We start from the raw sequence: 72,089 nt of genomic DNA, 5'->3' as shown, positions 1-72,089 counted from the left end.
AGCGCACTACTCACCCGCAAGGGTCTCAAGGCGCTTGTACGAATACCGCTGTGGAACCCATCCTGGCTTTCCCTGTGAGGCGTCCACTCCTGGGAACCCCCAGGGTGGAGGCCAGGCATCCTTAGCGTTGTTGGGGCCGTTGTGGAGATTAAGCAAGCTATTGCCCAGAGTTGCAGAGTGGGACTCCATGATTGGAATAGGCACCGAGGCGAGAATTATCAGGTCCGTGGAATTTTGAGCCCAAGACCCGCCGAGGCGGGGAATTGAACCCTGGTCCCAGGCTAAACCTCTGCATCATTATGGTCTGGTGCCTCTAGAAGCACAATTTAAAATCTAAGCTTATGGTGAAGTCGAATTGCAGTTCTGAAAATGCCACTTATAGAAAGTTGCCATTTCCTTACTTTAGCAATTTGTTGCCTGTTGGCTCTCTCTGATTCATGTCTGGAGAGAAGGACACCTGGGCTTTCTGTATTCCCCATAGATAGCCACTCACAAGGGAAGGTTAGGTATGACTTTATGGGCCATCCTTGCAGGGTAGGAGGGACGAGCTGGATCCAGCCTCACTTACACCTGAATAGGCAGTGCCCTTTCCCCATACAAAGGGCTGCATACCCCTTGTAGTAAGTCTGGAGCCCGGCAGGAAGAGTGGACCACTGTGCACTTCGAAATCTCCCCACTTCAAAGGCACCACTGGGTATAAGTACTGGACCTCAGACAGGAACCACTTCAGTTCAATACACATTTGGACCTGGAAAGACTCTGCCAGGGAGAACGACTGCTGTGATGCAGAACGGACTGCTATTTTGCTCAACTCCTGTCTTGTTGTGCTGACCTGCAGCCTACTGCTCTCTTGCCTGGTTGAGCTGACTGGACCTGCATCACCTGACCGTAGATTGACTCCAAGGGCTAGCTTCCTGGCCTCCTGATCTGAAGTCTCAGGGACCTAAAGGACTTCCAGCCAACCTGCTTCTGCACCTAGAATCTGCCATCTGTACGTCTACCCTGCCAAGTCGTGCCACCACAGTCCTGGACCTTTGGAAGTGGGCCTAAGGTGTACCTCCAGGGGAACCGACTCTGTTGAGCAACGCATACCCCAGCAGAACCAGTGCATCTCCAGGGCTTAGCGGTGCATCTTCAAGCAGAGCCAACACATCGCTGTTGTTGCGTGGATTAGACCCTTCTTTGAAGATTCGCATCACCGCAGCCTCCCACATCTGGGACCGACACTTCACATTCGGAACAGTTGCTGTGCAATGCTTTACTAACTCACAATCTCACATCTTTGACACCTTCCTTTGCATTGCAAGTCCCACTGAAAGGATCTTCAGCATGGATGCATCAAGACCTCACACTGCAGATGTGGTGCATCTGAGAACTGAAGAATCACCTCAGCTGCATGATGCATCTTCAAAGCAGATCCATGCAAGTGCTCTGCAACCAGGATTATTGTACTTTTTTTCAGCAGGACTAACTGTGTCCCTGTAGCCGGATTGAGCTCCATTACAGTCGCCCTGAGCTTTTGACTTTGTATTGGTTTGTGGTGCACAGATGTCCCAAACAGTGTTTTTTGCTTCTAGGTGCTAGTTTTTTGTAATGTAATGTAATGTAAACAGTATTTATATAGCGCAACTGTCACCCAAAAGGTATCCTGGTGCTGCGAGTTACCGGGATGTCAGTGTGCCAGAATGAGAGAGCACTATCCCCAAGACTAGAAAGGGCACGGAAAGAAGAGAGGGAAAAGAAGGTGTCTGAAGAAATCCATATCACATCAGTGTTTTCGTGTTATTCCTTCCTAGGGAACAGTCACGTTTTCATCTTCTTCCTGAATTGAAGCAGATCCTGTGTTTGTCTGATATTGAGGGGTAGAGCGATCCGCAGCTGTGAGGCGGCAGTACTGAAAGCTCTACCTCCTGTCCTAGATCTTTTAAATCTCGTGATATTGACCAGATTTGTTGTTGCTGAGCGAAGATTTCTTGATGGAGCATACCATGAGAATTTTTTCTGAAGTGGTTTACGTCCTAGGCCATGGACTACTCTCAAGACAATACAAAGAAATTTAAAATTGTATACTCTGATGAACTGACAGCCAATGGAGATCCCTCAGAGCTAAGGATGTAGTGGACCTCCTCTGCCTTTTTAGAGCTAGTATTGCTGCAATCGTCTGAATTCTTTGCAACTTCTGTATCAATGAGTTAGGTGCTTCCAAATACTGAGAGTTGCAGCAATCCAGCCTGCTCAGGATTACACACCTCACCACTTGTATCCTAATGGAATCTGGTAATAAAGGGAGGATCTTCCGAAAGGCTCTGTTCAAGGAGAAACATGTGCCAACTACTTTATTGACTTGAGAGTCTAGCTGAAGGTTTTATCCATTAGTACCCCCAGATTACACACTGTTTTTGCTGGAATTCGTGGTTTGTCTGAAGGGGTAAACTGGAAGTCAGTGGGTAGAGGGCAGGCTATTTTATTTGTGGCACAGTACACAATTTCCGTTTTGTCTCCATTGAATTGTAAATTATTGTTTCTGAGCCAGTTTGTGATGCTTTGCATGTACTCATGGAGTTTATCCATCATGACTGCCCGATTCCCCTCTAGCGAGAACACTAGTTGCATCTCATCTGCGTAGTTCTTTACTTCAATACCAAAGGATTTCATAATGGGGATGAGTGGACGCAGATATATATTAAATAGAATCAGGCTTATTACTGATCCCTGTGGCCCCCCTTGTTGGAACAGCACTTTTTGTAGATACAAAAGTAGGGATTGTCACTGACTGCTGTCTACCCATCAGATAGGACTGGAGCCATTTTAATGCCTGATCTTGATTCCTATATTCCTGAGTCTCTCCAACAGAGTATCATGGTTCACCGTATCGAATGCGGCTGACATATCCAGTAGCACTAGTACAACCGGGTTACCATTGTCAGCACGCATTCTCAGGTCATCAAGGACTGTGACTAAGGCTGTTTCTGTTCTATGCTCAGGACGGAATCCAAATTAAACGGCATCTAGCAGATGGTTTTCTTCTAGGAAGTGAGAGATGGATTTGCTAACTACTCGCTCCAGAATTTTTACTGGATAAGGTAACAGTGATAGAGGCCTGTAGTTGGACGGACAGGGGAGGATCAAGTGAAGGTTTCTTAAGCAGTGGAGTCACTATTGCCTGATTCCAACTTTCAGGTACCCTTCCTTTGTCCAGTGACTGGCAGCAGATTTGATACAGCTGTGGGAAAAGTTCTAAGCTGAATTCCTTCCAAATTCTCTCCAGAAGAGGATCCAGTGGTGAACCGGAGGTGACACCTAGAGCTAATTTATTGAACACATCCTCAGAAGAAATTTGGAAGTGCTCCAATGTAGCCTGTTGATCTGTATCAGTTTCCTCATCCTGCTTCTCCAGCGGCAGTGGTGTAACTAGAATATTTCCATCACTTTTTACCTTAAAGCTTTGCAATTCAATATCTCAAGTTCTACTTATTGAATTTGTTGTTTTTGTCGTGTTTTTTTATTAAATTAGTTTCTATTTTTCTAACCTGGTGTGGAATAATTTTTGGTGTGGTGTTTTCAAAGTTTCACTGTTGCACAACTACTTTAGACATTGCCTCGAAAGTTAAGCATGACTGCTCTGTGCCAAGCTGCCAGTAGGTGAGTACAGGTTAATCACAAACCCAATTCTGCCTTCCATTCACTGCTCGCTGTGATTTAGGTACTGTTTTCTTTATTATTTCCATTAATGTTGCTTCTTTCCCTCATTCCCCACAGCTTCATTCCCTCTCACCCCACACATTGCTTGTGTTCTTTCTTACCCTCCACCACCACCCTTGCCCATGTTGTTTCTCACCCTCCCACATTCACCCTTGTCCGTGCTGCTTCTTTCATCTCACCCCCACACTCGAGTTGTCCGAGTTACATCTTCCATCTCATAAGCCACCCTTTCATTGTCTTTGTTGCCCCCTACTCCTACCATAAGAAAAAAAGCACTATGAGGCAGCCAGTGATGACTGAATAATAGGACTTTTTTTTACAATTCCATTGCCATTTTCTGCCAAACTCCCATTGTCCGTAATGCCTGTTAACACCCTGCCTCCTGTTGTTCATGTGTTGTTCATGTTGCCCACTCTCAGCTGCCATAAGAATAAAGTGATAGCAATGGCATAGAGCTTTTTTTCTAACTTTACTTTTAGCCCTGCTTCTACACAACATGTCTAAAAGACATGGGCGTTCGCATAGAGTTGTCCTATTGGTGTTGCCAGTGCCTGTTTTTTTTTTATTTGATGACTTGTTTGGGCTTAACTTCCCCATCATGAGTTTGTCCGTCCCCTGGAGCATGGACGCATTACTGTGTCCTTACACTGCTGGTTCTTTGGATGCTCTGTTTTGACATGTGCTTCTCTCTCCGTCCATGTGTTGTTCTGGCTTGCAGGGCATCTCTGTGAAAAGGTGTGTCTGTATTGCTCTGCCTCACCCAGGCTTCTCGGCTCCTCACTCCCAGACTCTGTGTTACTCTGTCTCGCTGAATGCTTCTCTGTCCCTCCTGTGATGTTTCCATCCCTTTTATTACTTCGCCAGAATCCATGTTGCTTTGTCACACCAACTGCTTCTTTGGTCACCCCATCTTCATACTGTTCTGTTTCTCCGTATGTCCTCTGCTCCTCCCATGTTGCTTCCCCCACTTGCGCTCCCCGATCCGTTCCCCTCCCATCCGCATTCCTAAGTTTGCTTTTGCACCCCTGCCCAGTCCAGTCTTTGTAAAGCGCGAAAAATTACCCAAAGGTGTCAAGGCGCTGGGGGCTATCGGGAAGATTAAGCGAGCTATTGCCCAGAGTCATATGGTGCTGGGCAGACCCCTGCTGCCAGAGCCGGGGATCGAACCGTGATCCCCAGCGTCCAGCATCAGTCGCCCTAGCCGCTGCGCCACACCTCTCCCACACAGTGTATTTTTTTTCTTTTTAGTAACTGATCCAACTTTAATTGCTAAATAAAGATGGTGAAAAAAGCACCTGCATCATTTTGTTGGCACTCTCATGCATAGTTGCGCGCCCCTACATAATGGGGTGGCCGCCTATGTCAAAATATATTTTTCTACTTCTTGAGCCAAGCTGCACATCATCAGCAGTGCTGTGCAGGATGACTAAACCCCATAGGCAAAGCCAACAGGTCCATGAGGCGAGGCCTATTGACTGCCAATGCTTGATCACAATAGAAAGTAGCTGAACTTACCAAGATAAAAGGCACCTTCAAGTGCTAGGTGCTACTTGGCAAATCAAAGTTCCTTTGACACTTAGTTTCACTTGAAGCTGACGCTATGTTTCACTCATAACGACGGCGTCCCGCAAGGATCCTCACTGAGCCCCACCCTCTTCAACGTCTACATGAGCCCCCTCGCGGCCATCGCACGCCAACACAACCTCAACATAATCTCCTACGCCGACGACACCCAGCTGATCCTCTCCCAGACCAACGACCCCGCCGCCGCCAGCGCTAACCTGCACGAAGGGATGAAAGAGGTAGCCGAGTGGATGACGACCAGCCGCCTGAAACTGAACTCGGACAAGACGGAGGTCCTCATCCTGGGCTCTTCACCCTCCGCCTGGGACGACTCCTGGTGGCCTCCCGCCCTGGGCACCGCACCCAAACCGACAGACCATGCACGCAACCTGGGCTTCATCCTGGACTCCTCCCTCTCCATGACCAGGCAAGTCAACAACGTCTCCTCGGCGTGCTTCAACATCCTACGCATGCTACGGAAGATCTTCTGGTGGATCCCCACCGAGACCAGGAAGACCGTCACCCAGGCCCTCGTCACCAGCCGACTGGACTACGGCAACGCCCTCTACGCCGGTACCACCGCCAAGCTCCAGAAGAGACTCCAGCGGATCCAGAACGCCTCAGCCAGACTCATCCTCGACATCCCACGAACCAGCCACATCTCCGGACATCTGAGAGACCTTCACTGGCTCCCCGTCAACAAAAGAATCACCTTCCGCCTCCTCACCCACGCACACAAAGCCCTACACGACCAAGGCCCGAGCTACCTCAACAGCCGAATCAACTTCTACGCTCCCAAACGCCACCTCCGATCAGCCAACCACGCCCTCGCTGCCGTCCCCCGCATCCGAAGAGCGACTACAGGAGGAAGGTCCTTCTCCTACCTGGCCGCCAAGACCTGGAACTCCCTCCCGACTGACCTGCGCCTGACCCAAGACCACCTCTCCTTCAGGAAGAAGCTGAAGACCTGGCTGTTCGAGCAGTAGCGGCACCCCCCCCACCCCCAGCGCCTTGAGACCCTACGGGTATGTAGTGCGCTCTATAAATGTCATTGATTGATTGATTGATTGAAATAGTGACACTGAAGGGAAAACTGTGAGCCACAAATCAAAAACCATAAGTCAAAGTGCTGGTGGGCTGAGAAGGGCCGTGCCATATCTGTTTTGGTAAAACACCAGAACTACCGCAGTAAGGTAAGTAGCCTGAGAGTCACCACTGAAAAGCACTATTCTTCGCATGACAACATTGTAAAGTGCAACCAACAAAGGACACCCTGAGACAAACAGCGTGGCTCTAAATAATGCAGATCATGAGTTAGATAGATTCCATCCCAGACACAAGAAGCCCACCTTCACGTTTGTCCTTAGCTTGTTTAGATGGGGCATCAGCCCAAGGCTCAGAACCATGGGTAATCTCGTTTTTAATTCCATGGCTTCCAGCAGCATGACGTCATGAACACCCGTCCGTACTCTCAGAATAAATTCAGACCCAGCGCTCGGGATCTTTGGACGTGTATTTTCCACTAAACAGCGATCAGGAGAAGAACAAAATATAAATCTACCAAGACGCAAAATATAAGTCTATAAGGACGCAAAGCATGAGATGTCTTATCCTAAAAAAAGCCGAACATTGCGATAGTTTCCTGAGTAGCCGCCTTCTCTGGAAAGGGAATAATCAATTATATGTCGGCATTTGAGACCTTATGTGTCTAGATGAATGTTCCTCTGCAGTAGCTCATGGTCATTTCAGACAAGCCAACTGTGCAGAGCACATAAAGGCACCCAGTCGTTTTTGGGGCTATCACATTCTGAAGGACTGGGTTCTTTTGGACCCAGCGGTGCCAGGGCACAACACCTGAAACCTTCGTGGGTAACCTGCTCCGGCGTACAAGTCACAGAGACACGGGACACTTCCTTCGGCGTCAAAGAGTCAAGGTTTATTTACTGCAGGGAACACAGAAGTCACGACAAGTACAACACGTGCAACTTGGGGAGACTGCTTCAAATTGTATTTGTGGATCGCTCCTTTTATACAGTTTTTACCCATAGGATAACATGATACACAATAGTTTACAACCTGGTTCCCACAAGTCGCTCTCAGAGGGGTCGCTTAGATCACTTTGAAACACACAAGATCCGGAACATAAGTGCGGAAACATTTGGCGGTTCCCAACTGTAAAAACCCATCTTCCCACCATTAGCAAATTCCAATCAGCAGTAAAGTAGATCGAAATAGGAACGAAGACAGGTGCAGAGGAAGACGGAGACAGTAGGGAGATCGGAAAGGGTGTAAAAGGGGAGTGTCGAGAAGCACGAGATACAGGCATCAAAGGGACGTGCCTAATGAGATGCACGACTGAGACAATAAGCCCGTGCGGCAAGATGAGCCTCGAGCGGCGCCATCTGCCTTACAGTAGCATCCCCCTCGTCATAAAGACACTTTCAAAGAACATGTGTCTTCCGCAAATATCTTGGGAGTCCCAGGGTCGCGAAGCGGACAGCGTCCGTTCGCTGGCTACTTGAGGGCAAGAGACAAAATGGATGCCGTATCTAAGATGGAACCCGTGGGTACAGATGACAAACCCACATAACAAACGAACGGTTTAAGTTAGCACAGCGAAACTGCGCACACTTACAAAACTCGTCATTTGCGGTTCATAGATACTAGACTCGACCATATTCGTGCGAGTTAAAACACCACTTACAATTGTCACGGAACCTCAGACGCTCCTTTTGCCCTCATGTAGGCAAGCACTAGTCGGAATCATACTCGATATTCATCAGACCATCAAGATGTCGTTGTAGCATAGCTCTGTCCAACCGAGTCCCCTTGGTAACAGATGGTTGTCTCATACACGTTGTAGCACAGAGGCCACATAAGGCAGGACCACACTGCACACAAAGGCAACACGTGAACAGGAACACTACCACAACCCCGATGATCGTCAGAATCTTCCAACCCCAAGTCGACACCAGGCCCCAAAACCAACCAAGTAGCGTCCAATCCCCTACATCCACGTGTATGGATTCGGAGATCTTGTGCAACTTCGAGATGGCTTGATAGACAGTAGGAGCATTATCTGGAATGAAAATGCAACAGCTCGAATGGATCACTTTACATACCCCACCGCGATCTGCTAAGACAACATCTAAAACCATACGGTTTTGTAATGTCATAAGTCTCTCCGCCTGAAGTTCTGTGGTGATATTACCAAGGGCACTGGCAGTAATGTTAGCTGTCGATTCTACCACTCGAGTCAAATGTCTCAGGTTCCTACTATTAACCATAGGTCCCCAAAACGGGAGGAAACCCTTGAAAAAGTCTCCTGCCTCTTGACCGGCAGTATCCTCTTCGCTAATTACGCCTCGTACAACTCTAGTCTTATGATAATCGGCATCTACAGTAAACGTCGGAGGCAACAGATTTGCAACAAAACATGAGCCCATGAAGTCTGCGGGCAACCATGTGTATGCACGATCATGACAGATAAAGTATGTACCCTTGGCAGCCAGAAACACAGGGATCGGGGACATTGGCAGAACGTAACTTTCAGTGCAAGCACTTACTCCAAGTGAGGCTTGCGAACCACGACCCACAAGACAAAGATTACCAGTGTGGGGTACGACCCATATTGGAGGCGAGCTTTTAAGCTGCTTTTCATTAGTGAACGTACTATATTCCCCTCTATTCGGTGCCCTATAGGCTTGTACCTCTGCCTTAGGGATGAGAAAAGCATCATAGATCTCATCTTCTAAATCCTGTATTGCCATCGATACCACCCACTGATACGAGGTAGGACCAGCGTTGGGGGAACGTTGTTCTGGAGTGGGGTGGAAACCCAGTGCGCTTCGAAGCATTGTTTGGAATGCTCGAGCTGACCCTTGGGAACTATACGGTAACACCAGATATGGAATTCCCTTACCCGTAGTATGTGGCATCAACCCACACACCCAACAATTAGTAGTGTTAACCACTAACTGATGCTGATGGAGGAGCTGGATAAAGGAATTGTTGCGGAATTCTACACGTCTAGCCTGTTCGTGTTCTGGTAACATATGAAAGGAATGAGGAGAAGCAGTAGAAGTAATGTTAGGGTAAGGAGTAGGAGTAGGGGTAGGAAGTAAGAAGTAAGACATAGTGTAATACACCCCACCCGCCAAAAATGCAGATGCAATTAAAAACAATACAAACAATTGGAATACAAAACATTTAGTACGACTAAGTTTCTGCAGTCTGACTCTATACGCCTGAGCTCCTTCCAAATCCTTCAGCTTCGAAAATGCCATTTCCCTACGACCGTCCGCAACGTTTCTTGACGCACTTCGTTCTGTGCAGCAATAGTCAATCCCCAGGAGTTCCTAGGAACCGACGGCCTTTAACCTAGCGTCAAGACCTACTGTCCAGAAGGAAGTACGCGCGCGGCCCTACGGCCCTCAATACACAATATGTATTTAATTAGCACAATAATTCAGCTGTGGAAGGAAAAAGATACAGAGAAAAAAAACTCAATATATGTACAAAACAATTTTCAATGATACGATTGTTCAAAGTTGATCATGGGAAACGAAGATATTATAGTTATCAGTTTCAGCAAAACAAGAAAACAATTTTATTTGTCCTTAGTATGAGAACGCAAAGAATATCGATGTTTCCCGGGACGTGTCTGCTCGTCAAACAAAGGATCCGTTGAAGAGACAGCGTCCTGCTGATCAACTTGTTGATTTGGTCTTGAGTCTTTTGCTGACAAATGTTCAACAGTGGCTTTCTGCTGCGCTGAGGGTTCTTCAACAAGCTGTGCGTCGCTAAAAGGTACAAACGCCGGCAATGTTTCTGTTTCTGTTGACGCAATGCCTTTCCTTACCCACGGGTCTGCCGACAAAGGAATAGGGACTCGCTTACAATGGGTAGCATGTACCCAATTTTTCCGCCCCTCAAGACGAACGGCAGTCCTCGTGGCCAGGAGCACCTGGTAAGGTCCGGTGAAGCGAGGGTCCAGATTGTTTTTTCGTGAAAAATTTCGGGTAACCACCCAATCTCCGGGCTGGAGCTGGTGGCCTGGACCCTCCGTCTGCGTCGGCAAGGCGTCGTAAACCTGTTGATGAATTAACCTCAGTTTAGCAGTCAAGTCATGTAAGTAATCAATCAACATCGGAAACTCCAGATCAGAGAATATTCCTGGCCTAGGAACCCCCCACACATTCGCAGGACGGCCGAACACTATTTCATAGGGACTGAGCCCTATTCGGGAGTGTACAGTCGCCCTAGTTGACAGTAATGCTAGAGGCAAAGCATCAGGCCACGAAAGTCCAGTCGTAGCTTGAATCTTCGCTAATTTTAGTTTAAGGGTGCCATTGTACCCTTCAACCAATCCAGCTGACTGGGGATGATTGGCGCTATGGAATTTCTGATTTATTCCAAGGCCCTTACACACACTCTTCATCACACTTCCAACAAACTCACTTCCGTTATCTGACCACACGACTCTAGGCATTCCATACCGAGGAAAGTATTCCTTCAGTAGGATTTTCGCAGTAGACAAAGCAGTATTGTCTTTGAGGGGATAGGCCTCGATCCATCGGGAGAATGCGCAAACCACAACCAAAACGTATTTCAGGTTATTGCATCGCTCCATATGGATGAAGTCCAATTGGATCACCTCAAAGGGATACAAAGGAGGAGCAAAACTGCCAGGGGGAGTTGGGGTTCCTTTGCCAGGATTGTACATTATACACACCATACAATTCTTCACCAAACGTTCAGCACACTTAGTAATTCCATCATTCTTCCACACATCAGCCAACAACTTGCAAATACCTTTCGCGCTAATATGTGCTAACCCATGTGCCATTTGCACAACGGCCAGTACATACGCATCAGGCAACATCCATCTTTTCTGATCTGACAAATCAATCCAGCAACCATTCACATCCAACCTTCCCGTACTTTCTTTCCACTTCATCTTTTCAGTGTCGGTGGCCTCATTCTGAATTGCTTTCACACTCTCTATAGTATTCTCACACATACTTGATTCTGTAGGCCACCTAACCGAATTCGTCACATACATTCGAGTGCTAAGGTTCCGGGCAGTCTCCTTAGCAATCTCATCTGCAAACGCATTACCACGACCAACATCATCCGTCACTTTACGATGCGCACTACATTTAACAATTGCAACTTGAGCAGGCAAAGTCAATGCATCCAAAAGATCGTTCACAAGCTGGCCATGCTGTATTTTCGTGCCATGTGACGTCAAGAAACCACGTTCTCGCCACAATCGTCCGAAACTATGCGCTACACCGAAAGCATACTGACTATCGGTGTACACATTCACACGTTTACCTTTTGCTAATACACATGCTCTAGTAAGAGCGATCAGCTCTGCAGCTTGGGCAGAATTCTGATTCAATCTCGCAGTCTCAACAACAGTATTCAATGTCACCACAGCATAAGCAGTAGTCACATCACCATTCGGCAATTTAAAACATGACCCATCCACATACAGGATGCCATCCGGGTCTTCCAATGGGGTGTTTTTAAGGTCCACACGACCTTTTGTTTCCTCCTCTGTCCGCAAGTAACAGTCATGTTCTGTTACTGCATCTGACTCTGCACTAATTGGTAACAAAGTTGCCGGATTTAGGACATTACAACGTTTTATCTGAATGTGGCTTGCCAAGAGCGTCAATTCGTACCCAGATAACCTCGCACTCGTCAAGTGCTGAGTTTTCGTACGGTTCAAAAGAGTATCGACTGCATGCGGAACCATCACCGTAAGCATATTATCCATGACCAATCCTGCTGATTGTCGGATGGAGACCGCAGCTGCCGCAGTTGCTCTCAAACAACTCGGCAATGCTCTAGCTACTGGGTCTAAGGTCGAGGAAAAATATGCACATGGACGTTGCTTACCACCAAAAGGTTGCGTTAAGACGCTTAAAGCACAACCTTCCCTCTCGTGAACATATAACGTGAACGGTTTACTGTAATCAGGGGTACCTAACACAGGAGCCGAACACAATGAATCACGTAATTCAGAAAAACTTTTCTGACATTCTTCCGTCCATGGTAAAGGAGTCGAAACATCCTTGCACGTAAGAGCCACCAATGGTTTCGCTAGCAATGAAAAATTAGGAATCCACTGCCTGCAGTACGATGTGATACCTAGAAAGGCACGCACATCTCTTTGGGTTTGTGGCACAGCCATGCGCGCAATCGCTGCAATTCTCTCTGGGGTCAATCTCCTTCCCTCCTTTGACAATAAGTGACCTAGGTAGGTTACTTCTTGACAACAATATTGGAGTTTAGAAGGTGACACCTTGTGATTTAACTCACAGAGATGTTGCAGCAACGACACTGTAGCAATTTTGCAAATGTCCTGAGTATCAGCAGCCACCAATAAGTCGTCGACGTATTGGATTAAAGCCGCACCAACCGGCAACCTAAACGCATCTAGTTGACCCTTCAAAGCTTGACTGTAAATCGATGGACTTTCACAGTAGCCCTGAGGAGCGCGTTTGAACCGGAAGCTACGTCCACCAAGAGAGAAACCGAAAAGGTCCCTGCTCTCTTCGGCAATCGGGATGCTGAAAAACGCATTTTTCAAATCAATCACCGAAAACCATGAAGCTGTAGCTGGAATCAGAGTCAGTAGCGCCGTAATGTCAGGCACAACAGGGAATTGAGGAACCACAATTTTATTCACCTCCCGTAAATCGATAACAAAACGATAAACAGGCGGTTTGGTAGGATCAGTACGTTTAAGAATGGGCAGTACAGGACTATTGCACACGTTTCCCCGAGTTTCTTCAATGACATCTTTCTCGATCAAATCATAGATGATCGCTAACAAAGCTCGTTCACCATCAAGGGAGATACGATATTGGGGAATACGTGGCAATCGCACATTCGATTTCAACTGAACAACATAAGGGGAGATATCAAGTAGGCCCACGTCATTTGGACCCGTCGCCCACAAAGATGCAGGAAGAGAACTCAATTCCGGTGGAAGCTTATCGAGGGACAAGTACATGGGAGAGACTACCCTCTCTCCTAACGTAAGCTTTACACCCGCAGGAGAACAATACAAAGTCGCATACAAGCGTTTAAGCAAATCCAGACCCAAAAGATTTTCGCCACAACCAGTAGACAAAATCAATGGAGCTTCGAGCTCACGTGGCCCAATTTTAAGGGGCAAAGGGCGCGAAACTGGATTGCTAACGGGGGCGCCAGAGAATCCAACGGAAACATTTGTTAAGCCAGACAAAGGTGCGCCAGGGAGTTTCGAATGCATGATAGAACTTTTCGCTGCACCAGTGTCCAACAGAAAAGGCTCAACGACGCCCGATGTAGCAACTGCGACGTAAGGCCCTCTCTGATCAACCGGAACTGATACCACTCCCTCTCCTTGTCTTTGGCTGTCCTAGTAATTACTGTCGTCAGTTCCCTGATCGACGTAATAATCGTCTACATTATACTGCGCAGATCGTCCTTGCGATGATCCACGTTGATCGAAACAGTTATTAGAATTTGATGAATTGTCAGAACGGTCATTCTGAGCACCACGACCTCTACCACGTGACGCATGCTGCGAACCACCACGACCTCCTCTAGACGAATTACCACCACTACGGTCATTTAAAGCAGGACAATTAAATTTAATGTGTCCCTCCTGTCTACAATAAGCACATTGATTATATCCTAACGAAGATCTCTGAAAAGATGAATCATTACGCGGCTGCGATCCATTCGATTGCGACTGCGATCTATTCTGCTGAGGCGCATTCTGATTAGAACGCGGCGGATATGCTTGTTGTAACAACACTTTAGTTTTCAGCTCTTTCGTCTTTTTATCGGCACGGTCATTTTCCTCTTTTTCTCTATTTTCGTAATATTGTGCCGTAGCCAATATCTGAGCTGAGGTAGAAACGGCCCATGAACTTTCTGAATTTTTCAATTTATGGCTCAAGTCGGGCAATAAGTTCGATACGAATTTATCCACAAACAACCTCTGTCCACCCTCAGTACCCATATCCTGCCCACTATGATCGACGAATGTTTCCTCGAACCTCGTAAAGAAGTCTGAAACACTCTCATCTTTCTTCTGCTTACAGGCTGACAACTTGTCCCAATTTACCCTCATAGCTGGCATAAGCGTTTTCATTAATGTAATGATTCGCTGGGGAAGAAGTTCAATCAATTGATCGGGTTTAGTAGCAGCCGCTTGTCCAGCGTCTGCAGCTGTAATGGCAGCCCAATCACCACCTAATTCATTTGTGTGATCTTGGTGACGAATCTTGGCCCATACCGGTTGCGGTACGACATTGCCAAACAACATGTCGATATCGGCAAGATTCATTATCGTAGCGTCTACGAGCTGCGATAATTCTTTGTAATACCCCGCAGGATTTTTGCGAGGATCAGGCAAAGTTTGTTTCACCTGAAGCACTTCCGATCGTTTCCAAGGGAGGTGTATCCACACTCTCTGGAAATGTGCTGGTATTGGAGCATTAGCATTAGTATTATCAGCGGGTACCCAAACTGGCGGAACTTCACGCATAGGATATTGGCCAGACCCATCTCGTTGTTCAATGTCCTCAACGAACAATGCATGAGGAATAGGAGCGGGACGAAGAGATAGCAACCGCTCAATAGCACGTCGGACATTAGTGTCGACTATCAGTCCAGTTGCGAACTGAAGCCGGAGTTCAGACAGGGCGGTCAGCACCTCGTCAGGCGCATTGGCCACTATCTGATCATGTAAGAACTTGCACATTTCATCAAACACATACCTCTGAGTTGGTATGTTGAATTGATCAAACGTTTCGAGGACAACACGTGGTGGATTTCTAACAGGGTTTATCATCCAACCCATCGCCATATTGTATAGCGCAACACGTTCTCTATTACCAGGAAGCTGGCTACGTCTCTGTGGACCATCAGAACCTGCAGACCCAAAAACAGGTCCGAGCGACTGAAAGAAGTTTGTCGCAAGGGGAGAATCACGATTACGAGTAGAGGGAGAAGAGTAAGACACAGGACTAACAAGAGAAGGAGTAGAGACGTTAGCAGCAACAGGGGTTAACAACACAGGAGCAGTAGCGTGAGCAGTAGCGGGAACAGGAGTATGTGGAAGCGGAGGAGCAGTAGGAATAGAAATAGGCAAAGGAGCAGGAACAGTCGGAAGAGCAGGTGCAGGTTGAGGAACTGGTGGAGGAATAACAGGTGGAAGAACAGGTACGGCAGGGACCACAGGAGCTGCGGTACCCTGTACGTACGGAGGTGGCGACTTCATAAGATAGGACATTAAAGAATCCTCAACTGCCTCTTCCTTCTTATCCGACTCCGTAGGCAAAACAGGATAGCATTTGTCTATGGACATACGCTGTAATCTCTCAAACACTTCCTTATCCTTATCCTCCTTATCACGCTGAAACTGCTCAGCTTTCTTCACTATAGTAGCAACAGTATCTCGCTGACTACGTTTATTTTGTCTGATCTCTTTCTGTCGGGCTTCTTTGCGCCAGAACCGAAAGGCATCAAACATGGCCGGCCTTGATTTACGTTCGAACAACTTTATTTCCAAATTATCTAAGATCGATGCTTCGAAGCTACCGTGAGGTGGCCAACGAAGATCGCCGTCTTTCTTTGTATATTTGATCCAATAATCGTTAAAAGCAATCGGGCCTAGCCCATGTTTGCTATATAAGTCATATGTAGGAGTTCCAACCGGAGGTATCGGACACGAGTCCTCCAGCAGGGAATCCGCACCACAAGGTCTAAAGCAACTGAACAAAGTACTGCGACCAGGCATCTTGCACACTAGCCGAGTTTCACAAACTTCAAGGGTTACGGGATTTCGGGATTTACCAAGTCCCAGCAAAGACAAAACCCTCGGTCTTTGGCGGCTGCAGTCGTCAAACAAATACAACAACAACAAAGTACGCTAGCAAAGTGTCACCGACAAAAACACTCACACAGCGTGTACAACAAAGACACCCGCTAAAGTGTCTACAACAAAAACACTCGCTAAAGTGTTTACAACAAAGACACTCGCTAAAGTGTCTACAACCAAGAACTCTGGGAGCGACCCACAAATACTTAACTCAAAGATCAATGGCGTCCTCAGGAAGGCCCGTCAATCGTCTCGCTATACCAAGGTCTACGCCAGGCGCCAAAACAGGTCTACAGTCAGGGCAGCAGTCCGTCGCAGCCGTTAGGAGGCGGGAATCTTCGCGGGAAAAGTCTTCGGGCCACTTATTTCGACAACAGGATCGATGAAGCGGGGTGCACCTTCCCTCGGAGATTTCACACGAAGTTCCTCACGATCGTCGGGCTTGGACCGGTACCACTGATGCAGCCCCACGTTGGGCGCCAACTGAAGGACTGGGTTCTTTTGGACCCAGCGGTGCCAGGGCACAACACCTGAAACCTTCGTGGGTAACCTGCTCCGGCGTACAAGTCACAGAGACACGGGACACTTCCTTCGGCGTCAAAGAGTCAAGGTTTATTTACTGCAGGGAACACAGAAGTCACGACAAGTACAACACGTGCAACTTGGGGAGACTGCTTCAAATTGTATTTGTGGATCGCTCCTTTTATACAGTTTTTACCCATAGGATAACATGATACACAATAGTTTACAACCTGGTTCCCACAAGTCGCTCTCAGAGGGGTCGCTTAGATCACTTTGAAACACACAAGATCCGGAACATAAGTGCGGAAACATTTGGCGGTTCCCAACTGTAAAAACCCATCTTCCCACCATTAGCAAATTCCAATCAGCAGTAAAGTAGATCGAAATAGGAACGAAGACAGGTGCAGAGGAAGACGGAGACAGTAGGGAGATCGGAAAGGGTGTAAAAGGGGAGTGTCGAGAAGCACGAGATACAGGCATCAAAGGGACGTGCCTAATGAGATGCACGACTGAGACAATAAGCCCGTGCGGCAAGATGAGCCTCGAGCGGCGCCATCTGCCTTACAGTAGCATCCCCCTCGTCATAAAGACACTTTCAAAGAACATGTGTCTTCCGCAAATATCTTGGGAGTCCCAGGGTCGCGAAGCGGACAGCGTCCGTTCGCTGGCTACTTGAGGGCAAGAGACAAAATGGATGCCGTATCTAAGATGGAACCCGTGGGTACAGATGACAAACCCACATAACAAACGAACGGTTTAAGTTAGCACAGCGAAACTGCGCACACTTACAAAACTCGTCATTTGCGGTTCATAGATACTAGACTCGACCATATTCGTGCGAGTTAAAACACCACTTACAATTGTCACGGAACCTCAATTCCCTTAAACATTTCATAGAATAGGCATTTCACGGTTTTGATTACATTTGTAACAGTGCCATAGACGAAGACTCCTGTATGTTTAAGAAAAGAAAACTATTATTTTCTATGGCTCCTGAGTTCAACAATTCATCTCCCAAACGCTCCATAAAACAATTAGATTAGCAGAGTTAATCACCTAAAATAAACAGATACACACAGCTGTGGAGATACATAATTGCTGCTGCATTAAAAACAGTGTTTTTATTTACATAATTACATACCTAATCCTCTTGTAGAAGTTTTGAGTGACACACAGACACCGACATCTCATTAAATCCTGCAGATTGAAGGGATGTCTTTGGGCACAGATGCTAAAAACACAAATGAGCTCTCTTCATGTTAATATATTTGTATAAACGTAAGGCAAAAGATATTGTGGCCCTGTCACAATTTAATATAAGGTGTTGTTTATAAGAAATTGCCTCTTTTTGCCTGATCACTCATACTTTTATGGACTGTTGCTTCTTTTTTTTTTTACTCTGTGCACTGGGACTGTTCTAACCAGGCTGTTGTAAATGTGCTGTGACCTAAAAACATGTTGAAGTTGACTGTATTCCTAATTGGCACATTACATTTACCTGATCGGTAAGTTTGCGAGCGCGAGCTGCCGCTCAAGTAGAATTTCTACCCGAGAGGTAAGAATACCAGAACAAACTGCTGTTCGCACTGCACTCTGCCACTTGCGGAACTTTCCGGAGTTTTTTTGTAACTTCACGGAGTTTTGCGTAGCAAAACTCTGCGAACTACACCCAGGCCTGACGTTAACTCTCCATTGCAAATATTTGAAAGTCACCCCTAAGTAAGCCTTAATCTCACATAGACAGGGAACATGTTATTTAAGCATAGGACAAGTAAATGTTTAATGCAAAACATGACCTTATAGTGACAAACCCCCACAAGATATTTTCACTGTGGCAGGGTGAGCTGTTCCATAGGAAAGCTTAGGGATATAAAATTGAAATTAAACACGTTATATCAGACAATATGGATCCAGCTAAAAAGTTAATTCTGGGACTATTTAAAATATTTATTATCAGTCCACTTCATTGGTAAAGTCAGATTTGTAATAAATATGTTTCAAAATATACTTTAAAAAAATCACATTTACCTGCCTAAAGACCCTAGATGCCCATTTGCACGGCTGCACCCGTTTTTAGAGCGGTCAGCACAGCGGGGTAATTACCCCCGCGTGCGAACGTTCCAACGTCCGTGACGAGCTGAGCTTGTCATGAGTGCAGCTCCGCTGCACCTCATGACGAGCTGAGCTCGTCACCAGCACCCATGTGGTTAATCTCTTGTGAATAATATTTTGGTGACCCACTGGCAGTGTACTTCAGACCTTGGCTGCGAGGTATACAAAGGAGCGCACTCCCATCCCTGCCTTTAGATCTTAGATTCCGTGCCGGTGTGTAGGTTGTTATCATAGACTGGAGGTGGAGAGGACCTTTTTTTACACAGAATTCTGTGGCAGTAGCACATGGCCTTAAACGTGATCCTCTTCTTCACAGGCAGCCAGGGCAGGGTTGCCAGAGCCCTTGCAGCTGTTGCTCTTTTTGGGAGGTTCAAAACTAAGTGAGCTGCCACATTCTATATGGACTGGAGCTTGGTCGATCCTTTTTTAGATGCTCCCAGATAGAGAATGTTACCCTAGTCCATCTCGGAGGTTACCAAAGCAAGTACGATTGTTTTCCTTGAAGTGATGGAAGAGGTTGATGGAGCGAGGGTGAAAACAAAAACCTTTGTATACCCCTCATGAAGTCCCCTTCCCATAACCGTAATATGTATTAACCATGTGGTTTTTAAATTAACTGATGTAGAATAGAAAGCGCACACACAAATACACATTGGATACTAATTTGCTTGTGTTGCAAACCGTAATCTATTAATTATGTGAAACTGTCTTACTAATATAGTGCGGAAATGCTATAATCTGATGAAAGGCTATGCATAAATGCTTCTTAAATGTATAATTGTGGCAGAAATGATGGAGAATGGTAAGAAAACAACGAATATATGTGGCTTCAAAGCTAGGTAGCCACTAACAGGGTGAATATAGAATGGGAGGAGGTAAACAGAAGGGTTTTACTTCAAAATCTAATGTTTAATTGTGTTTGTTTCTATGATAGTTCTTTTATGGCCAATGCAGCTGAATAAAACATGGAGGGTTTGTGAGACTCCAAAAGAATGTCTTTCTACACATACACGAATATGCTAGAGAGATGCGCAAGCAGCCTGTGCCTGTGCGGCTGGTGTCAAGGTCAGCATGGCCTGAAGAGCAGAATGGTGCCAAGTTAAGATGTCCGTGTTGTGAGCCTGGGAAAGTACATAGAAGTGATAAGTTAAAGGACAAGGGTGAAAGAATGTAATAACGAACAATCAAAACTTTATTGTGCTTAGAGCTATGACTAGACGGAAATATGGACAATGGGGAGATGAGGTTATCCTCATTCACCCCCTGAATGGAACAATGAGAATTGAATGCAGACCCTAAAAGTTTTAAATTTTAGAGCGATAGTTAGGGAAAAAGGTTACAAAAGAGGTCGTTTGGAAGAGAGGAAAGGGCTTGCTTTTGAATTATATTTCACACCACAACATGCTGTCGTACTGATTGATTTTTACTGGGTGCAAAGACTTTGACATTTTCCTGACTTTAACTTTTGATGGGGAAAGGGTCCTGATGGGTGGTGAACATCGAGAAAGAATAGAGAGGCTGTTTTTGGGAACTCTTCCATTTTAATCCTGATTTCTATTGCCGATAAGATTGGTAATATGTCTTTGACTTATTTTTCTGATCTATTCTGCTAATAAATGTAAATTGTTTGAATTTAATTTTCTTTCTTTAGGTGAATTAATAAAATGTTTAATTGAATTTGAACTTAAAGTGTAATAAAATAATGTCATGCTAGGAGATTTAAATCTTTAAATAAAAATTTAATAAATGGAGAATTAAGCTGGTCTTGTTGTCCATTAGTTAACTTTTACTAGCTGATCCCTTGACCAAACACTGGGGTGTCTTAATGTGTTCTCGAGAATTAAAACCATGGTAAGATTAAATAAACTGCAGATGTATATAATGTATAGAATTTAGATTAAATAGATGAAGTAGGACACCGCTACTCCAGGAGCTCATCCTGTGGTTTTTCACTGATCTTGGGAGCAGGGTGCAGGGTGATTTGTGTGAATGAGTGACTCACGTTGTTATGGGCCCCACCGACGAGTAAAGTGTGAAATTTCCTAGGATATATAGTGATGGTTTGGACGTTTGCTTTAGAGCAGCGCTGGATCAAGGTCAAGGAGTTTTCCTAGGTCTTTAGGAGTTCCGAAACATTTCCCTGCCACCTTCTGGATTTGGCTTTCAAACGTTAGTTTTGAATCAAAACAGACCCCAAGGTTCTTTACTTCTGCTTATGGGGCAGGTATTTGTCACAAAGTCTCAGGCCACCATGCTGATGTCCATATCGAGGAGGCCTGTCCGAATATCAGCACCTCCATTTTGTTAATATTGAGTTTCCAGCAATGGTTGGACATCCATGCTGCTAGCCCCTCTAGACATAGAGAGAATTGGTGAGCTGTCCATTCTGATTCTGAGATAATGTGACAATCAGTTGAGTATCATCAGCGTATGATACAACAGTCACAGTGTGTTCTTCCACTAACTCTGCAAGTGGGCTCATATAAAGATTAAACAGCATGGGGCTTAGAATGCAGCAGGGGAATGTTCTTGGGCATATGTGGGTGCTGTACAACTTGAAAGCTCGGTGAAGAAAGGACGTCATCCAGCATAGAGCTGAGGCCCTCACGCCGTATTTACCTGATCTTTTAAGGAGAAGACCATGCAATACATTGTCAAAAGCCGAGCTGAGATCTAACAGGATTAGAGCAGCGATCTGTCCTTCATCCGCACATTTCCTAAGTATTTTCATAGCAAGGAGTAACGCTGACTCTGTGGAGTGAGCAGCTTTAAAACCAGATTGTGAGGGGTGAAACAAGTCATTCAGTTTAATATGATTAACTAACTGCTTATAGGTTACTTTTGCTGCAATTTCCGCAAAGAAAGGTAGTAACGAAATAGGGCGTACATTTTTCAGCACCGAATGGTCTATTAATGTTTTTTACTGCAATGATCGCACTATTGCTCGTTTCTACTTCTGTGGAATTTTACCCAGATGAAAGGAGCGAGCAATTAGCTGTGAGACATAGGGCATGATGACGTTGCCTCCTTGCAGTAAGACCATAGGAAGGGCTGGATCCAGAGGAGATCCAAATTTAATCGCTCTAGCTATGCTCTTCAGTTCTTCCCTCGCCAGCACCCTAAATTTATCAAGGGTTACTCCCTCAAATGCTATTTCCGAAATAGATTCCGGATTCCCACCCTGACGGGCTTCCATTGGAAATGAGTCATAGATTTTGGCAACTTTATCTGCAAAAAATTCAGCAACTTTATTGCAATTCTACAAAGAGATAGATATTGGGTTCATCATGTGCTCGTGCAATTTGAGGGATTTCAAGATAAAGAAAATTTCTTTCGAGGAGTTACTAGCAGTTTCAATCTCTTCGGTATATCAATCAATCAATCATAACATTTGTATAGCGCACTACTCACCCGGCAGGGTCTCAAGGCGCTTGGGGGAAGGGGTCCGATATTGCTCGAACAGCCAGGTCTTGAGTTGTCTCCTGAAGGCGAGATGGTCCTGGGTCAGCCGAAGGTGGATGGGGAGGGAGTTCCATGTCTTGGCCGCCAGGTAGGAGAAGGATCTACCTCCAGCGGTGGCTCTTCGGATGCGTGGATGGCGGCGAGGGCGAGGCTTGTAGAGCATAGCCGGCGGGTGGGCGTGTAGAAGGTCAGGTGGTCGTTGAGGTACTTGGGGCCCAGGTCGTGGAGAGACTTGTGTGCGTGGGTGAGGAGCCTGAACGTGATCCTCTTGCTGACGGAAAGCCAGTGCAGGTCCCTCAGGTGGCCGGAGATGTGGCTGCGTCGCGGGATTCCAGGATGAGTCGGGCGGAGGCGTTCTGGATGCGTTGGAGTCTTTTCTGTAGCTTGGCTGTGGTTCCGGCATAGAGGGTGTTTCCGTAGTCCAGTCGGCTGGTGACGAGTGCCTGGGTGACCGTTTTCCTGATTTCGGTCGGGATCCATCGGAAGATCTTGCGGAACATGCGTAGGGTGTTGAAACATGATGAGGAGACGGCGTTGACTTGTCTGGTCATCGAGAGGGAGGAGTCCAGGATGAAGCCCAGGTTGCGTGCATGATCTGTTGGCTTGGGAGTGATTGCCAGGGCGGGGGGCCACCAGAAGTCGTCCCAGGCGGAGGGTGATGGTCCCAGGATGAGGACTTCCGTCTTGTCTGAGTTCAGTTTCAGGCGGCTGTTCTTCATCCACTCGGCGACGTCTTTCATCCCTTCGTGTAGGCTAGTTCTGGTGGTGTCTGGTGAAGGAGAGGATCAGTTGGGTGTCGTCGGTGTAGGAGATGATGTTGAAGCTGTGTTGGCGTGCGATGGCTGCAAGAGGTCTCATGTAGACGTTGAAGAGGGTGGGGCTGAGTGATGATCCTTGCGGTACGCCGCAGATGACTTCGGTGGCTTCGGATCGGTTCTTCCGGCGAGGAACGAGATGATCCACTCCAGTGCCTTCTCTTGGATACCGAGAGGTGGCAGACAGTGTCGAACGCTGCGGAGAGGTCTAGGAGGATGAGGGCTGCTTTTTCCCCATTGTCGAGTAGGGTTCTGATGTCATCGGTGGCTGCGATGAGGGCGGTCTCGGTGCTGTGGTTGGCTCGGAAACCAGACTGCGAGGGGTCGAGGGATCCGTTCGTCTCGAGAAAGGCGGCAAGCTGTCTCTTGATGGTCTTCTCAATGACTTTGGCAGGAAAAGGGAGGAGCGAGATGGGGCGGAAGTTCTTGAGGTCGGTGGGGTCCGCTGTTGGTTTCTTCAGTAGGGCGCTGAGCTCGGCATGCTTCCAGCTCTCCGGGAAGGTCGCGGTGTTGAAGGAGGTGTTGATAATGTTCCGGAGTTGGGGTGCGATGGTGGAGTCGGCCTTGTTGAAGACGTGGTGGGGGCAGGGGTCAGTTGGAGAACCGGAGTGGATGGTGTTCATCGTGCGGGCTGTGTCTTCGGTGGTCACCGTGGTCCAGGTGCGGAGGGTGGCGGTGGGGGGTGTTGGTTCGACGGTTGGGTGCGTGGATGGTGCGCCGCAGCTGTTGTGGATGTTGGCGATCTTGCGGTGGAAGAACGAGGCGAGAGAGTCGCAGAGATCTTGTGAAGGAGTGATGTCGTTGTTGTCGGTGCTGGGGTTGGAGAACTCCTTGACGATGCTGAAGAGTTCCTTGTTCTCGTGGGCGTTGTTGTCCAGTCGTTCCTTCAGTGATTTCTTCTTGGTGGTGCGGATAAGCTAGTGGTGCTTGCGGGTGGCGTGTTTGAGGGCGGTCATGTTGTCTGTGGTCTGGTCGAGGAGCCAGGCTTTCTCGAGGGTGCAGCAGTTCTTCTTGGATTCCTTGAGTTTGTCGGTGAACCAGGAGGCTTTTTTGCTTCTGGGTCTGCTGGGAGGGCTCTTCAGTGGCGCGAGGTCGTCGGCGCAGGTGGTCAGCCACTGTGTGAAGTTGCGGGCTGCTTCGTTGGGGTCCGTTGTGCTGGCGGGTGGGTTCTGGCTGAGGGAGGTGGTGAGCTGCTCAGCGGTGATATTGCTCCAGCTCCTGTGAGGAACCTGTTGCGGGTGGTGGTGGGTCGTGGTTCAGCTGAAGTGGACGCAGCTGTGGTCGGTCCAGTGAAGTCCGGTGGAGTGGCTGAAGGTGATGTGCTTGCTGGATGAGAAGACTGGATCAAGCGTGTGGCCGGTGTAGTGGGTGGGGGTGTTGACCAGTTGCTTGAGTCTGAGGTTGGCGAGGTTGTCCAGCAGGGAGGCGGTGTTGCGGTCTTTGTTGTTCTCCAGGTGGAAGTTGAGGTCCCCTAGGAGGATGTAGTCAGCGGAGGGGAGGGCGTGCAGGCTGATGAAGTCTGCGATGTCTTCGCTGAATTGTGTGCGGAGGGGAGGGCGTGCGGGCTGATGAAGTCTGCGATGTCTTCGCTGAATTGTGTGCGTGGTCCCGGAGGTCTATAAACGAGGGTGCCTCTGAGGGTCGTCTTAGGGTCGGTGTGTATCTGGAAGTGAAGGTGCTCGACGGCGAAGAAGGTGTTGTTGGAGTCGGCCGTGATGCGGATGGTGTTCTTGTGTAGGATGGCGATGCCTCCTCCAGTCTGGTTGACGCGGTCCCCCCGGGTGATCTTGTATCCGTCTGGGATGGCGATGGCGATGTCGGGTGCAGAGGAGGCGTTCATCCAGGTTTCTGTGAGGAAGGCGACGTCTGGTGAAGTTGTGTCGAGCAGGTTCCAAAGTTCGATGCCGTGTCTGTGGATGGAGCCGGTGTTAAGCAGGATGCACTTGAGGTGGCTGTTGTTGGTGCTCGGCTTGGTGGCTGCGGTGCAGGTCCGGAGGCAGGTGAACTTGCAGGCTTGACAGGTGAAGGGTCCGTGGGTGCGTCTCGGGGTGGCTCGGTGGCAGGCTCTGGTTCGGTCGGGTTTGAGTGCGATGAGGGTGGCGGCGTCGTAGGTCCGTCGTGTGGGCAGGCATCGTCGGGGGCCAGGGGTCCTGGCGCTGGGCGTGGTCCAGGCGCGGACGGGTGCAGACGGGCTTGCCTTTGGTGCGCCCGCTGCGCGTCCGTGCGGTCTCCATATAAGTCCAAGTGGGAGGGAGGAGCAGCTGGGGGGCGGGAGCGGGAGGGCACAGAAGAAAGGGGGCGGGCCTCGATCTCACGGCGGCGGGAAGCGTGGAGCGGGGGATACACCAGGGGGGTCAGCGAACCTAGGCACAGAGGTACAAATTTGAACAAAATACAAACAGGGTAACAGGAACAACAGCAAGTCAATGAACAGGAAAAAAGAGCAGGAAAACGGCAGATCGGCGCAGCGAGCAGCAGCGAGGGGGCACACACACGACTGGAGGGCCGTGCGGCGTGGGGGTGTCCTGAGGACAGGTCACACTCACCTGCGCTGCGCGGTCCCCATATTAGTCCAAGTGGGAGGGAGGAGCAGCTGGGAGGCGGATGCGGGGAGGGCACAGAAGAAAAGGGGGCAGGGCCTCGATCTCACGGCGGCGGGGAGCGGGGGATACACCAGGTGGGTCAGCGAACCTAGGCACAGAGGTACAAATTTGAACAAAATACAAACAGGGTAACAGGAACAACAGTAAGTCAATGAACAGGAAAAAAGAGCAGGAAAACGGCAGCTCGACGCAGCGAGCAGCAGCGAGGGGGCACACACACGACTGGAGGGCCGTGCGGCCGTGTCACGTGTTTTCCTAATAAGCGCATGATACTGTTTTAGTTCTTTTTTTTAGTTTGCTCTACTCTTGGTGCAATAGTCTATCCTCCACCTGCGCTCTAGTTGTTTGCATTCTTTTTTAGCCCTCATTAGTGTATCATTAAACCAGGGTGCCAATACCCTCATTCTCTTAGTATTCAGTGTGGTCCACGGAGCCACTTAATCCAGTGCATCTGTAATCCAATGCTCCATCTCCATATTTGCTATGTTTATATCCTCGTCAAAAATAGTGCTGGTATTCAAAAGTGCCTGCGAGAAAGTATCAGGATTGAATCTTGTCCACTTCCTACATGTGATTTCCTACCTGGGCTTCCTGGGGATAGGCCTGCGAGAAGGTACAGAAAAGGACATGAAGTGGTGGTCTGACCAGGGAACGGACCAGGGCATCTCAGCTGAGTTGGTAAAAATTGGATTCAAAATGTGCCCCAATTGATAAGTTGGAGCACTCTCTTTTTGCACCCGGTTCAGTGATGTAAGGTCCTTGCATAGTGATTGAACTTCAAGGTTCTCCTTATTGTCAAAATGCAAATTAAGGTCACCCAGGATAAGCAGATTGTTATAGCGCATTGCTGGTTGAACCAGTCTCTCCCCCAGGCTCGATATGAATTGTGCTGCAGGACCTGGTGGGCAGTAAATCAGAAAACCTGCTATGATGTGGTCTTCAGCTGCAGAGAGAGTAAAATGAAGGCCTCAAAGTTCTCAAGGTTAACCTCCTTTATGCAGCATTTCATTGACAATTTGTGTATTATTGCGATTCCTCCTCCTCTTTGTATTAAACGATCCTGTGTAAGTATCCCAAAACCTTGTGGGAGAGTATCCAGGATGTCTGGAAAAGAGCATTTATTCAGCCATGTTTCCTTGAGAAACAGGGTGTCTGGATTTTTATTGTTTAGGATCTCATAAATCTCATATTCATGTTTCACTAAAGAACAACAGTTCATTAATACCAACAGCAATTTAGACGTCTGATATGTAGTTTGTTTTTTAGGATCAAAATCCGTGTAGCAGCTCCCACATTTTAATGACCCCCAGTATGCTGTTAATCTGTGACGACAAGATTCCGAGATCAAAGGTGTTAGGTTGCGTAGAGCATTGTCAGAGCTCCAAGCATACCTGATATGTATTTTCTTGACTCTCACTTGCGCAGGAGCAGAGATGTTTTCTGGCTCGGGAACTAGACGCTAATACCCAAATCCCAAGAGACGATGTCGGCAGGTCTAGTAGAACCTCCCTACATCATCCTCTGGGAAGGGGGTGTGGATAAAATAATAAACAGAGAAGAGACTGGTCCGGAAAGTTTCTTCAGACAACGTCCTTCTGGGTGTCTGCTAGTTAGAAACCTGAAATAGGAGCACACCATTAGTTTTCCCTACTCTACTATTCTGACTCTGGTACTCACGGGATTCTTATTGTTAACTCACTTTTCTATTTCTGGACCTTGCTTCTCTTCTTAAGGGTTATTGTGCTTTTCTCGTCTAGTCAGTTGTAACTGCATAGGAAGACAAGGGCGAATGGGTTAAATTCCTGCTAGTACTACTCTATAGTTAAACTAAGACTATTACCTTCTTGCGCATACTTACTTCACTAACTAGTCGATGTCGCTGCAATTGGGTTCTGTAAGGTTCTTTCAATTATTTGGATACCTCAGCCAAGTCTTTTCCTTATTGATAAGTCTTTATCTGATTCCTTCAGGTGAAAGTTCAAGGTTATGCAAAGTTCGTGTTATTGTTCCCTTCTTGTTCACTCAAGGAATACTTAAGAAATAGTTCTTTTCTCATTAAACGTACTAGTTCACTATTGTTGATAATCTTCAGTTTGGCCAAACACTGGTAATTGTTACTTAGCTTTCAGTTCGCTGACGGACTCTCTCTCTCCTCAGGAATTCATGCACTGCTCACTTCTCTCTTCGACGACACTCGGAGTTTTCCTCACAACTGGAATCTCGAACTCGGGAATGGGAAAGAATCGTTACGCGTTTGAATTAATACGCCGTAACAACATTTCCTCGACACTCGCGCTAACCGCAAATGGAGTACTGCAACAAGGATATTTTAGAACTAAGGATTCAAGGAATTCACCAGAGCTACGCACACAGGTTCTTCTTCGCTGACGGTTCAGGTGAAGTGCGTAGTTTCCAGTGCTCGCGCTTCATTCGTACTCTCCGCATCAGAACGAGGTTAAAGGACTAGAGCGTCAACCTCACAGCACCACGGTACTGTGGCAGCCATTTTGTCTCTCCAGGCTCGGACCCTATCCGACCATGAAGAACATGCAGGGATCCTGGCATCATCTTGGGCTGATACTGAACCACATATTAGCGAGTCCAAATGACGGGTTCTGACAGTACCCCCCAACAAGGTAGGCTCCTTCCGTCTGGGTTTAGAAGGATAATGTTGATGAAAGGAATGGATTAGCCTGGGAGCGTGAACATCCTCCTCCAACTCCCATGATCGCTCCTCTGGTCCATAACCTTTCCAATCGATTAGGTAGTACAGTTTTCCTCTGGAGACCTTAGAATCCAGGATTTCTTTCACTTCAAACTCCGTTCCCGTCTCAAGGTGGATTGGCTTAGGAGGTGATTGAATTCTCAGTCCTGCAGAAGCTCTTTTAAGCAAGGAGACATGAAAGACGGGATGAATTTTCTTCTTAGAAGGTAGTGTCAATTGATAGGTAACTGGATTAATTTGCTTCTCCACTGGGTAGGGACCAATAAAGCGGGGTTGAAACTTTCGATTCCCTTTCAGTCTCAGATGTTTTGTGTTCAACCACACCTTATCTCCAACGGACAATGGGGGACTTGCACGTCTCTTCTTATCTGCATAAGTCTTATATTTCTCCTTGGCTTTTCGCAGATTGACTACTGCCTCCTGCTGGATTTGATTCAATTGGGAAACTAAGTCTTTGACAGCTGGGACCGCTACTTCCATTTGTCGAATTGATGCATTTGGGTGCCGACCATAATTCAAGAAGAAGGGGGAGAAACCAGTTGAGCTATTTTTGGCATTGTTATGGGCAAATTCCGCCGACCACAAGTAATCTGCCCACTGAATTTCCTCTTTCAAGAGGAATAATCGAAGGTATTGTTCCAGTTCTTGGTTCACCCTTTCTGTTTGTCCATCAGTTTCTGGATGATAGCTCGTAGAAAATCTGACTTCAGTACCTAGACCCTTCATAAAGGCTCTCCAAAAATGGGATATGAACTGGGAACCCCTATCCGAAATGACCACCTTGGGTATGCCATGGATCCTGACAATCTTGGAACTAAAATGGTCTGCTAGTTGTTTGGCTAATGGGGTTCCTTTTAAAGCTGTGAAGTGGGCCATTTTAGAGAAGGCATCTACTACCACTAGAATGGTGTCAAAACCTCTGCTCAAGGGTAAGTCAGTGATGAGATCTAATGTTACTGTGTGCCAAGGATAAGGAGGGGTGGGTAGGGGTTGTAGCAAACCCTTTGGGGCTTGTCGTTCAGATTTTCCCTGCGCGCAGACCTCACAAGCCTTAACATAACTCTCAATATCAGTTGACATTCCAGGCCACCAATAGTGTCTCTTTATCAACTCTTCTGTCTTGTTTTCTCCCTTGTGTCCGGCTAACTTTCCATCGTGACATTCACGCATCACTTGTTGCTGCAGTTCTGTTGTTGGCACATACAAGGCCTCCCCATGGTATGGTAACTGATGAACGATGGTCCTGTTTGGATCCCCTTTAACCCAATCCTGCATAGCCTCTGAACTCATGTTTTCTGTGATGGCCTTTTGGATATTGATTGAGACTGTGGCTCCAATAAATTTGTTCGCAGGAATGACCGGTTGGACGTCTATAGCTGCTCTTTGAGACTCGGTGCCCAATCTGGAAAGTGCATCGGCCTTCCCATTTTGTGTTCCTGGACGAAAAGTAATTACAAAGTCGTAATCTGCAAAATACAAGGACCATCTAAGTTGTCTTGGCGTGAGCGTTCTGGCGGATTTCAAGAATTTCAAGTTACGATGATCCGTAAATACTGTAACTTGATGCTGTGTTCCCATCAGATAATGCCGCCACTCCTTGAAAGCGTCCTTGATAGCCAGTAGTTCTTTCTCGGTGATGGTATAATTGATTTCCGCCGGGGTCAGTTTTCTTGATCTGTAGGCTACGGGATGCAGTTGGCCAGTGCTCTTGTGACGCTGAGACAGAACCCCCCCCCCCCCGAGCCTGATCCGACGCATCTGTCTCCACATAAAACGGTTCCGATGGATCAGCATGAAGCAGTACAGGTGCTGTGGTAAAGGCTTCTTTTAAGGCTTGGAAGGCCTCCTCTGATTCTTTCAACCACTCAAATGTTGTTGCTTTTCTCAGCAATCTGGTAAGAGGTAAAATTTTCCCGGAGAACTCACTGATGAATCGTCTGTAAAAGTTGGCAAATCCAATGAAGCTTTGGACCCCTTTCACACTCGTCGGGGATTTCCAGGTGGTCACCGCCTCTACTTTTTTAGGATCCATCAAGATGCCGGACGGGGAAAGGACAAATCCTAGGAACCCAACCTGAGAGACATCGAATGCACATTTCTCCAATTTCACGAACAACTTGTTCTCTTGCAGCCTTCTCAATACTCCTTTTACCTGCTCATGGTGTCTTGTTACATCGGAGGAGTAAATCAAGATGTCGTCGATGTACACTATGGCGCACTGATCGATGAACTCCTTCAAAATATCATTGATAAAGTGCTGGAAGGCAGCTGGGGCATTACACAGCCCATAAGGCATCACTTGGTATTCGAAAAGCCCGAATCTAGTCCGAAAGGCCGTTTTCCATTCATCTCCTTCTCGCATTCGGACTAGATGGTAGGCCCCTCGCAGATCTAATTTTGTATAGATTTGGGCTCCTTTGACCTGATCCAATAAGACCGATATCAAGGGTAGAGGGTACCTGTTCTTTTTTGTTATTCTATTGATTGCTCTGTAATCGATGCATGTTCTCAATTCCCCTTCCTTTTTAGGCACAAAAAATAGGGGCGATGAGACGGGTGACTGTGATGGTCGGATGAAGCCATTCGCTAAATACTTATCCAGGTATTCCTTTAGATGTTGGTGTTCTTTTTCTGTTAGTACGTACACTCGACTGCATGGCAGATTGGCTCCAGGTTCTAAGTCTATCTTGCAGTCATAGACTCTATGTGGGGGTAAAAGTTCCGCTTCCACTTCATTGAACACATTCTCGAACTCCTTATACTCTTCGGGAATCTGGTGTGTATCAATGGCAGACATAGAATGCTCCACAAGACTCAAGGCATGAGCTGGGTTTTTCTCCTCTCCGACAGTTCTTGAAACAAAACAGTTCTCACAACAGTAGTTTGAATCCATAATAACCGTTCTGGAGTTCCAGTTAATTGTAGGGTTATGCTCCGTGAGCCATGGCAATCCAAGAATTAATTGAAACTGTGGAGCGTCGATTAAATTAAATTGAATCTGCTCTCGATGGCCATCTGTGGTAATCAGTTCCATTACCTCTGTATGACTCACAATAGGCCCCGATGACAAATTAGTTCCATCTACTGCTCGGACTGGTTCACTCCTCTCTTTCCTTATTGCTTGGATCCCCACCTTGTCCGCAAAACGCAAGTCGCAGAAATTTCCTGTCGCTCCTGAGTCTATCATAACTGAGACTTCGGTTAGGACCGTCGATCGGAATATCACTTTCATAGACAGAATCAAATGTGGAGCTGCCGCCTGCAAGGTGTTCGCCACATGATGTTCATTTGGAGTCTCTTCTGTAATCCCACCCACCCGTTCAACTCCAACTACGGGTGGTGCTGCTAGTTTTCCTTCGGCTTAAATGTTCCTTTGGGCTTCTTCGGACAGTTTCGGACAAAATGCCCACTCGAACCACAATACATGCACAGGTTATTGGTCCTTCTCTTTTCTTTTTCTTCTTTCGTTAGTGGTCCTCTGATGGTTCCGATTTGCATTGGTTCAATACCTGATGCCGTCTCGGAGGTTCTTGTTCCGTCAGAACGTGCTCTGTCGAACCTAGGAATGACCGCTCGGAAATCCTTCTTCTTTTCTCCTCTTCGCTCCCCTTGACGAAAATCTATTTCTAGAACTAAATCGATGAGGGCCGATATCTCAGTTGGTCGGTTCGGAATCTGGGCTAACGTGTCTTTCAGCTCGTCTCTCAATCCACGGTAGAAAACTGCTGCTCGCTTACTTTCTGGCCAATCCGTCTCCATCACCAACTTGTTGAACTGCGCCAGATATGCTATTAAATCTCGATTGCCTTGTCGTAAATCAAGTAACTCATTGTCTACAACCTGTGAGATTCTCCTACGATCAAATATTCGAAGAAATTCTTGTTTGAAATTTTCGAAGTTCCTTAACAGCGGGTCTTCTCTTGTGACCAAGGGCATGGACCAGGCAGCTGCATCCCCGCTTAGATATGAGAGAATGAAGGCCACTTTAGACTGCGCGTCAGGGAAAATGGACGGACGACATAGGAAATGTAATGAGCATTGTGAAAGGAATATCTGTGCCTTCTGTGGATCCCCATTAAACCTTTCAGGAGCGGCTAAAGGGATAACTGGAGACAGGGAGTGTATGACTTGTGTTGTTGACCTATTTGTCGCTTCTAACACTGGGTTCATGGCCTCTCGCTCTAAACTACTAGTCCGGTGTAACCTCAGGGCTAACTCGGCTGTCTCTTTTCGGGCATTAACTACTTCTTGTTTTAAATTTTGATTCTCCTCTCTTACTGCTCCCAGTTCCTTGTGGATTGCGTCTAAGATTGTTCCTAACGATTGGACATCTATTCCTTCTGCCATCTCTGCTCGGGTGCAAAATGAAACTTGGGCACTTCACTCTGTCAGAGCTCCAAGCATACCTGATATGTATTTTCTTGACTCTCACTTGCGCAGGAGCAGAGATGTTTTCTGGCTCGGGAACTAGACGCTAATACCCAAATCCCAAGAGACGATGTCGGCAGGTCTAGTAGAACCTCCCTACATCATCCTCCGGGAAGGGGGTGTGGATAAAATAATAAACAGAGAAGAGACTGGTCCGGAAAGTTTCTTCAGACAACGTCCTTCTGGGTGTCTGCTAGTTAGAAACCTGAAATAGGAGCACACCATTAGTTTTCCCTACTCTACTATTCTGACTCTGGTACTCACGGGATTCTTATTGTTAACTCACTTTTCTATTTCTGGACCTTGCTTCTCTTCTTAAGGGTTATTGTGCTTTTCTCGTCTAGTCAGTTGTAACTGCATAGGAAGACAAGGGCGAATGGGTTAAATTCCTGCTAGTACTACTCTATAGTTAAACTAAGACTATTACCTTCTTGCGCATACTTACTTCACTAACTAGTCGATGTCGCTGCAATTGGGTTCTGTAAGGTTCTTTCAATTATTTGGATACCTCAGCCAAGTCTTTTCCTTATTGATAAGTCTTTATCTGATTCCTTCAGGCGAAAGTTCAAGGTTATGCAAAGTTTGTGTTATTGTTCCCTTCTTGTTCACTCAAGGAATACTTAAGAAATAGTTCTTTTCTCATTAAACGTACTAGTTCACTATTGTTGATAATCTTCAGTTTGGCCAAACACTGGTAATTGTTACTTAGCTTTCAGTTCGCTGACGGACTCTCTCTCTCCTCAGGAATTCATGCACTGCTCACTTCTCTCTTCGACGACACTCGGAGTTTTCCTCACAACTGGAATCTCGAACTCGGGAATGGGAAAGAATCGTTACGCGTTTGAATTAATACGCCGTAACAACATTTCCTCGACACTCGCGCTAACCGCAAATGGAGTACTGCAACAAGGATATTTTAGAACTAAGGATTCAAGGAATTCACCAGAGCTACGCACACAGGTTCTTCTTCGCTGACGGTTCAGGTGAAGTGCGTAGTTTCCAGAGCTCGCGCTTCATTCGTACTCTCCGCATCAGAACGAGGTTAAACGACTAGAGCGTCAACCTCACAGCACCACGGTACTGTGGCAGCCATTTTGTCTCTCCAGGCTCGGACCCTATCCGACCATGAAGAACATGCAGGGATCCTGGCATCATCTTGGGCTGATACTGAACCACATATTAGCGAGTCCAAATGACGGGTTCTGACAAACATCTGCTGTGTATTGTATATATTGATGGGACTTCAAACAGTCAGGTGTTCTGTCCCCTGGTCCCAGCCGGGCATTGACGGGTGCAGACAGGCTTGCCTTTGGCACACCAGCGGCGCATCCGCTACATGCCGCATCAGGGCTCTCAATTATTGGAACAGGAGGGTTACGGTCCATAAAAACTAGCCCGCCAACCTTCCAAAATGGCGGTTGTGAGGCATCTAGTTCGGAGCTAAGGGAAAAGATCCAGTTCCTTGGGCTACAGAAGCCGAGGAGAAAGGCCCCAGCCCTCCCGACCTGACCCACGGCACGTAGCCTCTGAAAGCAACCTCCCAAACAGGTAATATGGCCTCGCCTGCACCCTGCAACGCGCAGCAGTGCAGAGGGTCAATGCAGATTCACTTTTTTGAAAAATGAGCAAACTCAGTAATATAAATATTCCAAGGTCAATAGCTGTGCAGTGTTTAAAATTATTATTTTTTTTTTTAAACATAAGTCCAGATCCCCTGAAACAATAGAAACAACCCCACTCACTCATGGGAGACCGCTGCGTGTCCGCGTCAGGGCTCTCATTTATCAGATCGGGAGAGTTCTGGTCCAATAACAACTAGCCCGCCAACCTTCCAAAATGGCGGTCGTGAAGCGTCTAGTTTGGCGCTAAAGGAAGAGATCCACTTCCTTGGGCTACAGTAGCCGAGGAGAAAGCCCCAGCCCTCCCGACTTGACACTTAGCCACTGAAAGCAACCTCCCAAACAGGTAATACGGCCTCGGCTGTACCCTGCAACACGCAGCAGTGCAGAGGGTCAGAACAGTTTCACTCTTTTTTTTTACATGTGCAAATTGAGGAGTTTAATCATTCCAAGGATAATAGCTGTGCTGTGTTTAAAAAACTGTTGTAAAAAAAAAATAAAACCAGATACCCTGAAACAATAGAAGCAACCCCACTCACTGACGCGAGACCCAATGATCAGTTAGCTGAACTTCTGCTAAGCTAAAGAGAAACAAATGCTGTAAGAAACCCACTTCTCTGGAGCAACCCAGCTGACCATTTTCAATTTGACCAGGCTTGACCCTGCTGGTGGCTTCTGTTGGAGACCAACCTAAACTCCAAGTACTGTTTTTGAGGTCCTACTCCTAGAGCCCTTGACAAGTGTAAGAATGTACTCCTCCTGCCTAACACTAAAAGTGGGGACTTAAAAGCTTTTTGGCATCTTGTTATCAAGTTAACAAATGTAGGACTGAGACCTACCTACCAGCTGATCTGCCAATGGTGCATCACTGGTGGGATTTGGACTTACTTCCTCTCCTAGTATGTTCTTCACTGGGACCGACGTTGAAGCCACTTCCGACAATTCTGAGTGCTTCATTTGCTCCAGTCTTCAAACTTGTTCGGCTGATGGAACCCTGAGCTCCAAGGAAGCATTGAAAACTGACCTACATTGACTTCCCCAGAACTATCGCCAACCGACAACCGATCAACGGTGAGGCCACTTTTGTCATGAATCCTGATCATTTCCTTTCTGGCCTTTGTCGACGACTGCATCAAGAACCTGTCCTCCTGCATCCCTTTGCCATCAAGTCCTGCCTCAGCTTCAGCCTGCTGCCTGCGACGCCGGTGAAACAACCAATGACAAGTCAATGTCCGGCAATGTTTCTACGAAAAGAACCCCGGGGCATATCAGCAAGGGCCATATCACCGCTTTAGCTGCACTTTTTGCCGCTAAAGCAGCAATATTTTTATCACCCTATCAGCAAGATGTCGCTAACAACAGTTAGCGACAGCTTTCAGGCGATAGCGACCGGTTTGGAGCCCGCTTTGCATGTCAGCGATATTTATCGCTAATGACATGCAAAGTGGGCGTACCCAAACTGTTGGCAACTGAAAGCAGTCGCTAACACAGCTATCGCCTATTAGCAAGGCAGGCAAAGCGATAAAAAAAATATAGCTATAATCTAACTTCTGCTAAAACATGACTTACCTGTTTATCCAATGGGAGGTGGATTGTCTGGTAAAGTCCCCATTGACGTTAATGTGTGAATATCACTGGATTTCCAGCAATTTTCACGCATTTCGCCGCTATGGCTGGATATTTTAGCACAATGTAGAAAAACGTTGCTAATAGCATGTTTTCTCCGCTAACATATCCAGCGATTGACAGTGATAAAAAAATGCGATAAGTGCATTTTGCGATAAATATCGCTATTCCTTGCTAATATGCCCCCCTGTTCTTGTATCTGCCAGGTGATCAGCCACGGTCGGTTTCCCCGACCAGTAGCTTGCAGTTGGCACTGAGGGCTTTTTGGCACCCTTTTTATTTAGAACTTTAAAATGTCATATCTCTAGTTCACCTTACTGGATTTTTGTGATTTTGCTGTCCTAGTCTTCATTAAAATAGTGTCTATCGTTATAACTTGGACTGGGTTTAAATTTGTGGAGTGTTTTTCCCATTACTGGCATGGTAATCCTTTCTCCCGTTCTCACTCATGGGCAACCATTTTGGATCTGCGTTCTTTAGCTTCCCTCTGCTCCACACCACATTGAAACCCAAAGAAATGTTACAAAGTTAGTTTATTTAGAACCCTGCCCTCATCTGCATTTTATATGGGTTGTAAAAATCCCAAAATTGATATTGCTGTAGAAGAGACTTGTATATATACCTTTTGACTGTGACACACAGTCATATTTTTTGCCAATATTACAAGCTGAACCCCCCCCCCCACCCAACTACTGGGCGTTGATTGGACTTGATTGGTCCTGTTTGAATATTTTACACTTTACTACAGTGTGTGTTCGCTCCTTTATTACAATGGTAGCAGTGGGGTAGCAGTTGCACTTCCAGAGAGTGTATGACTGGAGAATAGAGAACAAGTACATGTAAAAGTGAGCGACCATTAGTTTATGGGGCTCTTCACTACCTATGGTTGTAACACAAGTGATGCAACAGAGCCATCAGTCATAAACATACATCAAACAGATGGGAGCACACCAGTGCAATGTTATTGTAGTGGTGGCACCCATTCACATTTTTCTCCACTACAGGTTGTGGGGGATGTGATTGCTTCGTGGATGCTCCAGAGATGGTTAGACACAAGCCTTTCGGTATGATGTCAAAATAGAGACTTAATGTTAAGATAGAACAGGTCGAAGTGAGCCACAAGCTGTCTTATACAAGTACGCTAAGAAGATTCAGTCACTTTCGGGATAGCGTTTTAAGCCTTTATTTTGGCATCATACCGAAAGTCTTGTGGCTAACTTTTAATTGGATGAAATACTTTGACAATTGTTGACCTACCAGGTCGGAATTATAACCGGTTTTTAGACTCGGACCTTAGGTCCCAACTTTGAGGGTTTAGGGTTTTTTCCCTCACCTATGGCACCGCAATAATTATTTCTGCTGATTCACTTCACGCTCTAAGCTGAGCGCCAACACTTCCTGTGTTAATCAATACCCCCACCCTGTAGAAATATTATGATCTTACGAGATGTTTAAGATTGGAAAGCCTCCTCATTAGTATCACTTGCTTTCAATCGCATTACTTTTCTCTCAAGCCATATATGTCCCCCTCTTCTCATTCCTTGACCCCTCTGTGACCAATGTAGATTGCTTTTTGCTTATATTCATAAGTGTTGGTTGAAGTGTGGATTTGCCCCTTATTCTCTTCATAGGCTTTATCAAACTGTAGACCACAGAGGTCTGCTGACTTGTACCATGGATGAAAGATTGGAAATTCTCTAGCTGTCTTTTCTCCATGTATTCCTCCTATTGGATATGCATCAGAAGGGAATAATTTCCTGACACATTCTCCTCTTTTTTTGTCCCTTCAACCGCTCTCACCACTGTGAGCTGATTATGACTTAGTAGGTGGTTTCTTGACTAGTAATTTTATTTAGCCCTGTTTTGTGCCTTTTTTCTCATCAGGTGGTTCATCACAGGAATTTTAATACTAATCCTGACACTAATATTAGAGAAAACCTTGGATGACAAACATATTCTCAAACTTTTTGTGGTATGAACACACCACTAGTGAACTTATCGGTCTAACTTCTATTTGATCTCTGTCCATTCGTTTTCCTACACAGCAAGACGGATCAAGTATTTCTTTTGTCTTGTTTTTCATGGCCCATTTAATTTGTTATTGGCAGGTATAAGTGCACGGTGATATTATGGGTGAATGGACTATACTTAAATAACTAATCTTGTTTCATTAGTGTAACAAATATATCACTGTTCACATTTGTCTAGCTTTGTTAAACATGTTGTTCAGGATCCCCCCATCTTTTTTGTCTTATGTCATTAGTGATCTATGTGGTGTTTCATTTGTCATCCTCAGTCCATATACATTTTTGTGATGTGTAATTTCAACATGTTGTATATCTTATATTTTTTGCTTTGTGCAGGTTTATGATCAGTTCGCCATCTGTCATTTATTATCTTTTTATGTTTTACTATTTGTGTTCTGGTATTACAGAACAAGTTTGTATATATTTATAATTTTATAGCCCTGAAGAAGTCTACCTCCATCTTGACGAAACGCGTTGGCTGTTTTTCCTTGGCACATGTTTATGAAGCAACTATAAACAGGAGATTTTCTAATAACCTCTTTGCAGTTTGAGGATATACCTTGCATTAACAGAGACATTGCAAAAGCTGTGCCCTACTGTTTTCTATATTTATTTGCTTGGCTCCTCCCACTGGCTCCTTTCGAATACAATTTTGAATGAAGGACAAGGCAAAGTGCTAGTTGTTATCAAAACATTAACAGTGTGTCAGCAGTCCAACACTTACACAAATTGGGTAACGCATGTCCAACGTTTTTCAGAACAGGCCATGGACTTTTGAGGTGATTGCCTGGGCCACACCGTGTCAATACTAGCAGAGTATTTCAAGATGAATAGCATGATTTGACAGTTTGATTCATTCTGGATTCCTGCGACTAAAACTGAATAGAATCATATTTCAGAAACAGATGCAGGTGTGGTGTCCTTCAAGATAGATCTCTTTATAGCACAACTCATTTACAAACCATGTTTTTTCAGTTGGAATCAGGATCCTGAGTCTCTCATTACATGTGTACTCTTCTAGTCCTGGGAGGAAATCTCTATTATGATTTTCCGCCATCTGCGCTGATTTTCAAGTTGTGATGCAGGAATGGCAGCTATAGGCAGATGGGCTATTGATGACTCCGTTTTGTACATCACAAATAGGGCTCCTGGTCCTTCTGATACTGTCTGTGAAGTCTCCAATAAAGCCTGAAGTGGAGCTCCACCCGCTCACCCTTTGGGTTTAATTGACACTGGCATGGAGAATCACTTGTGCAAATGCCAAATCACAAGCTTATCTCAATCAGCTTCCTTCTTCCACACTTGGGCATCTGGAACTAGGCACTATGCAAAGAGATAATTGTCCAGTTGGAATGTGGAAGGATAGGTGAATCTTGCGTGTATCGATGTGAATCATGACATTAACATTTTGTTGGAGTTAGCAACCTCCCCTATAAAAAAGATCCTCTGAACTGTAGTTCATAGGGTAGGTTTGTGTGTAAGCTTGTCATAAGGCAATATTTTGCAGCATGCAACAAGCTTCAATTATGTTGCACTCAAATTTTGGAGAGTACACGAGCACCCACAATTACGACCTAGCAATGTGTTGCTAGTCTTGAGGGCAAATTGGCACTGCCTCAGGTCTGTGTGTGTACTCTCTTAAAACTCAGTTCTGATGTCTTAGTGGACTAATATGTCCACTGTAGAGCCCTGATTCGGACCTCAATAAAATAGTATCATTCAGTTGGGCAACAATAAACATCTGTTATTCAGCGCCAAGATACCCTTGGGTGAATGTGCGCTTTACAAATACTTTGATATATTAATTTAGGCATATTTGTTGGAAGCTGGAATAGGTGAGGAGAGGGAGAGAAAAGACATAGATAGCATTTCTTGCAATGCAGACCTGTGGAATTCTAATCAGTTACAGGGGGTCCTTGTTAGCTACGATGACCTGTGGGATTGTGTCACAGTTGGTGTACACAATAATCAATGCATTCCATTCAGGCACTCAACCAGAGTGCTCATAACAGGTCTAATGGGAGGAGAACTATGAATTGTGTTATTTATCGTAATGTCATGCCCCATGTGCACATGCAGCTCTAGTATGAGTTTGTCGTAGTCACCAAGCAACCACATTTTACAAAGCATGTGGCAGCTAAATAACGTTAAGTCATCAGCTGGAGGAAAATGAAGCTGTCATGTATTGAACATGGAAAGGCGGTATATAAGCATGAAGCAAGCCCAAGGCTTTGCAGACAGCTTGCATGTTGATGGAGTGCCAAAGGTGTTGAATGCAATCATTGTGTGGTCTCTGTTATGGTGGCTGAAATGCCACATGTGTGGAATCAATGACACCTAGCACCTGGAGTAAATTAACAATGGCAAAAACGTGTTTTGCATCCCGTTGCCTGCACTGCATTGACTGTGGAACTATGATATACTGCTGCACCCAACTGGTGATACATGCCAATATCTGAAGCAGGCAATAATATTGGCTTGTTTCTGATTTCCAGCTATGCCCCTGCTGGTCATTTAAAGTGATCAACCAGTCAGGACTTGGTATGTAGGCGGTACTTTGACATTGGAAGAGATGGCATGGTAGTGGGCTTTGTTTTGGTAAAGTGAGTTCCTGTTCCCATATTGCAACCATGTCCATGATCATGTCAGGAGGAAACACTATTTTGCAAGTGCCTCTTCCCCTAATATAACAAAAGAATGACGCTCTGTCTGTATATCCTCTCTCATCTCCTTATGACGTTGTTCCTGTGTATGAGGACAAGTTCGACAAACACATTTGTCTTTATTGTGTTTGGTAAAAATGCTGTGTGTGGCTGGTTGCTAGTTCGATGAGGAATGGCCAGTGATTATTGTTGTTCCATGGGTATACCTACTGACGCCCATGTACAACAAGGAGCTGAAGGGGTAGAAAACAGGCCATCCCTCACTCAGGAAATCACAAACAACAAAGGACCTGTTCACACGGGGAATATATTACTCAGACCCTTCCAATCCATTGTAGTCTATAAACTTAATGTGTTGGACCAGCGGTTAACCTTATACCATCTGTGCAGGAGGGACCTGGATCACCATTCTGTTGAAAAATGTGTTATAAAAACTATGTTGTGTTAATTCGTTTAAGTCTCCCACGGTCAAACCCACCCCTGGTGTGATATGACCGAGCTCCTATGAACAAAAACGAAAGGAAAAAAGGTGAGAAAAGGTTGGCGGTGCCTCACGGAAGTAACACCATGGGAGTGAGCAGGTTGGTACTCGCCTGCATTCCCAGGTTCTCATCAGCAGCAGCCACCAACCCGTAACACAAACTGTGATAAAGTAAGACAAGAAGAAAAAGACAAGGTGCTAGGTGTGGTATCGAGTGCTGCCTATGCACCAGATAGTTTATCCAAGGGTGCAGCAGTATCAACTCTATAGGGGAAGGCGGGATCCAGACTGAAACACCACCCTTCCCAATTAAAACCGAGCTAGACCACACTGGCTATATAAATGTATTCTGTGCTGTGTGTATGCTCATTTAAAAGCCAACATATTTCATTGCCGGGGGAACTCACGGCAATTTTATCAGGGCGTGGTCAATTGCTCCACCCTGCACTAGTGGTTGTCTATTTTATATATTCCTACGGGAGACAAAAACAGAACAACACAACATCATAAGTTGGCACCTGATCAAACGTGGACTTTCATTGTCATGAAAACCACCCTCATTGTGTCACAATATTTACCGGATTGCTGCCCCGCATGGGCATACCTGTACCCCTCTTAGCATGTGAGTGTGTACACGTCCACTATCTCACTAGCTGTCATGGTTGCTGCAAGCGGCAATCTGTAAAACAGTTGTAAAAGGAATAATAAAAAGGTATGAATTGTGTGGTTTTAGTCAGGCCGATATCATGTAGTATGTGCCGACAGGGGTTTCTAACTGGATCTCTAAAGAGTGCATGTGCCCTCCACTGCAAACACAAAAAAACTGCCCCCGGTTTAACAGTAAAGTATCTGACTGCCTCAAGCCCTTATCGCTACCTGCCGTCTCCACTATTGTAGCTTGAGAAGTTAGGTGGAGCAAAGTAGTCTGGTGGGTGCATGGAATAAGAGATGGTGGCTCAGATATGCTGGTCCTATGTCTTGGGGAGCTTTGTAGGTATGTGTGAGGAGCTTGAAGGTGATTCTCTGGTTGACTGGGAGCAAGTGTAGCTGTCAAATGTGTTCGGTGATGTGGCTGCGGCGGGGATGTTGAGGTCCAGTCTGGTTGCGGCATTTTGAATGTTCTGTAGTTCCCAGAGCTGTTTCTGGGTGACACTGGCATGGAGTGCATTGCGGTAGTCGAGTTTGCTGGTGATGAGTGCATCGGTGACCGTCTTTCTGAATTCTGTGGGGATCCATCTGAATGTCTTTCGAAGCAGGCAGAACGTGTGGAAGCAAGATGAGGATACAGCATATGTCATACGCACTATTAAGTGTGCATGACTCTTTGGCCGGCCGTCTTGGGCTGGCCAAACATTCATGCACACATAGCATGTGGAGTGCATGCAGAGGCTCCCATTCCCTGTCTGAGCATCAAACTAGGGTGCTCCGACCAATCACGACGCTGCTGTCATGCTCGACAGAAGAACAGAAGAAGGATGGAGCCGAGGCGTCAGCCGGCCTACTCGTAAGTGATTTTTTTAAATGTATTTTTCCTCTCCCCTACCCACCGTCCCCATTATGTAGTAGCCACCACTAGTATGTACTATTCCTCACGTTCAAAAATGGCGTTTTGTGACTCAAGTCCATGATATCTCAACTACCTCTTACACACTGCACCATTCGCCACACCACAAATGATTAAGCTTATGGTTCCTTCAAATATCTTTTTTTAATTTTTTTTATTTTTTTTATTGACGCCAAGGTTGATGACAAAATATATACATAACACAGCATTAAAACAACAGTTAATCTTATTTAGAAAAAAAAAACAATTCACGTTAAGTCATAGTCTCTGTTTACATCTTATACACTTCATAAAAATAGCAGATCATGTATAAAAACATCATCTTCCCATAGAAAAAGCCTCATCTAAACATTTACACAAGAAATAAATAAATAGATACATAATTAACCATCTAACGAAGTCATAATTCACATTTTAAGCCCTTCACCAAACAAGCTAACCAACACGTCCTTTCCTTTTGTTTTAATCAAATCTCGTGCCCCATATTTTATTGAATTTAGTAAGTCCCCCATTTCTTGCAGCGAAGGTAAATCCGCTTTTCTTAACCCTTCTCATCCTTCAAATATCTTTGATATGATGTATATTGACATTTAACTCATGCTCCCCATACTTATCCAATACTTATCCAATACTTATCCAGCTGTTCAGAAAAATAAAAGCTGAAAAACACCCCTAAACTGCATTCCTATATTACGTTGACTCCTTTTTGTAGAAATGTCTTCCACCAAAATACAGTTTACTATTAACACTTAAAGAAAACCAGGTTTTAATTTTTGGCTCACACTATAACCCATACAGCTATACTTACCACTATTTTTCCACAGGTCCATACCATTATTTCATAATGCACAGTAATTGGAAACAAAACAGCAGCCTGATAATAATACAGTAAGTATTATGGAATAGTATAGAATATTCGTAAATCAGCAGTACCATTCGTACCGAGAAAGAGTGAAGCACTTTAAGAGGTCTCCTACTGTCAGGTTCTGAGTGCTATTTTGTTTATGGGAATCACAGTACTGGCACATCTCTGCAGGACTACAATGATTAAAATGAGTTAGAATTTGAACTTGACTACAGGTTTTGTGTGACAGGAAGCCCTGTACCTGTTAGTTTTCACTTGTTCAGTTCAAGTCCAGGGGAAAGTTAAACAGACAGCCCAACCAATCATCTGTGAATTTCTGCTGGCTCCTATCGAGCCTGACATCTTCCAGAACATTCAGAGCAAAATCAGGTGTTTTAAAAACAGAGAAAACAAGCATTGGCAAAGTCAGTTGTTTTGGGTCTCGTATTGTGTAAGGGTTTTCTTGAGCTTTATTAGAACATTGGAATGTTGGGAGCTCTGTTGAAAACAATGGAGTGCTCCGGGCTTATAATGGCTGGTATAAGCCCGCAGCTCCAACATTCCAATGTTTTTTTGTTCACAGCTCTGGCTGTGAACAAAGGCTTCAGGGAACCTGAGGGGATTCCAATCCCCTCACGCTTCCAAAAGGCTTTGTTTTTTTGTTAGAACATTCTGTCCTTTAGTGACAGAATGTTCTAATAGCCTTATAGCCCTTCGTAGATGGGCTATACCGCTATTAAAGTCCCTCTCCCTTGTTAAAGGCCCTCGCCTTCGGCTCAGGGCCTTTAACGCTGGAGAGGGCCTTTAATAGCCGGTATAGCCCTCTACGGCAGGCTATAAGGCTATATTAAAGCAGAAAGAACATGCACCATGTGAGCATCAGCAGTGCAAACATCTTTGGCACTCAGGAGAGATATAGTGCAGGCCACAGCAGTGTAAGATTCACAGAAATACCCCTCCTGTCACACACCATTGACAGTTGTACAAAAACCAAGCAGCACAAACAGATACATCAGAAACTGATAAACACACGTCAAATCTGTGATGATATCTTGGTTCTCAAACTGGATGTCTGTCTTGGGTCTGGGGTGCTGTTCTAAACTTTCAGCAAGTGAGGATGGGGCTGTGGAGGTGGCCTTTCTTGATAGCTAGCAGGGTTTTTGAAGTCTGAATATGGAAACATTGTACTCTTTATTAATGGGCTTCTTAGTGTCCTCTCTGGTTGCTCATGCTGTAAGGTGCAGTTTGTGACAACGCTTGCAGAAGGACTGAGCTATAACATCTTTGCTCTGCAAATTGCAGTTCAGTGTCTGAAACCTCTCGTTGCATGTGGTGAAAGCACTTCACTGAGACAATAAAAAAGAAGCTGGTTATGCTGATTGGCACAGGTTACTGGGGGTGAAAACATCTTGCTTCAATCAATTTAATGCATAGGGTGGAGACTACCTCTCACTTTGAAGGGTATTGATCTGTTGGTAGATTTCGAGTCGCAAAATCACAATGATCGTTAAATAAGGTGGGGAATGACTAAAGCTGATTGAGAACTTTAATAAAATAGCCCACAATTTCGTATGAACGCAGTCGACAAGTAAAGGACATTATCAGACTTGTGCCCTAAAGTAATTATAACACGCACCCCCACCATGCACAGTGTTGACATCAATGATGACATTTCAGATGTTGCAATGATGTGATAAATGATATCACAGGTAATTAACAGTGCATGCTGAGGGTGCACGTTATAAGTACTTTAGGGCACTACTTACTTTTACGTGACATAACTATAACTGGTGAATTTCAGTGGTTTTCAATGGTTTTATTTGTTTAAACTACTAACTATGAAGCCTCTTTAACCTTTGCTTTTTCAGTGAATTTCAAAGGTTTTTTCAATTTAAAGTAAGATCTAATTACAATTCCTAAATATAATATCACTTTAAACTTAGATTTTTCAGTGAATTACAATACTTTTTATTAAAGTGAGATATCTATTGCCGTGTGTGGCATGGGGTTGAGTGCAGGGCCTGCACCCAATACCCCTCTGGCATCCATCCCCTCGCTGTGCAAGGCCTTTGGACGTTCATGGCGTGGGATTTTCGGGCATCCTACACTCCACAGAGCACAGGTTATGGCCGTGCATGGCTTGGGGTTGGATGCAGGGCCTAGTCTAAGGTCAAGCCCTGCAGGCCATACAGAGAGTCGGGTGAGCACAAGGTCTACCCTCCACTGGCACCCAACCTCCAGCTGAACAAGGCTGACCATGTGATGCAATAAAGTAAAAAAGTGTCATTTTGAATTATGGCAGACCTACTGACTTTGTCAAAGTGTCAGAACACCAAAATATAAGACGGGGGTCAGCACATCAATATATATAAAGTATAACTTTTGTTTTTGTGAAAAGGTCAGCAATAATTGAAAACAAATGTACATTTCATGAATTCACACACTGAACTGTTTAACAAAAGCTTCATTAAAAAATATTCAACATGACTTTGAGACTCTCTGATAACATTTTTCAGACCACGAAGTGCAACCATGGAACCTACCACAAGGGGTCCCTGCACCTCAGCTGAAGAGCATGCAGCTCCAGCTTGGAGTACTTTAAAAATATGGTAAGGTCTCCTGGGGTCCTGGATTTAATGACCCAGGAGACCTTGGATTTTTTGTAATGTTGCTAGCTGGTTGCTGCATTAAAAAAAATGGTTGGTGGTGCCCCTTTCCCTTCTAGGGACACCAACAGGCTCCAAGAATATAAAAGTAAAAATCCCTTGCAGGACATTATGGGACGCTGCTTCTTTGGAGAAGGAAAAAATAAAGAAGCAAATATGAAAAATGGCCAAAAAACACAATTACCTTGACAAGTAAGTTAAAAAATCTAAATGAACACAATGTGAAATAATGTAATTTAAAAACGGTAAAATACAAAGAATTAATCAAACTCTCTTTTTTATGTCTCCATCAAGCTTTAGATACTAAACAAAAAGTGCAGCAAAATCAAGGAAACTACAGAACCCCCGATTAAATTCAACACTTGAACACCTGGACAAAGGCATGTTATAAGTAGGTAAAATAGGGTGAAACAAGAAAGAACGTAGTAGTGGTCCCTGGAAGGGAAATCTGTACAATCAATCCATAGTGTATGATTACAATTAGCAAAATTCAGTGTGAATAAGTTTATCAATACCATTTGGTTGGGGTGCTAAGCTAGCTTCATGCATCTACAACCCAAAGGTGCTAATAGCATGCTAGGAACAAACATGCGTGCAAATATAACAAAAGAAAAAGCTGTTACAGCACATCCTATATCAGGTATAGTAATCCAAATACAGTATCGGATCAGTGTTGGATAGAGTCTGAAATCCAATGGAATTCTTAATACATGTTCATGTGGACAAGCAAATGAGACATCAGGTATACAGAAAAATTCAAATAGTCCAACAAAGTCATATGAGGCTTTTCATTCTCTTTTTATCAGTACTTTACAAAAATTCCCAGCAGACGATCTTGCCAACACGTGTTTCATCTAAGCCTAGACTTCAAGGCTGGAAAGAGTAAACATTATAGTTTCAACAATCTTTTTCTTTGAGGATAACATCGTGCAATAATAGATTTCTGTTACTGTATAGGGGAATTAGACACTTTATGAGGTTTTATCTTTCAAGATTATACTATAATTGGTATGACAAACCGAATAACTCATATGGATGTACACCTATTTATATATCTTTTAAATGTTTGTATCCTCAAAGACAAAGATGAACTTGTATTAAGAATTCCATTGGATCTCAGACTCTATCCAACACTGATCCAATACTGTACTTGGATTACTGTATCTGATATAGGGTGTGCTGTAACAGGTTTTTCCTACATAAGCAAAATAAGATAACTTCTATGCATCAAGTAAACCTTAAACATAAAAACAAAACTAAAAGTCCACAATCCTGGGAAACAAACCACAAATAAACAATTGAAATGTAATTAACACACGCTTTTCCCCCAACAGCAAACAAACCACTGCACCCACATTTCAACAGCTTCAACAGAAAACTGAAAAAAGTCCTGCAGTTATAATCAGCAACACATATGTAAGCGTAAAATGTAAAGTGAGTAATGTAATGTTAAGTCTGTATTAGCAAAGTACAGTTAGACATCTTACAAAATATTTAACTATAGTATTAAACTATTTTCACCTACAGTGGCATGAAGATCAATATATATCACATCCCAAAGAGTAAAAAAAAATTGCTCTCACACATGGGATACACTTACATCCACAAAAGCACAAACACCAATAATGTAAACTGCAAATATACAAAATATTATTTGAACACTTGTTATCTGAGGGCTACTAGGATAAATTATGTTGCTATTGATATGAGAGTGCACAGGTACCCGGTAAATGTCACTAAAATTTAAGTAAGGCATGTACTTCAAGATTTAAAAGAGGAAAGTACAATTTCACAAGTGCCCACTACTAAACTATTAAAATATAAATGGCCAGGTGTAGGTAGCCCAATACCGGTTGGTAACAGCCGAAATCACCGAATTTCGTCCGTTACCGACCGGTATTGGGAATTTGAGATGTAGGAGCCCAAAAAAGACTGATTCGGTAAATATGAATCGGTAATTTCCGAATTGGAATTTACCGATTCGGAATTTACAGATTCGGAAAATACCGAATTCTTATTTACCGAATCGGTAAATAGGAAATGGTAAAAAATGGGAATGGAGATGTAGGTAACTTCTTAACTACCGATTGAAATTCGGTATTCAAGAGTCGGTAATACCATGGATTGAAAGCAGGTGGTAACCAGGTGCAGACAATAAAAAAGGCCCCAAAATGCAGCAGTGTGACCAGAATGCCGTCATTCTACATGATAGCACGGCAGCTACGGCTACAGACAGCAGGAGAGAGGATCTGGAGACGGGAGGAGCACGTCTACAGACAGCGGATAACGCTCTTCCAACTCACTGAAGCAGAGATCTTGCAAAGGTACAGGCTACACGCCCACACCATCCTGGACTTGATGAGGAACCTGCACCCACTCCTAGAGCACCCAACACCAATGGCGCAAGCCATCCCACCCCATGTGCAGGTGCTCTGTAGCCTACACCTGCTTGCATCTGGGAGTTACCAGGGGGTGATAGCTTCGGTAGCTGGGGTGTCCCAGAGCTGCCTGTCCCATTTCTTCCAGAAGTTCCTGGAAGCCATGATGCAGAGAATGCATCATTACATCAGCTTCCCTGGCACACATGCGGAACTGATAAAGATCAATACTGACTTCTATCAACTGGCACAGTTCCTAAACGTCATCGGCTGTATTGATGGCACACACATCCCAATCTGCCCACCTGCAGCCACAGAGTACATTTACAGAAACAGAAAGTCAACCCACTCTATCAATGGGCAGGTAATCTGTGATGCTGCCAACATTATCACAGACATTGTGGCCAAATTCCCTGGAAGCACCCACGACTCCTACATCTTTCAGAACAGTGGGATCTACACACGCCTGACAGCGGGGGAATTTGGAGAAGGATACCGGCTAGGTAAAACACTGTGACACACCCTGATAGATATTGCAGATGTATGTGTTATTGCGCATGTGATCAATGGCTCTCTCATTTCCAAATAGGTGATAGCGCATATGCCGTACGCTCGTTCATCCTGACACCCTACCTGAACCCATCAACCCGAGCGAGAGACGATACAACGTGGCACACAAATCTACTAGGAACGTTGTGGAGCGCACCTTTGGACTGTTAAAAAGCAGGTTCCACTGCCTCCACAGAAGCGGAGGTGCACGTCAGTACTCACCACTCATGTGCTGTAAGATCATTGCAACTTGTGCAATGCTGCACAACCTTGTGACCAAGAAAGATACAGAAGTGGAATTAAGTGAATATGAGGACCACAATGACGAATGTGCACAGCCTGAGCCCAACACAGCAGGAGTGGCGGCAGCAACAGATGGGAGACAGTGACGGGCAGAGATCACATGCAACTACTTCTAAGTAGTATGTACTCAACGTAGTTTAATTTTTTGGCACTAAGCCAGTACACGCAGGCACAAATGTGTAAGTTCAATTGTATCCCTCCATCCTGGGAGTCTTGGGTGACTTTCCCATTCCAGGTCAAGGAGTGTGGGCAGCATCAGTTATTTGCGGCCATGCCTACTGGTGCCAGATGTACTTTGCTGGCTGTCCTCACTGGGTGTTTGGGTAGTGGCAGCCCCATGGAGTCTGCTGCTCCTCCGTGTGTCAGGAATAGGGGGATTGTCCTGCTGCTCCTACTGGTGCTCTCCTTGCTCTCACCCACATCCAGAGCAATAGTATGGGCTGACTGCACAGTGAGCAGCACCTCAACAGTGCTTGTCACCCTTGCAAGGCCCCTGGAGACCTCACTGCTGCTGTGTGCCAATCCCTCCTGCATGTTTACACATCGCCTGCAAAGCAGGGAAGTGGCAGTGGCCAGGTGGTTGACTGCCTTTCTGTGTTGTTGTGCTTGCTGCCTGTCCTTCCGCCTTGTTGCCTTGTCCTGGTCAAAGCTTTGTACACAAGAGCAACACGGACAGGGACATGTCCCGTATGCCCGCTGCCATCTCTCTCATGCCTGCAGCCATCTCTCTGTTTCCTTCCGCAATTGAGCTGATGCACTTTTCCATGTTTGACATGTTTTGATCCAGGGTCCTCATCTGGCGTTGCACAGACTGGATGGCCTTCCACTGCATGCGCTGAATTTTAACCATGCCTGTGGACAGAAATCTGAAAGTTAGCTCTGTGGTCCTGCAGCCCTTCTTATACAATTAAATTCAAATCTCTGATACACTGTCACTATTGCCTCATCTTGCTTTTCACTGATGTGTGTTGGATGCCTTGCTGTTTCGTGTGCTGTCTGACATGGTAGGTTTTTTGGTGACTACATCTCCCATAATGCATTGCTGGTGTACATTGCTACCTCTACTGGAGTGGGGTTAACACTACCACATAGGGGAAGGGGAAACGGAAGGGGATGGGGTGGGGGTGATTGCTGTTCATGCTTCTTACCTTTTCTGGTGGCAGCTCAGGCTGAGCTTTCTACATCTCCAATCCCACAGACGCTGTCAGGTTCAATAGTGGACTCCACCAGCTCCTCCAGCTCAGTCAGGGCAGGTTCCCTGTTCCTCCCTCCTCCAGTCAGATTTGCCTGTTTGTGGAGCTCAGCCTTCTTCCGCTTAGTTAAGCTCCTAAGGTCGTACCACTTCTTCTTCAGGTCGTCAATCTTCTGTGGGGTGACACCAACATCATTTACCTTTGACTGTATTGCCAGCCAGATCTTCCTTTTGGCAGATTCTGTCAACTGCAGGGACCGCTTTCCAAACAATTTCTGGTGTTCCTTTACGACGTCCTCCACGAGAATCTGCAGCTCCATGGTGCTGAATTTGATTTTCCTCTTCCGCTCTGCACCTTCTCTCTCAGTGTCTTTGTTTGCCATTTTTCTGTTTCCCAGGAGTAAAGTTTTCCTGTGTCTCAAGGGCTCTGCTCTTCTAAGCAGCTTCTAATTGCTTGCACCTACATGGGTGTGGCTACTTCCAGGTTGGGAGGGGGGTGGTTGCACCTGATTGGATAGCCGATTCGGTATTTACCAAATCGGTATTTACCGATTCGGTAAATACCGATTTGGTAAATCCCAGTCATTCCTTTGGGCCTAGAGGCCCATAGGAATGAATGGGATTTACCGAATCGGTATTTACCGAATCGGTATTTACCGAATCGGTAAATACCGATTCGGTAAATACTGAATTGATGATACCGGATATTACCGATTCGGTAAAGTACACCAAATTTTTATCTACATCACATTTACCGATTCTAAAATACTGAGTAGGTAAAATTTGGTATTTTAGAATCGGTAAATTAAAATTACCTACATCTGGCCCATACTCCCTAAAATACCCAAACTCATTAGACGTCAGACACCAGCAATACCCACTTCAAACCCCTAATAGCATGTGCTAAGAAAGCCAACAAAGAAACTCCTGCTGCCCCAAAAGCTTCTAGGACCTTGAATTTCCTGAGCAAATAACCAGTACACATAACAATGAGCCCATACCCGACACCTAAACCTTAATAATGAAAAACGAATAATTACATTTGCTACTGCAAATAATATATTAACACTAAGCTAATGTGAAACATGGATGAGGGACAAAACATTCAGAATGTACCCTCGACCATTCACATGGTGAATATCAAAACACTAATTTACCCCTAATATAGGCATTGCTACCTAGCAAAGTACCACTTACTACGAACTAAACAAAAAACAAACAACTACTCCCCACATAATATTATAGTAGATTTTGAAAACACAATGATACAAACAATACTTAAGCTATACAAGGCTGTTATTACCCTTTTTACCAAAGCACTTGGGGATATCTCCAACAATATGCAGAGTGTAGAATATGCACAAACAGCCAATATGCCTTTGAAATTAATTCCATTAACATATGTCCCAGTAACAGAGGTAACTAACCACTACAATATGCATATAGAAAGTTGATTATACCAGCAAAAAATAAAAGGTAAGTCACCTAATGCACTATTTGGAAGACACTTGGGTTGGAAGACTGCACTGCTCAGGACACAGACACCAACCAAATTTCTAAACACCATGGAACAGTGTCTTTGACAGCACCATGGCTCCATGGCAACATGACTCAACAGGCCCAAACCAACAATGCAGTAGAAGAATGGCACAATCCCAACACTCTACAAATATTCGAAGCTCACCAGAAAGAACACACCTACCAGAAATTAAGGATAGAGCAATCAGTAACCCAAAATAAAGCCTAAACTAAGTAAACAAAGCAGTAAAATGTCCAAAATGCTACACTGTAAATTGAGACTATTTATTAACAACAAAGGAGTAAACAATGTATGCTTGTGCAAATGTCACTATGGGGACTGAAAAACTGATATCCCCAGCACAGTATCCGACACAGTCCTCAATGTTGACAACTAGGCTATGGTCCATCCAATGGCAATTGTGTTTTTAGTATGGGGAGGGGTTATTAGCCAAAAGACGGTGTTGATATCCTCTGCAATTCCTGTAGCCCGTATGCTAGGAAATGATCTGTAGTCCTCAGCCTGGGCTTAAATCAAAAGCAAAACCCATGCAGCCATGCTGGGTATACCTAAATGGGTGTGTGTAAAAACTAGAGCACAATGCGGAGCCTAGGGAGAAAAAGAGGAGTAGGAGCCCGGATTAAGGCCCAATCCTCTAAGAGAATAGGCAAGAAATCTCGGAAACCAACTTCACATCAGCCACAAGCTCAGGTCCCCTCTCCTCAGGGAGACGACATGTCATCGCCAGAGGGAACTTGGGCCTTACCTGGCAGAGCTCCCAGGTTCAGGGGGACCCACTAGGAAAGAGCTGTGCCAAGGACAGGGGACCTGTCCTACTGTTGAAAGACTGAGACAGCACGCTACTGACCAGGAAAGGGAGATGTCAGTGGCGCCCACCAAACCTATTGGGACAAGGTACTCCTGTAAACTGAGGCCAGAGACCCTAAACGTGGTGCCACTAGGAGAGTGGTAGTGCCCCAGGGCTAAAGAGAGTTCTTCCTATCTTTAGCTCATGACATCCCTGTAGCTGGGCACCTTGGCCAGACAAAAACTTGGAGTAGGTTAGCCACCCACTTATTCTGGCCAGATATGTTCCAGAAGGTGAAGGACTTATGCAGGTAACCACCCAAAGCCCCCTTTATTCTTCTTCCAGTGGTTGAGGTCTCCTTTAAAAGGGCAGGGGGTGATGTTGTTGGCCCTCTGGACCCTCCAACAGCATCAGGGAAGAGATCTATACTAGTGGTAGAGGGCCATGCCACCAGGTACCCTGAAGCTATACCCCTTACTTCTGCAGTTGCCAGGACCCTCTTGAGTATTTTTACAAGAGTGGGTTTCCCTGAAGAGGTGGGGTAGTAACTTCATGTCTAGCTACATAAAGGCAAATTGGAATGAATGTGGTGTGACTTACAAGTTCACTAACTCATCATCCACAAACAAATGGTTTAGTTGAGAGATTCAACAAAACCATGAAAGGTATGATCATAGTACTCCCGGAACAATTCGAAAGGAGATGGGATGTACTTTTGCCATGCCTGCTTTTCACTTACAGAGATGTACCACAGAAGGGAGTAGGCTTTTCCCCCTTTTAACTTCTGATTTGTCATCCTGTGAGGGATGTGTCCATTGTGTCTGTTTAAGGAAGGCTGGGAGAGACCTTGCGAAGAGCCCAAACAAAATATAGTTGACTATGTACTGGACCTGTGTTTAAGAAGGGCTGCAAAGCATCCAAAAGCCTTGAGGCCAGCCAAGAGCTCCAGAAGCTCTGATATGACCAAAATAATGCACTGGTGGAGTTCCAACCAGGGCAGAAGGTGTGGGTACTAGAACATGTGGCTCCCAGGGCACTCCAGGACAAATGGAGTGGCCCTTACCATAACCTAAAAAAGAAATGTGAGCTCACCTACCTTGTTGACCTAGGCACTAACAGGAGATCTCACAAGGTCAATCATGTGAACCGCAGGAAACCTTTCTATGATAGGGATATTGTGGCCATGCGGATTGTCACCAAAGAGGATCAGAAAGAAGAAAGTGAGCCTCTCCCTGACTTTCTCTTCCACAGTCCTAAAGATGAGTCATTTGATTGAGTGGTCTTTTAAGACACCCTCACAGCCCAACAGCAAGATGACTGCAGGCAAGTCCTGGAACAGTATGCGGAGCTCTTTTCTCCCACCACTGGTCAGACTAACAGGTGTACCCATGATGTGGACACTGGTGACATCATGCCTGTCAAAAGCAAACCTAACAGACAGTCTGACCAAGTGAGCAGAAGCATCAGAGTGATGTCATTCACCAAGTTTAGTTTCTTTATTATAGTGTCCAGTGTCGAGGCCCTGTCAGGTTTGTCTTTTACTGGAGATTCAAGAAGAGAATGGACTTGTATTGTTCTTATGTGGCACACATAGAAAGAGCAAAAAACAAGGAAAAAATAAAAGCATTTGTCCTCAATGCGCCACTCTAACGCCTGATTTTCAATGCCATTTCTCCATATTTACACATCCTTGTAAATCTGGAGCAGTGTCAAATGTTTGATGTTTGATGTTTGTGGTTTTTTATATAGCGCACTGTTACTCCAGGGAGCATCCTGGCGCTTCGACTTCATTGCTAGTAGATTATCAGATGTTTTAGCTGAATTCTAGGTATTGTATACAGTTTAAACAAGAGTTTTGCACTTTGATTCGGCCAATCCATAAATCCAGGTTTTTAGAGATTTTTTGAAGATCTGTTCTGATGTAATTAGGCGAAGGTGAGCAGGGAGTGTGTTCCAGGCTTTGGTTCCTAGAAATGCCAATGATTTTCCGTCCTTGGAGGCAAGTCTGAACTTGGGGACAGTCATCAAATTGGCTGTTGCTGACCTAAGTTCTCTAATGGGGTGGTATCTGTCAAATTTGTTGGACAGATATTTTGGGCCACGCTTGTGAAAACATCTAAATGTAATCACGAGGATTTTAAATAATATACGTTTCAAATAGCAATGGGTGTTGTGGTGGAACACCCACAGCAACACCCATTGCATGCCCATTTCGCACAAAGTGATGCATGAAAAGGGGCTGTATTTACAAGCCCATGAGATGCCATGAAGGATGGCTTTGCGTGGCCTTGTAATTATGGGCCAGCACACAGCACCGCGGGTGTACCAAATGAAGTGACGTTCTAGTGGCGCTAGGAGCTTGTAAATATGCCCCTTTTTTCTTTATGGTTTCTACCCTCCTTGTGACCTCCGGTATCCATGATTGTGAGGTATGTGTAGTGGAAATAAGACAGAGATCAATTACAGTAAAACTGCACATGACAGACATCTCGCAAGCGAATATTTGAGGTGCAGTATTAGTAGAACAGAATATATCTGGCTAGTAGAGACTATAACTTCACTGGGGTACGTCTTATGCAGCACCAGACAAGGGAGACGTCGAGCGATCCAGGATGACCGAGGTTCACAAAGAGTATTTTGCAAAATTCAACACTGCCGGCGTTTATTCACCCTTCACCGCAAAATATGCAAATTGTAGATATAAATATGAAGTGTAACTTTACCAAAAGTAAACTCGAGGTGCAAAATGGCTACACTTGAGGAGAGAGAAAAGTCCAGTTTACTCTCTGAGGTGTGATTTATTTTGCTAAAACACTGTTCTCTTTGTAAAAGCACAAATTAACTATTATCCTCCAGTAATAATGGGAGATGAATTGTGATCCCAATTCAGCGGAAGGGAAAGGAGGAGGGATTTCTTCTGCATAGGGCAAGGGTTCCAGCTTGTTCTCTGAGGCGGTCATAACCTGCCGCGTGGATCATTACCCCAGTATTATGTTATGTTATGTTAACAATATTTTATATAGCGCTCGTACACCCAGAGGTTTCATGGCACTGACTGACAGATGCTTTGGAGGTCGGAAAGTTATGCATGAGCCTGAGTGAACAACCAGGTTTTAAGTTGTTTTCTAAATGTCAGGAGATTGGTGCAGGAACGGATTTCTGGAAGTAAGGGTGGCAAACCTGCGACCTCCCTGGCGTTGGAGCCTGTAAGGGGGGATGATCAGGAGATTTTGATTGGCAGACCGGAGGTTACGGGAGGAAGTGTATTTAGGCAGAAGGTTGTTGGTGAATTGGGGGCTACGGGCGTGGAGGGATTTAAAGAGGATGTGTGTTACCTTAACAGCCTCTGTAAGAGCTGTGTTGTCGAGATCAGAATATCACAGACTGTACAGTCAAGATAGCATGCCAGATGAGAGTTGGGGTGGATAATCTCCATTGGATTGCTAGGAACCACTCAGGGGGGGATCATAAGATGGAAAACAAGGGTAGTTTTGCCTTCATCCAAATGTGGGACACAGTCCCTGACCTTAAGGGATGGTCAGGACTGATTTGAAGAGACTCAAAAGAGAAGGATACAGACTGGCTCACCAGAGCTCAGAAGGGAACCACCATGGCGCTTGGGCTCCAAGCCACGTCCCCCCACTTGGACTGCAAGCCACGCCACCCATTTGCAATGTTATTTCTAACTACCCCATCACTCAAACTACAATTTTATCTGAGTTTACACTGGACTCTCATTTGATGCCAAAAAGGTCACACTCAATGCTGTGCCCAGCCCTGAAATCCGGCTGTGTTTCCGAGATCACAGTATCGGAGACCGTACAGTCAATATGGCATGCCAGATGAGAGTTGGGGGGATAATCAGCATTGGATTGCCAGGAACCACTCAGGGGGGATCATAGGATGGCACACCAGAGCTCAGAAGGGAGCCGCCATGCCGCTTGGGCTCCAAGCCACGTTCCCCCACTTGGGCTATGAGCCACGCCACCCATTTGCAATGTCATTTCTAACTACCCCATCACTCAGCCTACAATTTTATCTGAGGTTATACTGGACTCGCATTTGATGCCAAAAAGGGCACACTCAAATCTGACTGGCAAGGGTGGAGAGGGTAGTAAATGTCCACAAATGCAGTGAGCTGGGCGTTGACTTGTTTTTCCAAAACCTTGGAGAAAACAGATTGCAAGGAAATAGTACGGAAGTCCAAAAAGTAGTCAGGATCCAAAATGGATTTTATTAATAATAGGGAGGACCAGAGTTTGTTTCCATCTCTTAAGTACCATCCCCTCTTTCAAAGATGTCTTAACCCCTTCGATGCTCATGACGGAACGGTTCCGTCATGAGGCACAGTGGAGCTGTGCTGATGACGGAACCGTTCCGTCATGACCACACCCATTGCTATTATCCCTCAGCACCGGAGGGGAATATGTGCAGCAGCGATGTGGCTAAAACCCTCCAGACTCGTGATTAGGATCGGCAAATCCAACAGGCTGAGCTTATCTGGAGGAAGAGAGTCAAATGGAGAGACTGATTTGATCAATTGCAAGGCAACCAAAAACCATGTCAGATCCAGAAACGACCACTTGCCTGAATTAGCTGAATACTCTATTTTAGATGTCAAATGATTAGTCATTACTTTGGGCATGTCTGAGAGATTGCTATTGAAGTCGGCAGCAATCAGAAGAGAGTCTTTGGTCAGCTGTGAGTGAATATTTTCCACTTTATGAGTGAAGAAAATAGCTAACTCATCACATTGTTGTGAGGTGTGAGCAAGATGTTGTTAACATCCGGTAATTCTTTCACCTCTTTAAAAAGTGTCTTCTGACAATTCTGGGCTATAGTAATTGTTGCTGTGAAGTGTAAAACAGATTTACAGGAGGCATGATAACGTTTCAGTGATTCTCTGTATTCAGACTTAGCATCTACAGTGTATGACTTCCGCCAACATCATTCCAACACTTGGAATGACAGTGTTTCTTTTCAGATCTAAGTGCATCTGAGAACCAAGCGGCAGGAGGATAAGTTAGGACCATGCCTTTAGTGGACTTAGGAAGAGTGATATCAATCGCCTCATCTAACCAGTGTTGGATAATAGCTTGATCCAAATCAAGCTGGTGTAAGAGAATGGGCTCAGTGCTAAGTAATTGGTCATTAAATGCTGTGAGGTAAAGTTTAGACCAATCCCTAACTTTCAATTTCAAAGAAGGCTGTGTAATAGAACAATGGGAAGGGACCAACTTAATCACAAATGGTACAACAAAATGGTCTGACCAACAGAGCTTAAGCCAAGGGTCTTCCATCAAACTCTTGTTATTGGAAAAAATGGGATCCTAGAGGTGCCCAGCAGCATGAGTGGGTGAAGAATTTCACAGCTTCAAACCAATAACACCCAGATCTTGATAAAGGACATATTGCCTTATAGAAAGTGACCATGCTTCAAAGCTGTGAAGTGCTGGTTAATTGGGGTTTTATAAGTAAGGTCGCAGCAAGTTAGAGGCAGTGTAGTAGAGGGAAGAGAGTCAAGTAGGTGGTCTCTCTAAGATGAGGGGCATGGACAGTGGTCACTGGTAGAGAGGGAGAAGAGGGAGAAGAGGTGTTACTGTGAATCAATATGGGATAAAGAATCAGGGATACTGCAAGTCACCTTCTCAGATCTGTGTCCATATAGAGGATTGAAGGAGAAGTATGAGTTCCTTTATAAGGTCGTAGAACTTTGAGGTGATGTGAAATAACCTAATAATGTATGGTCTGAGGTAGTTTATTCCTTTTAATACATGGTCACACCATAATCCTTTTTCACAAAACACTTAAATCGTTACTGTGGTGATCTTTTATATAACTGAAAAATGGTGTATGTAAACATGAGAAATAAAAGTAAAACCCCTAGTGCAATATTTAAAACACAAAAAAGGAGTTGGAGATGTGTTGCAAAAAGATATTTGAATCTGTTTAATACAAGTTAGATCTAAAGAAAAGTACTGTAGCTAAGAATTCGTAGAAACATGTAGAGCAATTCTAACTTTCCTATAATTCCCAAAAGGGTGGAAAAAATAAGCATGCTGCCATAAACATATCTCCTTTCTGCTTATGACTGTTCATCCAAGAAAAAAAGAGCAGAAGAAGGAAAAGCCACGGTTTGTTTCTATTTTTATGAAAGTACAGCTTTAATCATGTTCTGTGAGCTGCTGGCAGAGGTATTGAGGTATTGTGAAAACTCAACTGTAATAACTTATTATGGTGGAGTGGAGTGGCTACGCCCGTATTAAGGAAACTAGAGGGGGGTCTTTTATATAAGGATTGCATGCTCCCATGTATTATAGTCATATTATATTACTGACCATATACTCTCCATTTGCCTTTAACCACAAAGTGAATTGGTGTGGGGGTGTAATAAACTGAATGCCAACTGTCCAGAGGTAGAAAGAAGTGCTCCTCTGAGGTAGTCAGGGGGGGGGGGGGTTTACTCATGTCCTGGAATATGGCTGGCCTGGGGCATGATGGGGAAACATTTTAATTTCTTAAAATCTTTAAATCCTCTGATTATATGCCTACAAGAGACTTGGTGTGCAAAGATTTTGACTGTAATGTTTTTTTTCTTTCTCTTGCTATGCTAAGCACTCCTAAAGGGGACATGCTAGTGGGGGGTCTCCATTCTGCTTAGGAACTCGATTAATTGTAATCGGAAAGTCTTTTACCATCCATCAAATCTCTGTATTTGCCTGAAGCTGGCATGTCTGGGAGTGTTTGGCAGGCCCACCTTCTTTCTGGTGGCAAATCTCGATATCCCCCAGGGAAAAATCGCGACCCTCTGTTGAGCCCACTCTTTTTATATATTAATGAGATAGCCACCATGGAAGAATGCCTTTTAGTGGTATTATTGGGAGATCTAAATGCAAAAATGTCCAATTCCACGCAGGTAATCTATGCGAACCAAGATAAAGAGGAAATCTGGCATATTCCTGAATCCTTTTTAACGGATAAAATAAAAACGGATAAACGGGGATTCCTAAATGGGAGTATACCAGTCGATACAACAGCACAATTTATTTTTCAATCTCATTGCACACAAAGCCTATTCGACTACGTGGCTGTTTCTTATTAAATGTTTGGGGCCTGTGAAAATTTAGAGATATCCCCGTCAGTATGGAGCGATCATAGTGTAATAAGCTTGACTTTGGCCTTTAATTTACCTGCAGTAAATCAAGGGCACCTGTGCCAGGGCTCGGTGGTTTTTGCAATAAAGCTAATGGTTGTTTATTTTGGACACAAAAAAATAACGCCGAGGTAGGTGCGATAGTGAAAAAAACTTTTTCAGAACATCAGGGCCATGTTTCTGCTAATATTCTACAATGTTTTGAGGCCCAAATGAGGGAGATAAAAAATCTAAGCTCAGTATCCACTGGCCAACGTAGGGTAAATCTGGTTCCCCATCTCCTGAAGGCATTAAATCAAGGAATTAACAATTTAGTTCGGAAACAATATCAACAATTTTCCACAGGTATGCAACAGGAAATTAATCACCTAAAGCAAGAAAGAAGCTGTTTTAAATACAGAGCAAAGCGAAACGAGAAGGATGCTAAATGGATAGGGTTTAGAGAAGCAGCGAGAGCCAAAAACTCAAAAAAGTATTAGCACCTGATTGTAGAATATTGTAATTCTAGACGGAGGGCACTCCCCATTCCGAACCCAGAAAGTGAGTGGATGGTCTATATTTCACTACTATATAAGCTTAACAGCTCAGTGCCTTTTCAGATGCCTGTAATAGAGTAGGCTGTCTCAGTTGAATATGGTCCCCTGTCAAGGGACGAAGTGATGGGCTATATAAAGAATGCCAGAACCTCTGGCGCACAAGGACCGGATGGTATACCAATTATGCTAATTAAAAAGGAACCAGCTGCATGGGGAGCTTTTCTGGTGCCACTGTTTAACTTCTGCTATCGAACGATTGGTATTCCCTCCTCTTGGAAGGGGAGCATTATAGTTCTGCTGTTTAAAAAGGGCCCAAAAAGGTCACCTACTAGCTTTAGACAGTTTGCGCTGCTGGATGCATTGGGTAAATTATACTTCACCATTTGCAGCAGTGGGCCCAAGTTCAGAACATCTTACCGCCAGAACAGGCAGGTTTCAGAAGGAACCATGGAACGCTGGATAACATTGTGGCTGTCCACACCATCGTAGAGAAATATGTTTTCTCACGAAGCATGTTAGTCTACACAGCTTTCATTGATTTCTCCACGGCGTTTGATAAAGTGGATCGTCAGACGCTGTGGAGAAAGCTCTCCCATCTTGGTATGCCATATCACCTCCTGGGCCTTATAATAGAATCGCACACAGACACTTGGTGTCAAGTGATGAAGGGAGGCTCGCAGGGGCTTTCGTGCAGGATTAAGACACAGGGTTAAGCAGGGTTGCCTGTTGGCCCCTCTTTTGTTTTCCTTTTACATATATGACCTCCCTGGCCAATTAAACTCAGTGAGGGGGAACTCCCCTCGAATTCGTACAATGTCCATTGGCTTTTTTGATTTAACTCCTATTGGCTCGCAGTGTCGTCTGGATGCCCTAATCAAATATGCGGAGGACCACTTTTTGAAAATCAACATTGCCAAAAGCAAACTTTTAGTCTTTCACAAGAAAGGTCTCGGAATAAAGAAAGGGAATAAGTGCTCGTTGGGGCAGGAAGAACTTGAATTGGTCAATTCGTATCTGTATTTGGGGAAGGTTTTTTCAAAAAACAGGCGTGACTCAGAGCACATCAAACGGTGTGTTGGTATGGCAGCCTCCCAGGCTGGAGCTTTAAATAGATTTTATAAGACCTGTGGGAGACGTCATTTTAATCATGTTCGGTCAGTATTTAAGGTCAACATCCCTCCTACATTAACATATACTGCAGAAGTATTGGATAGTAATTACTGGATTGCTTTTGATAAGGCTGAAGGCCGGTTTTTCCGCTGAATTTGTAATTTAAATTCTTTGGCTGCCCCACATGTTCTTCACTTGGAATTCCATCTAGTTTCTTCTTTTACTTCATCCTTGGCAGCGGTCCTGAAATGGGGAACTCCATCTTTCGGGGGGATGAGGGCACCCTAAGGGTTGCCTTGAAGATGGAAAGCTTTGCTAAATTAAAGGATAAATCAGCTTTTTTCAGATCATTTGCCCACGCAAACCACTCATTTGGGCTTAGTTTAAATTGTGATTCACCTATGTCTAAGCCTGTACTGAAGTTATTCCTAAAGAAGTCAGTAAGAACGATTAGTACAGTAAGAGACACAGCCTTAAGTCAACCTAAAGCCCGCAATGAGGTGATCTGTGTGAGTACGATGGGGAGTAGACCCCAACACTATCTTTCATGGAATGTCCCTCATGGAATTAGAAGGTTGATACTACTTTTAAGAACCAAACTGTTGCCCTTGAAAGAAGTGATGGGCATTTGGGAAAAAACTCCTAGGGAGGAGAGAACTTGTCAATTGTGCTGTTCCCAAATACAGGATCTTAATCACGTGCTATTTTTGTGTCCAGAACTTTTAAGGGCCAAGCGCATGTTTTTAAGACCCGCATTTATTAAATTTAATATTCATTCTGTTCAGGAGGCCCGATCTTTTGTCTTGTCCCCACCAAATGAAATGGTTTGCCATAGAATATTTAAATTTTTTAAAACATTCCTGAACATTTATTAGAATTTTTAAAAAAAAGTTTAGTTGGTATGTGTAATGTTTGCCGGTTGGCCAATGTAGAATTTCGTATTTGTTATAAAGTATGTTTCTTGTTTTTTTTTTCTTTTCTCTCTGTTTTTTTACTGGTGTATTAAAAAAAAAGTATTTATAGTATGTTTTTTTACTGTACTGGTGTATTTTGTGGACCTATGTAGGAGTTCTGTAACAAATAAAAACTAAATTGAATTGAATTGAATTGAATGGTTATGTCAGTGATGCGGGTATTCCGTCCTGGACCCATTTTTGCTATTGATGCAGAAGTCACTCTTTACTAGAGAAAATGAGTGTTACTATATGTGCAAATTAATCTCAAAACACAGATTGTGGGTTTGCCGAATTCGATCCCCACATCTACTTACTGTCTCAATTCAAAAGAGAATCCTTAACTCCGAATGAGCTAGGTGAGAGGTGCTCTTAAAGGTGTCAAACACCCACTCACTAGGGTGTCAATCAGTCCACGGATTCAAAAACCCTGGCCAAATATTTTATACACTACACCTGAGCACACTCAATCATTATGTCTATACTCCAATCTCTGTATATAGCACTCAAAAGACAAAGCAAGGCCCTTCACAATGTGGTCCAATTTCCAGAATTCCAGTCAGAGGAAGTAGTCCAGTCAGATTTGTGCTCTTTACTTTCAAATCAATGTTAGTTGACACAGCAGCAGCCCGTGTGCAAATTAATCTGATTATTTATTTTGAATCTAAGTGCTTTGGCAGAAATATTTAAAGAGGAGATTATTATTTTTAGAATACAAGCTAAAGAAGCAGCTCTAATCTTTGATTTTCTTACCTAACTAGTGGCTTGCCACAAAAGCCGTCAGGCTTAACGTAGAGACAACGTGTAAAGCATTTATGCAACGCTCAAACAGTAATAAAGTGAAAACACAACACAAGAGAAACCCGATCAAGAGAGTAAACTTTAACAAATAGAATGACACCAAGATGAAAAAAAACTAAAAGTAGCAAAGGAGTTATGAATTTGTAAAGTTGTAAGTAAAAATGAGAGCCTAGAGGCTCAAAGTTCTAATTACAGTTATCAGGCTGTGCTGAACCTGGTCAAAGTCAAAAGTTTAGACCGACCGCAATGGAGCCCAGGTCAGATACTGGGACTAGGTTCATCCAAGATGAAAGCTTACCTTCTAACTTAGCCCTGTTTCATATGAAGAGGTGCAGTTGGAGGTTTATGTTCCCGGGAAATGTGGGGTGGTTGTTGTCGATGTGAAGAACACCATGCGGGTGAAGTCCGGAGGCTGTAGCCGGGAATATCACATCGGCAATCGGATGCAGGTCCCGTGTTGGCCTCTGTGAAGTCTGCACGCATTCACAAGAAAACCTGAATAGTTCTTATTCGACAAGAGCAAGCACAGAACCTCTGGATTTTCACCTGGAGTCAATTTCTTTCAGTTTGTAGGTTGAAGGAGCACACTTTGACACCAGGCAAGTGTCCAGGACCTGGGAAGGCACCTTTTGGGGGCTAAGTCTCACTCCAGGATCCAGACAGGTACCGTTGGTGCTGGGCAGTTGCAGGGAAAGCCCTTGGAAGCGTGTTGTACCCCTGTATCTCAAACAGGAGATCTGCAAACTGATCCTTGGATTCACTTATGGGGTCCTAGGTTCAGGGCAGGCTTGTCAGATATGATCAAGCACTCTTACCTGAACTGAACACCAACCTTACCTGTAAGGTGCTTGATCGGTTTTGCAGAGACGCTATGGACCAATCCCCCAAAACCCTACCTTTTCAGCCAGTGATTCTTAATCAACACACTAGGATGATGGGTAGCAGTCAGGGAGAGAGGCCGGATCTGACGCTACTTGTTGTCTAGTAGTCGACCTGAAAACATATACAAGAATGTAATTTTAGCAAGAGTCTAGATCTCTTTAATCTCCTATCTACTCCTCTAACTCTTCCTTGTCTTTTAGGGAAGGCGGTCTCCTACCTGCGAACTACTCGATAGGTCTTCGCGTCCAGGATGTCGTCGTCGTGGTGTGTGCAAGGGTTGAGGTCTTTCAATTGAAGGTGGTTGACTTGTCCGCCTCCAGTGTTAAGTTTTAAACTCCTATGAAAAGAAACAACACTTATTTGCACTGTTCTTAACCCTCACTTTTACCTGTTATTTATAATTACTTAAAAATAATCCTACTCACTTCCTTTCCCTGTTTGGTAGGTTTATCACGACTTTTCCATAAGATCAAAACTATTGATTCCGGCTGAAACTTCAGAAAGCTCTGTGAGGATGAATATTATCTATACACACATTTTTACATGCATCACCTAAGTTTTCAAACATTAACATTCATGTTCGAATTAAACCTTGACTTGGTTCACAGAAGAATAAACTTGGTTCACAAAACGCTCGAATTAAACCTTAACTTGGTTTACAGAAGAATAACCTTGGTTCACAAAAGAATTCCCAAAACATTCTGGTTCGAATTAGTCCTTAACCTGTTTTACAAATGAAGAACCTGAAAATAATCAAAAGTTCAAAACAAGTCTCTTGGATCCTTGCGTTGGGCGCCTTGAAGAGAAACAAGTACTTAGCTTTCAATCCGAGCTGTCTGAACTGTCCATTGATTGCTGACTCTGACTTAATCCCCGATCTCCGATGCTGAACGCGAGCTCTTCAATGCAGGTGTTGGCTCCAGGACACTCTGAAGACCAAGCGCCTTCCAGAACCTTGGGTGTGACTTTTATAGTCTAGCCACACCCAAGGACGTCAGGGAAAGGCTGCGTGCCACGCCCAAAGTCCGCCGAGCACTCCGAGATTGGAGCGCTGAATCCTTCTGCATCGCGCACCAAAAAGATGCGTGTGGTTTTAAAAGCGCGTCTTTTTTCCTTTCCTTGATGCAACACCAAAGCTCGTCTTTTTCCCTTTGAAAGTCTATACGGATTAACACATGAATATTGCAGCCAAACATAATACACGTAGTTTGAAACATGCATATAACTATGAACATTAAACCTTACATGCTTAACCCTTTCTTCCCTTTTAGGTACTGGCGTGCAGGTTGCACGGGACAGGGGTGGGTTTCCTCAGAGGGTGTTCTAAGCTCGTTTTTTGGGCTTTGGGAAGGCGTGTCATGACAGTACCCTCCCCGTAGAATCCCCCCTAACACCATTGGAATTGGCTTTGGTTTGTCTGGGAAACGATTATGAAAAGTCTTTAGCACTTTGGGGGAGTTTTTTAGATTCTCTAGGGGCTCCCAGGAGCGATCTTCTGGACCATAGCCCTTCCAGTCCACCAAATAAAACAATTTCCCTTTCTTTCTTTTGGAATCTAAAACCGCTTTTACCTCGTATTCTAAATCCCCCTCTACCTCAATTGCAGGTGGCTGACTAAGCTTCCGAGTGTCAGGATCATAAGGTTTCAATAGTGAGACGTGAAAAACTGGGTGGATACGATAAGAATCAGGTAGTTTCAACTTCATGCTGACTGGGTTTACAATCTTTTCTATCGGAAAAGGTCCTATGAATCGAGGACGAAATGTCTTATGACTTTTCAGTCTTAAGTTTTTTGTGGCTAGCCATACATTATCACCCACTGAATATGCGGGCTGCTTCGACCGATTTTTATCTGCAAATTTCTTTTGTACTTCTTTTGCTAGAACTAACTGCTGTTGAGCTTCTAGTTGAATAGAGACCAGATTATTTACAAAATCTGTGACTGCTGGCATATCAGAAACCTTTTTATCTAAACCTAGCATGTCTTTAGGATGGAAACCATGGGCACAGAAAAAGGGAGACATACCAGTTGAAGAATTGTTTGAATTATTATAAGCGAATTCAGCGGCCCAAATGATATCTGACCATTCCTGATCATGGGTGGTTAGCAAACAGCGTAGAAGCTGTTCCACTGTCTGATTCGTGCGCTCTGTCAGTCCATCAGTTTGTGGATGATAACTGGACGACATGCGCATTTCCATTTTTAATGATTTCCCTAGACCTTGCCAAAAATGTGACACAAACTGTGAACCCCTATCTGATAACACTACAGATGGAATTCCATGTAACTTAACAATCTGTGAGACAAAAATGTGTGCTAATTCCAAGGCAGAGGGAAGCTTTTTTAAAGGAATGAAATGAGCATATCTAGAGAAGTGGTCCACTATTGTAAGAATGGTGGTAAAACCTGAAGTGGTGCGAGGCAATTCTACAATGAAATCTAAAGACACCGTATGCCAAGGCTGAGGAGGAACTGGCAAAGGCATAAGTAGTCCAGATGGAGATTTATGAACCGCCTTATTCCTGCTACAGACAGTGCATGTTTGTACATATTTCTGAATGTCCTTAAGCATGGTCTGCCACCAAAAGTGTCTTTTTATGAGTTGATACATTTTGGTTACCCCTGGGTGAATTGACAGCATAGAATCATGGTAATTTTGCATCACTTTTTCTTGTAAATTTGCATCGGGAACAAACACTTGGTCATTCATAAACAGCAAATTATCTCTCCATTGTAACAAAGGGAAAAGCTGATTCCATTCGTCTCTTGTATGATTTTGTAAGACTTTCTCAATTTCAGGCACAAAGTCTGAGGTAACAAGACCAATCTGAAACCTATCCTCTGAAATTATAGGGTGTAACTTTTCTTTTTGTAGATTTAGGTCATCACTTAAACCGATTCTAGATAAAGCATCGGCTTTGTTATTTTCTTTTCCTGGTCGATAAGTTATGATGAAATCATAATCATTAAAAAACAAGGTCCAACGCAGCTGGCGCGGAGTCAAAGCTTTAGCAGATCTGAGTGTTTGTAGATTCCTGTGATCTGTATATATGGTCACTGGATGTCGAGCCCCTAGCAAGTAGTGCCGCCATTCTTTGAACACAGCTTTTATAGCCAATAACTCTCGGTCTGCAATTGCATAGTTCTGTTCAGGAGGGGTCAATTTTCTAGAATAGTATGCAATGGGGTGTAATTGTCCGGTTTCAATACTTCTCTGAGATAAGATTCCTCCTATGGCAAATTGTGAAGCATCAGCTTCTACTATGAACGGCTGGGAGGGGTCAGGATGCTTTAACACTGGGGCTGTCACAAATTGGTGTTTTAAATCCTGAAAAGCTTGTTCACTTTCTGAAGCCCATTCAAATTTCGTGTTCTTGCGTAACAATTTTGTGATAGGCGTAACTTTTTGAGAAAAGTCCTTAATAAAACGCCTGTAAAAATTCGCAAAACCCAGAAAACTCTGTATTTGCTTTACTGAAGAGGGACTGGGCCATTCAATTATTGCCTTGACTTTCTTCGGGTCCATTTCAATTCCAGCCGGACTGAGGATATACCCCAGAAAGTCAACTGTGGTCACATGGAACAAACTTTTTTCGAGTTTGACAAATAAAGAATTTTGTAAAAGCTGTTGAAGAATGGCTCGTACTTGCTTTACATGCTCAGATTGGTTTGTTGAATAGATTAGAATATCATCAATGTATACAATACAGCAAATATCCAAAAATTCTCTCAGCACCTCATTTATAAAAAACTGGAATGCTGCTGGTGCATTGCAAAGTCCGAAGGGCATCACCTGGTATTCATATAAACCGAATTTAGTTCTAAAGGCTGTTTTCCATTCGTCGCCCTCACGGACTCGCACCAAATGATATGCGCCTCGCAGATCCAGTTTTGTAAAAATGGTGGCGTCTTTGATCTGATCAAGTAGTGTTGGAATCAAAGGTAAGGGATATCGGTTCTTGACCGTCACATTATTGATGGCACGATAGTCGATGCAGGTGCGCAATTCTCCTCCCTTCTTTGGAATAAAGAAGAGAGGAGAAGAGACCGGAGACTTAGAATGTCGAATGAACCCATTGGCCAAATATTCATCCAAATAACTACGTAGATGTTCATTTTCTTTCTCAGTTAATGAGTAAATTCGACTGCAGGGCAAAGATGCCCCAGGGATCAAATCTATTTGACAGTCAAAATCTCTATGAGGAGGTAATGTCTCCGCCTTTTTTTTGTCAAATACATCCAACAAGTCTTGGTATTCCTCTGGTACCCCAGCAACCACTAGAACACTCTTGGATTTCTTTGGAAAGTCATATCCCTGAATTAACAATTCAGAACCTGGGAATTGCTTGAAACATTTGGCATGACAATAATCAGATTTAAACAAAATACTCCTGTTAGTCCAGTCTATGTACGGATTATGTAAAACTAGCCATGGAATCCCCAGAATCAAACCGAATTGAGGTGCATCAATAATGTCAAAAGTTATTTCCTCTATGTGTTTCTCTGCACAAGTCATGTTCAACATCTCGGTATGATATTGTATGAGTCCTGACGTGAGTTCCTTACCGTCCACCGCTCTAACTACTTCTGGAGAGTCTTTAACTATTTGTTTTAGGCCTAACTTCTGAAATAATTTGGTGTCAATGAAATTTCCAGTTGCTCCGGAATCAATTAAGGCATCTATGGACCAAGACCGTTCCTTATTCAGTTGAGACTGAAGAAGTATACGCATACTGAGGTGACAATGAGAGGCAGTTGGAGCTAAGGAGGCCAAAGTGATAGATGGACTCGGTAGATTGACCTCTGTATCTACCGAGAGAGCTAGTTTTCCGACTGCTGCATAATTGCAACCTCTGAAAACTTGGTTTTAGGCCTTACTGGACGTGTGGGACAATCTTTAATAAAATGCCCGGTCTTCCCACAGTACATACATTGGTTTAGTTTTCGACGCTTCTCTCTCTCATCCTTAGTGAGGGGTCCTCTAATTGTGCCTATTTGCATTGGCTCGACTGGATCAAGTTTAGAGGGAGAAGGCTCTGTTCTTACATTCCCTTTCTCTTTGAAGATCATCATTCTAAAGTCTGATTTCCCCCTCTCACCTTTCCTTTCAGAAATTCTGTGATTTAGTTTTACTACCAGATCTATGAATTCCTCGCAATCTGTAGGTGGATCTAAAATTTGCGTTATCATGTCCTTTAAATCATCGCGTAAACCACGATAGAACAATGATACTCTTTTCTCCTCAGGCCACTCTGCCTCAATAACCAGCCTATTAAAAATTGAAATATAATGCAGAAGATCTGAAGATCCCTGCTTCAAATTAAGCAGCTCATGATCTGCTGATTGTACAAATACATGTTTGGCAAACAATTTCTTCATTGCTCTTTTGAATCTTCGAAAATCAGTTAATATTGGGTCATTCCTTTCTACATAAGGCACGGACCATAAAGCAGCATCCCCACCTAAATAGGACAAGATGAATGCCACCTTAGAGGAATCATCGGGGAACGCTGTAGGTTTCGCCACAAAATGCAACTGACATTGATTTAAGAAGATAGTGAATTTGTTACAATCTCCATAAAACCTCTCGGGTGGTGCTAACGGGATAGATACTGGAGTAACCACCTGAATTTGAGGGTTTCCTGAAGTACTAGAATTTGCTTCCCCACTATACAGAGTATGCATAGTTGGCTGAAAGATTGGTGGTTTCATATAAGATTTTTTATCAGAAGTAAAAGTCCAGGTCTGAGGACTTGGTGTAATCCTATTTTGAATTGCAGTAACATCTTTCCTTAGTTCCGCATTTTCTGCCCTGATTTCTAATAGTACAGTAGCTAAATCCTGCAACGTTATTTGCGGGGATTCATCCATAGCGTCTGGGCAAAACTTTGCCGTGGGCTTGGTCTTCTGTCAGATATGATCAAGCACTCTTACCTGAACTGAACACCAACCTTACCTGTAAGGTGCTTGATCGGTTTTGCAGAGACGCTATGGACCAATCCCCCAAAACCCTACCTTTTCAGCCAGTGATTCTTAATCAACACACTAGGATGATGGGTAGCAGTCAGGGAGAGAGGCCGGATCTGACGCTACTTGTTGTCTAGTAGTCGACCTGAAAACATATACAAGAATGTAATTTTAGCAAGAGTCTAGATCTCTTTAATCTCCTATCTACTCCTCTAACTCTTCCTTGTCTTTTAGGGAAGGCGGTCTCCTACCTGCGAACTACTCGATAGGTCTTCGCGTCCAGGATGTCGTCGTCGTGGTGTGTGCAAGGGTTGAGGTCTTTCAATTGAAGGTGGTTGACTTGTCCGCCTCCAGTGTTAAGTTTTAAACTCCTATGAAAAGAAACAACACTTATTTGCACTGTTCTTAACCCTCACTTTTACCTGTTATTTATAATTACTTAAAAATAATCCTACTCACTTCCTTTCCCTGTTTGGTAGGTTTATCACGACTTTTCCATAAGATCAAAACTATTGATTCCGGCTGAAACTTCAGAAAGCTCTGTGAGGATGAATATTATCTATACACACATTTTTACATGCATCACCTAAGTTTTCAAACATTAACATTCATGTTCGAATTAAACCTTGACTTGGTTCACAGAAGAATAAACTTGGTTCACAAAACGCTCGAATTAAACCTTAACTTGGTTTACAGAAGAATAACCTTGGTTCACAAAAGAATTCCCAAAACATTCTGGTTCGAATTAGTCCTTAACCTGTTTTACAAATGAAGAACCTGAAAATAATCAAAAGTTCAAAACAAGTCTCTTGGATCCTTGCGTTGGGCGCCTTGAAGAGAAACAAGTACTTAGCTTTCAATCCGAGCTGTCTGAACTGTCCATTGATTGCTGACTCTGACTTAATCCCCGATCTCCGATGCTGAACGCGAGCTCTTCAATGCAGGTGTTGGCTCCAGGACACTCTGAAGACCAAGCGCCTTCCAGAACCTTGGGTGTGACTTTTATAGTCTAGCCACACCCAAGGACGTCAGGGAAAGGCTGCGTGCCACGCCCAAAGTCCGCCGAGCACTCCGAGATTGGAGCGCTGAATCCTTCTGCATCGCGCACCAAAAAGATGCGTGTGGTTTTAAAAGCGCGTCTTTTTTCCTTTCCTTGATGCAACACCAAAGCTCGTCTTTTTCCCTTTGAAAGTCTATACGGATTAACACATGAATATTGCAGCCAAACATAATACACGTAGTTTGAAACATGCATATAACTATGAACATTAAACCTTACATGCTTAACCCTTTCTTCCCTTTTAGGTACTGGCGTGCAGGTTGCACGGGACAGGGGTGGGTTTCCTCAGAGGGTGTTCTAAGCTCGTTTTTTGGGCTTTGGGAAGGCGTGTCATGACAAGGCTGGACTGGCCTTCCTTCTTTGGACAGCAGAGCAGTCCTTCTTTTGAATCTTCTCAGTTCCAGGAGTGTTCTGAGGAGAGATTCTGAGGGTGACGCGTCTGTTTCCAGTGCTGTCCCATACTCTTTGTCTAACCATAACTGGTTCTTTTCAGTTCTTTGCCTTCCCCTAGTCCTGGCTCCAATCTGTCTAGAGTAAAAAAGGGCAGACAGATCCTAGGGTTGC

This window comes from Lissotriton vulgaris, chromosome 10, assembly GCF_964263255.1.
Source record: "Lissotriton vulgaris chromosome 10, aLisVul1.2, whole genome shotgun sequence".
Taxonomy (NCBI): domain Eukaryota; kingdom Metazoa; phylum Chordata; class Amphibia; order Caudata; family Salamandridae; genus Lissotriton; species Lissotriton vulgaris.
This window is presented reverse-complemented; position numbering follows the sequence as displayed.